General features: G+C 32.1%; 2 protein-coding genes across 5 annotated transcripts; both read left to right on the plus strand.

Moving 5' to 3' along the window:
- The first annotated feature begins 38,248 nt into the window (after window positions 1-38,248).
- LOC145569227 (auxin response factor 9-like) lies at window positions 38,249-42,552 on the plus strand. 3 transcript variants are annotated; one of them, XM_081628591.1, is made up of 16 exons: window positions 38,249-38,497; window positions 38,604-38,693; window positions 38,814-38,929; window positions 39,037-39,132; window positions 39,215-39,271; window positions 39,446-39,598; window positions 39,738-39,822; window positions 40,007-40,097; window positions 40,183-40,347; window positions 40,476-40,589; window positions 40,689-40,761; window positions 40,848-40,998; window positions 41,118-41,173; window positions 41,291-41,665; window positions 41,753-41,940; window positions 42,036-42,552. In XM_081628591.1, the coding sequence occupies exons 2-16, from the start codon at window positions 38,636-38,638 to the stop codon at window positions 42,172-42,174; spliced, it is 1,917 nt and encodes a 638-aa protein (XP_081484717.1). In that variant the 5' UTR covers window positions 38,249-38,497; window positions 38,604-38,635; the 3' UTR covers window positions 42,175-42,552. The 3 variants fall into 3 exon arrangements, with proteins under 3 accessions (XP_081484717.1, XP_081484718.1, XP_081484716.1); XM_081628592.1 differs by having other exon boundaries at window positions 38,817-38,929; XM_081628590.1 differs by having other exon boundaries at window positions 38,250-38,693.
- A 10,898-nt stretch (window positions 42,553-53,450) lies between these two features.
- On the plus strand, window positions 53,451-56,243 carry LOC145569228 (transcription factor bHLH25-like). 2 transcript variants are annotated; one of them, XM_081628594.1, is made up of 3 exons: window positions 53,451-53,559; window positions 55,417-55,640; window positions 55,908-56,243. In XM_081628594.1, exons 2-3 carry the CDS (start codon window positions 55,425-55,427, stop codon window positions 55,971-55,973), a joined length of 282 nt encoding a protein of 93 aa, XP_081484720.1. In that variant the 5' UTR covers window positions 53,451-53,559; window positions 55,417-55,424; the 3' UTR covers window positions 55,974-56,243. The 2 variants fall into 2 exon arrangements, with proteins under 2 accessions (XP_081484720.1, XP_081484719.1); XM_081628593.1 differs by lacking the exon at window positions 53,451-53,559 and having other exon boundaries at window positions 55,359-55,640.
- Window positions 56,244-60,948: the final 4,705 nt, after the last annotated feature.

Raw genomic sequence — 60,948 nt, forward strand, 5'->3', positions numbered from 1 at the left:
CTTAGAGGGTATAATTGTCCAAACACTATGTTATAAGAGTTAAATCATTAAATCACACAAAGAAGAACCTATAGGCAATTAACATACTATCAATATGGGCATATAAGTAAACATAAGTTTTAAGAATATAATTATCCTCACACTATTCATAAGTGTTTTCTCATATTTTTTTTAAATGTATAGGAAACTAGATAAAACAAGTTTAAATAATATCATCAGATAGACCCGTCAATTTGGATCAACTGATTGGATTCAAATTAGTTTTCGGATCCTTTAGGTTGGACCGTTGGAATTATCCTCAACAGATGGGCCGACAAATCTAACTGTTTCAGGTAGGTCTTTTGCATGCTTTGCAAAAATGAAAAGTAAAAAACAATACAGTATTTCAAGATCAAATCGTCAAGCTAGCAGACGCAAATATTTAGCTGGTCTCGTGACCAGCCATAGCTGGCTGGTCCCGCTACAAAAATGAACATTTACTAGAAAACAATTGAACATGTTCTAGAAAAATACTAAACATTTTAGTAATTGAACATTTGCTATTAAAAAATGAACATATCCTAGCTTGGAGTGTGTGCGGAGGAAAGGAACAACCAGCTTTTTCAGAATAAGAGTACTCTAGATTGCATCATAGCCCAGCAAGTTAATAGGCTTGTTGAAGAGCATGGAAAGTATAGCAAGCTTGTCTATGAGCTCTCTCATAAATCCCAGCAGTCAAGTACAAGAATATGGTCTCCACAGCCTGATGGGGTCATCAAATTGAACACAAATGCTATTTTGTCTGATGATGGTTGGGTGGGATTGGGAGTCGTTGCTCGTGATCATGAGGGGAATGTTTTGTTTGCTGACACAAGAAGAGTGAAGGCATGATGGTCTATTGAAATTGCAAAAGGTAAGGCAATGACAATGGCTATTCAATTGGGCAAGCAACTAGGCCTCCACATAATAATTTTAGAATGAACATTTATTTTATAAAAATGAACATCACACTGCATGAACATGAACATTTAATTATTGAAAAATACAAAATTATTGTAAAATTTGCTCAGTACAAAAATATTCATTTTTGTTATAGTAAATGTTTATTTTTGAACGATGGACCATGAATATATACTGGTCACGAGACCAGCCTTCAACAATTGGCTAGCAAAACTAATTAGGCCTTTAAAAGCCCATTTATACTCTCTATGAACTTAGCCCCAACTAAACATAAGGAGTAGAGCCCATCTAATCTCAACCTCCTCCATTTTCATTTCCAACAATTATATTTTTCATGCATTCATATTAAGCATAGCAAAACAAAGAAATCAGGCCCATCTTATTTGGCCCAGTATAGCCTCAATTGCTCAAAGGATTGATATGGACCAATAACCTTTCAGGCTTAAAATACGTTTTTGGTCACCTGGCCTTTTGATCAGTTGTAGTTAGTACTTCAATATAAGTAAAATTGTGTTCTGTTCAGTGTTCACTAGATATTTACTCATATAAACTCATTTCATCTTATATGAAGTTTTGTAAGTTAATTATAACTTATTTTAGTTGTAATTGAGTAATTCTGATTAACCCATATTAAAGCTTATTTGTAGTTAATTTTTCCGATCCTATCTAATCTGAATTTATTAACTCTTAAAAGTTTATTACACAACGTATAACAAATGAGCCCCAAATAAAAGTGACCGCGTTCCCTAAGGCCCAATTAAGTTTGTCATATTGCCATGTAATATCTTCGCCATTACAAAATGTTGCCATGTAGTAATATTCCGCATAAATTAAGTTAATTTTTCTATACATTACAAAATTATAACATCATTATTTAATCATTCTAGTATATTTAATATGCATAAAATCTAATTAAGCATGTAATCATGATTTGTTCATCGGAATCCTAAATGAATATGCTTTACAGTATCTTCATCAAACTTGTGACTCGAGCAATCGATTTTATTTAATTATTGGGGACTAAATATATAAAGTTATGAACAACTACGGATGTCAACATGTACAGAATACCTTATACACAAATCAACTTGCAATATATTTTAGCACTAAATTAATATTGAATCATTAGAAATTAATTAGATTCTTGGAAGTATGACAAAATCAGCTTAAATTGCTTCAATAATCTATAGGTTGTTAAAGTGAGGCAAAGAAGAGAGTTTGATATATTTCTTATGGCTTTAGCACCTATCAAAATCAATGAATAGGTAAATTCCTTTTTTTTTTTTCTTTTTTTTTTTTTTTTTGACATAGCATTCCGTTTTTCAATTAATCTCATAACTTTTAAATTGACATACAAGTATAAGATATGACAAAATATGTTAGCTAAAATTTCTAGTCTTCACTTTATACATTGTGAAACCTATCACAAGTTTGACAATTAAATACTCGATAATGCATGAAATTTTTTAGAGGCGTGTACAAATTTCAGATTTGCACCCATCTATATTTTGTATGTTAATTGTTTTTGAATATTCAGTCCCAATATTGCGTGTATTCAAGTTTTCTTGCAAAAATTAATGTGGCGTATGATTACACTTAATACTAAATGAAGTGATACCTTGGAGAAAAGGATCACTACTTATCCTATATATTTGTGAAATTTGTAGCCGGGTCAACCAACAATATTTAGAATTAAGGGTATCAATCAACTTTATAGTTTTATATTTGATTTCTTTGGCATTTTTAAAGAATGTCACCATTAAAGTCGATTTTCTGATCTATAATATTTGTAGAAAATGTATATTTTAATCGTGGAATATGCCACAAGTCAATTAATCTTACAAAATCCATTTGACAAGAGAAATTTTTAAGGTTGAAATTCTTCACTGTCCTCCAACCAGATCCATGGAACATGGTTTTGCAACTTGATTACTATGATGAATTTATAGCTTGTGAATTGAAAAGAGTGAGATTCAATATATATGAGGACAATTAGATCAATGACCTCGGGAATTTTCCTTTTTTTTTTTTTTTTTTTTGCCTAAAGGACATAATTCGTATGTTACATGCCACGGTTATTGATTGAAGAATTTAATAATTTTGATGGTTAAAGATTGAGTGTCACTTGAATAAGGTGTATTGTGATAAAATTTTAAGGTGTTTGGAGATATAATTAGGATAATTAGATTGCAAAATCGGGTTCAATGGCAATCAAAGTGTGTAAAGTGATGGAAGGGTTGACTCGTACATAGGAGAACAAATATCATATTGAATTCGTTTTTATCATAGGGTGAAAATATATTGATATAAACTACATATACGAAGAACGCACAAAAATTGTTTATTTAAACACAAGCTAGCATGCACCAAAGCCCAAAAGTGTATAAATAGTCGATTGTTAAAAAAATTAAGGAGAACATATTTGCAAACATCTTCTTAAGCTTATTTCCTAAACTTTGATAGAGATTGTTCCATGAAGCCCATTTTGTATTAGTGATATGATCATGAAATTTTCTATCCAATGCTTTGGCATTGCACCACTTGCATTGATAACTAACTATTTTTTTTTTTTACATGAGAACTACTTTATATACATTGTTAATATGAAATATATAATTTACAACATTTTACATGATAACTAATTGTAAACAAAAAAAATACTGTAATCAAGTTAATGTGTATATACAACAAAATTTAAATTGTTGTGATTTTTCTAAAATAGACTAAAACTTACTTCGTACCTTTCAAATAAAAAGGTAATGAATCAATCTCTTGTAAATTAAATAAAACAAAGGACTTTAATGTGTTCCTTTCCTCTTGCCAAAATGGTTTTATTCAAACACTCAATAGTAACTAAGGGTGAGAGAAGCTAAAAGGTGCTAATTCTAGGGTATCAAGTTAAGTTTTGATACACCAAACCACATATATTAAGCAAAAGCGTAAGAATTTTGCAAAATCAATTAATGATAGAGAAAGCTTAAAAAGGTCAAAGGAAGGAAGGAAGGAAGAAAAAAAAAAGGAAGTAAAAGCTTTGATTTGCACCATTGAATAAAACTCATCAAGAGGAACCAAATTCCCACTCACCTCCATTTATATTATTAAAAAAATATAATAATGTTAAAAAACACTTAAACAAATTGACATTAAAATATTAATATGAGATAATATGATGTAATTGAGAGGATTAGAGAGTCCACTAACAAACTTTCAAGAAATTGCCTAATTCCCATGATTGTCTTCACATGGATTACAATCTCATATGCTTTGATTTTATTTGGCTTTGTGCCGTACAAAGTTAGTTCATAAACAAATCAATAATTAGTTCACCATTATTTATACTTTATTTCACTTTGCCTTTTTGGAGTATAATTATAATATAATGAAATAAACTTATGAATTGGTGCCAACCTTAATAATGGTGAAACCTAGGAGATGATTAATTAAATAATAAAATATATGAGTAACTTTAATTACAATAATAATAATAATAATAATAATAATAATAATAATAATAATATTAGAGTAAAACGCTAACTCATAATTCAACTTGGAGTGTTTCTCATTCGCAAGCCAAAGACCAAGTGCAACAGAGATAGGAAACCAACACCAACCGTATTGGTCTCCACGTGGGTGTCCCTCCTTTATCGTTTTTAATTTTTCCTCTTATTTTGGAGTTTCTTTTACCCTCATTATTCCATACTCCCTAATTAATTTAGTCAACATTTTTTTTGGTGTTAAATATTGTCAATATTTCTTCCTTCTATCTACATTATCCAACATCCCATCATCATAATTACTCCGTAAGTATTACGAGTATCATTTATCTAAACCTTCAATTAGATAATCCAGTCTTTTCAAATATCAAAATGATAACTAAAATATACTTGATTTATAGATTATTTGGGTGGTTTGATAATTATCGTTGGTGCCAACCTTGTTGATAGAAGAAAGAATTGAAGAATAATATCGATGGTTCCTACTTCCTCGTTTTTATTTAGTTGCAACATACTCCTTTGGCACGCATGTTAAGAAAGATATTAGATTAGGTAAATAGATAAATTAATGTACAAAATTTTAACACCTATAAGAAGAAAGGGATAAATTGATACAGTTTAAATTTCATAGCTTAATTCATTCGTTTACCTAATGTCACAAATTGTACGATCGATTTCCAGAACAAATGAAGAAGAAAATGAAGCAGAAAACTCAAGAACTTTTAGAGAATTTTAGAGAGAGAAAATAGGAGAATTTTTGTATTAGATTTTGTAGAAATGAAAAGCTTACCGCATATTATTACAACAGGGCTATTTATATTTTCCTAATGTAAGGAAGAAGAAAATCTGGAAGCATCCAAAATCCAGCAGTCAAGAGTAAGTTTGTTATAACAAACTTGCTGACTTGTATAATTATGTTATAACAGAATTTTGGGTTATACTAATGTGACTTGCTGTGAGACTTGCTGTGACTTATTGCTGAATCCTTGGAATCCTTATCAGTATGTTTAACATCCCCCCTCAAACTTGGGATGGTATCAATCATACCAAGTTTGGAAATGAGAAACTCATGTTGTGCTGAAGGAAGGATTTTAGTAAACACATCAGCAAGTTGATGTCCTGTAGGTAAATAGCTCAAATGTATCAAACCTTCAAGAACCTTGTCCCTAGTAAAATGACAATCGATTTCTATATGCTTAGTCCTCTCATGAAAAACAGGATTCTTAGCAATATATATAGAACTCTGATTGTCACAGTGAAGGGTAACAGGTTTAAGCTTATCCAATCCCAATTCAGCCAGCAGATTAACAAGCCAAGTAACTTCACTAGCAGCAGATGCTAAAGTCCTGTATTCAGCTTCACTGGAAGACTTAGACACAGTCCCTTGTTTCTTAGATTTCCAGCTAATTGGAGAAGACCCTAACATCATCACATAACCAGATATAGATCTTCTGCTATCAAGACAGGAACCCCAATCAGAATCTAAATAAGCTTGCAGAACAGGTTCAACTGAACCTTTAAGTAGAATTCCTTTACCAGCAGTACAAGCAACATATCTAAGAGTATGATAGAGAGCTTGCAAGTGAGTAGAACCAGGTGACTGTAAAAATTGACTCAGATGTTGTACTGTATAAGAAAGATCTGGTCTTGTATGAGTCAGAAAATTGAGCTTGCCCACCATTCTTCTATAATACTCAGGCTCACCTAACAAATCATCATCTTCAGCTGTTAGCTTTAAATTTAGTGGTAAAGGTGTTACTACAGGCTTGAAATCACTGAAGCCTGAATCCTTGAGAAGTTCCTTAGTGAACTTTTTCTGAGTCATTGAGATTCCACAATCAAGATATCCAATCTCTATTCCCAAAAAATAGTGTAACTGCCCCAAATCCTTGATTGTGAAGATTTCATGCAAATGATCCTTAAGAGACTGTATAGCATGAACATCATTACCAGTAATAATGATATCATCCACATAAACAGCAGCCAAAACCAAAGAATCTCTAGATCTTTTAAGAAACAGGCTACTGTCATACTGAGATTGTTGGTAACCAAGAGTTCTGAGTTCTGCAAGTAGCTTAGCAAACCATTGCCTAGATGCTTGCTTGAGGCCATATAGAGATTTTTGAAGTAAACAGACCTTGTTTTCAGGATTAGGAATGCCTGCAGGAACTTGCATATAAACAATCTCATCCAAATCACCATGCAAGAAGACATTATTGACATCCAATTGGAATAAGGACCAAGATTTAGAAGCTGCCAAGGAAATTAAACACCTGACTGTAGCAAGCTTGATTACAGGTGAAAAAGTTTCCTGATAATCAATTCCATGCTTTTGATTATACCCTTTAGCAACTAATCTTGCCTTGAACCTTTCAACAGTCCCATCTGATTTTAACTTGACCTTATACACCCATTTGCACCCTATTGCCTTTTTACCCTTTGGCAAATCAACTAAAACCCAAGTCTGATTAGACTGTAATGCTGCAATTTCCTTGTTCATAGCCTCAACCCAAGAAGGATCACAAGAAGCCTCAGCATAACATGTTGGTTCTGCTATATTGTCCAAAGAACTAATGAAAGCTTTATGTTCAGAAGATAAATTCTCAAAAATAACCATATTGCACCAATGTTGAGATTCAAGAACAGTGTGTCTCTTAGCAGGTTTAGAATGTGGAATGAAGTCTTTATGGTGTTTTGGTGGGTTGATAGGTCGAGTAGATCTTCTAAGGATAGGCTGATCTTCATATTCAGACAGATTCTGAACTGATGCAGGAACAGGACAGATAGTGTTTAGGTTATTTTGTGGTGTGGAATTGTGAGAATTTGGGCGATTTTGTGGTGTTTGGCTATTTTGTGGTGTTGACTGTAAAATGTTCGGAATATCATCATCAAAATAAGTTGGAATAAATGATGATAAAGGCAGGAAAATTTGAAAAGGAAGATTAGAGACAGTTGTGCTTGGATCAGAAGTAGTGTAGGGCAGATTTTTCTCATAGAAAATTACATCCCTGGTAACATGAATTTTACCAGTAGAAAGATCTAGAACCCTATAACCCTTTTGTGATGCTGGATATCCTAGAAAAACACAAGGGTTTGCTCTTGAATCAAATTTGGATCTGCCTTGTTTGATGGTGGACATATAACACAGGCAGTCAAACACTCTAAGGTGGTCAATATCAGGTTTTTGGTTGAAAAATTTCTCAAAAGGAGAAACAAAACCAAGGCATTGTAGAGGCATTCTATTGATTAAATGAGCTGCTGTCAACACACACTCTCCCCAAAATCTTGCAGGAACCTTTGACTGAAAGAAGAGAGCCCTAGCTGTTTCTAAGAGGTGTTTGTGCTTCCTCTCAACTACCCCATTTTGTTGAGGGGTTTCTGTACAACTAGACTGATGACAAATCCCTTCTCTAGCATAGAACTTCTTCATTTCACCCTCACATAACTCTGGTGCATTATCTATTCTGACTTTCTTGATTGTGGCCCCAAACTGATTACCAATAAACACTGCAAAATCACATAATACTTGGACAGCATCTGATCTATTTTTAAGCAAGAAAATCCAAGTAAATCTTGTAAAATCATCTACTATTGTCAGAAAAATATTACAACCATTATGAGTGGTTACCTTATTTGGTCCCCATACATCTAAGTGTAACAACTCAAAAACCTTAGATGTTTTGATGGAACTATGACCAAAAGACAATCTATGTTGCTTAGCAAAATGACAAATCTGACAAGTACAAGATACTAAATAATCCTTAGTATCTAAGTCAGGTATGACTTTTTTCAAATTAGCTATTGGCATATGACCTAATCTTAGATGCCATAGCTTGACATTATTTATAGAACTAGAATCTAGGACAGATTCTTGTGGACAATGAACTGCTGCACAACTTGACTCTTGGCAACCTTGAAAGAAAGACCTCTCCAAGCAATACAAACCATCTTTTAATCTACCAAGCAGCAGTGGCTTGGTCAGAGTAGGGCCCTGAATGTAACATTCATCATGAGAAAAATAAGCCACACAATCCATATCCTTACACAATTTTGGAATTGAAATCAACTTGAACTGAAAGCCAGGCACATGCATCACATCTTTCAGCACAAGTTTATCACCAAAACTTATTGTTCCCTTATTTTGAACACTCAGTTTTCTTCCATCAGGTATAGTAATATTACTAGCAGAATTATTCAAACTATGATAATTCTGGAACAAACTAAGATCATGACTCATATGATCAGTAGCTCCACTATCAATAATCCAATGAGAATTACTGAAAGACAAAAGACAGAAAGTACCTGCTACCATTGCAGCTATCTTGGTTTTCTCATCTTCATTCCTTTTGTCTAGAAGAGATATAAGATGATTGTATTGATCCACAGTAATGGTTGCAGTTCCACTTGCTTCATTAGGCTGCTGAGAATCATCCTCAACATCAAACTCACCATGTAATGCTGCTGCAATACCTTTTCCCTTCCAGTTCTCCTTAATGTGAGGTGGATAGCCATTAATCTTCCAGCATCTCTCAATAGTGTGTCCTGAGATCTTGCAATGATCACAAAAATAAGGTGAAGGTCTTCTTGAAGTATTGTTCCAAGGCTGAGAACTTTGCTGTGCTCCACCTCTTTGCAAACCAGTATTAAACATTCCAGTTGGTCTGTTTCTCTGCTGATTACTAGATTCATAGAATCTTCTCTTATGTGCTGCTGCAAAAGCTACTCCCTCACCTGAATGTGAAGCAGTATACACTTCTCTATGCATTTCTTCTTGCATTAACAGTCTATATGCATGAGATATAGATGGAAGAGGAAAAATCATCAAAATATTAGCTCTGACTTGACTGAATTCTTCTCTCAACTTCATTAGAAACTGTATAAGTCTCTGATCCTCTTGTGTCTTCAAGATCTTCTTAGTAATATGATATGTGCAGTCAGCACAAGTACAAACAGGAAAAGGATTTTGAGCATCATACTCATCCCAGAGCATCTTCATTTTAGTAAAAAATGTAGAGATATTCTCTGATTCCTGATGTATGTCTGCAAGTTGCTGTAGTATAGTATAACTCTGTGTTCCAGAGGTCTGACCAAAACGTTCTTCCAAGTTTATCCATATTTCTCTAGCAGTGTCAAAGTATAGTACACTTCTAGCAGTTGTAACATCAAGAACTTGAATAAACCAGGAAATGAGTGTGCTATTACACCTATACCAAGCCTTATGCAATACAGTGTCTGTTGGTTCAGGTTTCTCAATTGATCCATCAATGAATCCAAGCTTATTTTTAGCTGATAATCCAATCATAACAGATCTCTTCCAGTCATTGTAACCACTACCATTGAATTTTTCAGAAACTAGTTTATACTGTGAATCACTAGGATGCAGATAATAAGGTGATGTAGGATCAAGTGAAGGATCAGATTCAGTTTGTGCAGCCATTGAAGCAATCAGAAATTTGCGAAATCAAACTAAGAATCTCAGATTTGCAATGCAGATCAACAATATCAACACCAAAAGAATTAAGCAGCTAGAACAATCAATCACAAATACTTGCAGATTTCTGACTTTTGATGAAGAAATTATCAGAAAAAACAAATTTGAGATCGAAGAAATTCTTACAAAATTGTAGAATCAAACGTTTGCTTCACCAAATTTTGATTAACACATCAGAAATGAGTTCCATAGCTCTGATACCATGTCACAAATTGTACGATCGATTTCCAGAACAAATGAAGAAGAAAATGAAGCAAAAAACTCAAGAACTTTTAGAGAATTTTAGAGAGAGAAAATAGGAGAATTTTTGTATTAGATTTTGTAGAAATGAAAAGCTTACCGCATATTATTACAACAGGGCTATTTATATTTTCCTCATGTAAGGAAGAAGAAAATCTGGAAGCATCCAAAATCCAGCAGTCAAGAGTAAGTTTGTCATAACAAACTTGCTGACTTGTATAATTCTGTTATAACAGAATTTTGGGTTATACTAATGTGACTTGCTGTGAGACTTGCTGTGACTTATTGCTGAATCCTTGGAATCCTTATCAGTATGTTTAACACCTAATTAAATCACCTCATCGATAAGCGTGATAAAAGGTGTGTTGCAAGTATAAAAAAACAGAGGAAGTATTTTATTATGTGAATATGAATTAAAGAAAAAAAAAATCAAATATGTTGTCTCGCCCTTTCTAAAAAGTTTTTAGTTAGAAAGGAATGTGACATACTTCGTATAGAAGGATGCTTAGCTTAAGGCCCTGTTCTTATTAGATTATTTTCAGTTCAGTTCAGTTCAGCTCCTAATTTCCTTCTCTCATAAAATATTCTTTTCAGTTCAGTTCAGCTCTAATAAATTCAGTTCAGTTCAGCTCAGCTCAGTTCAGTCAATGAGAACATGCCCTAATATTACATTCCAATTTTATACGGGGTTTAAACTACACCTTCCTAGCAATTTGCTTCCTCATTGTCATAGTCAATCGAACTCCATCATCCTAGTCCTTGTTTCGTGGTCACAACTCTAGGTTCTCCGTTGCTCTTGTTGGTCTCCGTTGTAGATGTCCTTGTATCACTCTTTATGGTCTCAGTTGGCTTCCCACAAAACCTTGTTTTCTCTTCTATTTCCTAATATAATTTTTTTATTTTTTTTTTTTATTTTTGTGTGTTTTCTATTTCGTATAAATCATTAATATTTTTTTTTAAAAAACCACTAATTATTGTAATTGGTCTTTTAATTTCTTTGTGATATAGAGACTATTAGCAATTGTATATTTTTCCTCTTTGAAAACACATAATATTCAATTTCAAAAACTTCTACAGATTGACCACTTATGTTATCATGCAGTCTATGCTCCAACACTGCAATACATCAACAATGACTTGGAGTAATTAATATTCTACTCTCTTTTTAAAAAATAAAAAATAAAATAAATTATTATCGCTATAAATTACTGTTGGAGATTTGCCTACTTGCCTAAGAGAAGAGGTAAACTACAAGTGACACAAATTGTACTAAAAATGACCAATAATTGTCACATGTCGGAGAAACCATTTTAGATCTCAAAAAGTAAGTCGCAATTAGTAAAAGCTCGGACCTTTTTTCTGGGGGACTCATGTGATCTGTTTGGTCTATTTCAAGATTCTGATTACTAATTAGGGTATCCAACTCTCTATCTTTAAGAATCCCTCAAACACAAATATACAATCAATGAAGGAACATTTTGTTTCTTAGTAAATAGTTTCATCCGCAACCGAGTATGTTGGATTACTCGTTGCCAATGTGTTGTCAATCACCGAGTACCACTATAGGCGATAAGTACTTTTGTTGATTACTTTAAAAGACGTATAGTCATGTAAACTTGGTCGTATACAACTCATAAGTGTAGCGGGTGATGTAACAACACACTTAAATCACACTATAATATGTGTTATAAGAAACGCTTCATGAACTTTATTACTTCGTACCACTTTTGAGCTTAGCACTGGATGCTTTGAAAACTAGTGAAGGTTAGTAGATGATAAGATGGATAGACATTACCTTAATACATAGTTCAATATATTTTTAATCGATCTTTAGGGAAAGATTGATATGACCAGATCAACATTTTACACGTTGACTCATATCTATTTTCGTCATGTATAATATCCTTCCAAAATAAACTATTGTTAAATATTTTGCTAATTTACTTGAGATGATATTAATCGGTGAGTTTTCTACCACAATACTACTCATCATATTAGTATTAGGGAATTTTTCCCTTTTATCGTGGTTAATATTGCAGTTTGAAATAGATAATGACGACAATAAATAATTAGACCATACCTTTGAAAATTTTGTATCGAATACCTATTTGTAGGTGAAGATAATAATATAGCTAGCTATGGTATTACGTATTTGAAATAATACTAAATTCTTTCATAATATACTTTATTCATTCTTTAATATTTGTTAATTCGATCATATATTAAGATGTTAATTATAAAATTATAATGTACGTAGTATTATCATGCAAAATGTTATTGATGTGATTTTTCATTCTATTATACTTAAGTCACATAACTAAAAGACCAATACTAGCTAGAGTAAGACCCATTATATTTGAACTCACTTATTAGCTTTTGAGTGTATTTTTATTCATTAAGATTCATTAATTTTAAAATTAAAGCACAAGGTCTATCTACTTACTATAAAATTAGATTAAATTATGTCTAATATATTACAATCTGCATTCAATTATTAAAAGATCATCAATTTATAAGAATTTCTTAGTTACAAAATCCTTCATGGACCAGATTTTTTTTTTTCCTTCTATTTTATTTAGAATGGACCACATTTAAAAACAAAGGAAAAAAAAAAATCTTTCTTTAGGTTCTACGTACTACATCGAACTGATCCCAATAATTAGGTGAGTTTATCTTGGGTAGAAGTACTTAGTTGGAGGAACTTGGAAGTGGTAAAGGAGAAGGACCACAAACAAAATATAATTACACTATAATATAATATAATCCATAAAGCTTTCATCATTGTCTTTAATGTAAAATTGAGAAATATTTTTGGAATATCTTCACTTAAGTAAGTTTTGTTCTTCATTAAAGTTAAATTAATTTCATAAATTCTAAATCACACTTGAAACTTTACCAAACTTTGTTTATTTTATTTTGTTGTCTAACATTAGTTGATAAGTATTATTATTAGAAGCATAAAGAGATTGACTCTTCCAAATTGGCAAAGGTCGCTATTAAAACCTTTATTATAAATTAATTATTAGTTAATTATACTTTATTATAGATTAAAGCATGGGTTTAATTAAAATATAGTAACCAACAGGTGTCGATCGGTAAAGTGAATGATACCAAATCTACCTTCATGCCTAATTTTTGCTAAGACAGACAGACAATACACATAACATACAATTCATTGGTTTGTCTTCAACTATTTGTGTATAATCCTTTATTAGTCTAGCAATAGGAGATACATTTATAGGGTTATTAGCATATAATGCTAGCTTAGTCGCGCTTATCCACTTGATTAAAAAGCGGTTCTGAACACGGAGTATTAGTTATTAATTATTAAATATAATTATTATTGTGTAATTAAAAAGATGAAGGAAAATGATCAAAGCAATGATATAAGCTTGCACCCATGATCATTTTTTCATTACTTGTGATTTTCATTGGTGATCATTTATAAGGTGGTTGCCTCTTCTAGTTTAAATTATATTGTATTATTTGCTTTTTGGTTACATACTAGGATGTCATTAGAGAGCTAATTAGTATTTGCCAGCTACATTTCCTTCGTACAATTTCTAAATTAATTTATATATAATTACTTGTGTGACTTATTTTAGTGTCTCACTGAGCTAGACTAATTGACTAATAGAAAAATCAAACTTATTGATGGTGATTCAATTATTGCTTGTATATACACTACTTATAAACTTGAATTTATTATTTTAAACTACAGTATCAAATTCAGTCGTTAATTAGCTAACTATTATGAGAGATTTTCCCAAGGGTTGCTAATTAACCAATTGAAGATACTCCCTCAGTTCCTAAATTACATTCCTACTTCTAGCATTTATTCCTCACATAATAGAGAGAAATAGAAATGTAATTTAGGGATGGAGGGAGTACTCATTAATGATAGACATCGATTTGTATTCTACAAGATCGCCACATTTATAAAAAAAATAAAAAATAAAAAATAAAATAAAAAAGTTTAATATATAGAGTGGTAATTGGAAAATCTCCTCCAACAATTAATTTATCAAAGTTGAGGAAAAAGTCTAGGGTGAGGGCAAAATTTTAATTTTTATATATACTAACTAATATATACGGTGTTTGTTTTTGTGCTTTTCGGGCTATATTATGAGAGTTTGTGCTTCAATGATATGACCTAATTAGTAGAAATCCCTAGCTAACGACTGAATTTGAATTGTGAACAAAATAGTATGTATGGCTTTAATCATAAGTTTTTAACCCACCAAAGCATTCGGACATATTGTCCGATCCATATATTATTTCACAAACCTTTCATTTTTGGAAGATTTTTTTGACTTATGTCACTCATCTATTGATTATCTTAATCTGGGAGCGAATATGGAGACAAACATCAAGTAATTATTGGTCAACACTAGATTATATTTTTATGCCCCAAAAACTCATTGATGTGCTTAATTCAGGCCTTGACCCAAGTAACTTATATTGACTTTATTTGTAACTTTTGATATGATAGAATTAAGTCAACTTCAACAAGAGATTTCAACAAAAAGCACATCATGCTATTGAGATTGCAGCTAGCTGATGTAAACTTCAAAAGATGAAAGAAATGGTTGCTGGTCTACGGGACATAACACGTATAACAGCCAACTCTAAACCCAAATAATGTTAATAAATGATGATTAGATTGATTTATTATTTGGAGATATAGTAAATAATTAAGTCTTTGTTCCCGATTAGTCTTGTATATATGTAGATGATACGTATTCATTTAGGCCCTGTTCTCTTCACCTTAAAAAAATAATATTAAGTAAAAATAATTTTATTTCAGTAAAAATAGGTTCAGTTCAATAAAATTAATTTCAGTTCAGTAAAAATAATTTCAGTTCAGTAAAAATAAGTTCAGTTCAGTAAATTCAGTTTTCTTAAAGAAGAATTATAATAGAAAATCAGTAAAAATAATTTCAGTTCAGCAAAAATAATTTCAGTTCAGCAAAATTAATTTCAGTTCAGTAAAAATAATTTAAGTTCAGCAAATACAATTTTATTTCAGTAAAAATAATTTCATTTCAGCAAAAATAAGGTGAAAAGAAAGAGGCCTTAGTTATAATTAATTCAATCTATGTCATTGTCGTTGCAAAATTTGAAGGCAAATTTGATGTATTTTTCAATTCCTACTCCGTAATAAATAAAGTATACACAAAGGATTTTCTATATTTCCCGTGTTTAACCAATCGACACTCTGAAAGTTTGTAACTAAAGAGGCAGGGGACAATCAGCTGCTTGATTTGAAGATTATTTGTTCTCATTATGCAATTTGACATTTGATGCTAAAAATAGTAATCAATTCTTTTATTATTTATTTTTGGTTAGTTAATATTTTCATTAATACGGAGTATATAATAGTAGTAAAAATCTACTCCATGATGTCCAAAAATAAATTTACTGTAGAAATTGACTCCGTACAAGTCTACCAGAGTATCTTCAACAGTGGATAAAAAAGTAAAGAGTAATATTTGTGAATTTTAAGAAAAAACTCAAAAAGGTCAAAAAAAATTAAAAAAAGTAAAACGAGAGCCATACACGTGGAAAAGGATGTACGGTAAAACACAACAAATCACGTGGTAACAATAGGAAGGTACAGTGCTGACATAGACCAATCAAGGGGGACCACCTGTAAACTTTTGAGTCTAAAATTACATATTTACAATTTTACCCCTGATATTAACAGAGGTACCAGTCCAGGATATTTCCCCCACCACGTTTTAATAAGATCCCACCAATTGGTGAAGTAATCACTGCCTCTGTTGAATGCTTCTATACTTCGTTCTATCTCTCTCACTAAATATCTTGTGTTTTATTATGCTGCTCCTCTACGCCTCTAATACTACAAGCTCCCTTTGTTTTCTTTTATTTACATCAGTTTTGATCAGTACATTTGCTGAAACACAATTTTGATCACTAATATGTTTAATATTCTATTACTAAAAATTATAACAAAATCATATATAACTAATATCATATATAAAGCTAAACTTTTAGCCAGATCACGGGACAGCGACACTTGGCGTTCCAACTTTTTGCCAACTGTCGCGCCAACGTAGGATAGATTTAAATAGATTTCATAAGATAAAAAATTTAGTTTAGAATTTATTTGGATAGAATTTAAGGATTAAATTGTTAGTTTAGAGTTTTATTTTCAATAAAATACCAATATTTCAAATTGAATTATAATTTTATTCAAAAAAATTATAAGATTATAATTCTCAAAAATTATCATATAAATTTATTTTTTATATCATAATATTTTTTGCGGCAAAGGAAGTAGTTCAAAGCGTAAAATATTCATTTATAATATATATTAATCGGTTAAAATAATATACTTCATAATCTAATAGAATTTTATTACTATATAGATCTGTCAATTAGGGTCGAGTCATGAGTCATCTTGGGTTGGGTTACTTCAGGTTACGAGTTAAGAAATATTCAACTCTTGCCCAAAGTTTTGGGTTCGAATCAACCCAACAAATCAATCCAACGGGCTTTGAACATTTATTTTATTTAATGTATTTTTTGCTTATTTTTTTATTTTTTTAATGTATTAAATCGAACATTTCCACCACACATTATTATTAGTCATTACATGTCTACTAGATAACAATCGTCATAAAAGACATTAATTCCTAACTAATTTTGTATCAGTGATATATTTCAAAATTTGATATATAGATTAAAAATTTACCTTAAAATTCAATAAATAACCCGGGCATCGCACGGGGCACAAAACTAGTTATATTATGAAACTTGACATTATGACTAATCTAATGATATATTATATAATAATATTTATTTATTTTATAGAGGTGAAAAATTAAGTCAATCATGGTATGTGAATAGTGCAAAAATCAAAGTGATGTATTTTAAAAAAACGAAGAGAGTAGTAGTACTTTTCCCTTTTTTTATGGTTGCAACACACATTTTATCACGGTATTTAAGAAAAGTGGATCACACATGATATAATACGCCTAAAATTGGTTAAAAGGTTAGACCGTTAGAAGTATAATCAAGTGAGCCATGAGGTTTAAATAAAGGTAATAGTACAATTTTCACTATAAAGTCTTTTCTTTTATAGCGTGTTGCAACTATTGTGACATTTTTATTTTAGGGAAATGTTGTAATTATAAAGAAATGGGGAAAATATTATAAAAGTGTTATAATTTATTTTATTTTAAATATATGCATGTAGTGATGATGACCATAATCGGTCCAGAATAATCACAACAGTTTATGTTGTAATACTCCCTTCATCCCTAAATGTTCTTTCCATTTAGAATGTGCACGTTTAACAACACCAAACTTTGATCATAAATATATTGTTAGTTGCTCCTTAGTGAAAAATATAATAATTGAATAACTACTCCGTACAATATATCCTTATGTGGCAAGATCCCCTAATATTTGAATGTTTCCCACTTCCTTTACATCATTACATGCTTCATTATTTTGGGGGAAGTGTATGAAGCTAATATTGTATACTGTAAAGATAAATTGTTCCTCTCCCATAAAATATACTCGTATAATTTATGAATGTCGTTAATTACATCGACGTTTACATTATGATATATAAATTTTGCTGCTATAAAATAATAATTCAAAAGGCCAAACCTGAAGTCTTTTAAAACTACACGTCTTAAAACGACGAGTGTAGGTAAATTTCTAAACGCACGTACAAGCCTACAAGGTGGTAGAATTTATTCGAGTACAAAATTGACATTTAAAATAATCAATTGACACAATCTAGCTTAAACTTTCTAAATTAACCAACTAATCATGTGTTGAAAACTTGAAACCTATACTTATTTCTATAAATAGAACATTTGAGGTGTATAACATTAACCCTATGTATTTATTACTCGTATATAATTATATGCACTATTAAGATTTAATATTGATGAAACATATATCGACACAAATCTAACAAAGTTTTACATAAAACTAAATAAACAACTTTTAAAATGATAATTGCAACATTTTATAATTTGAACATTATGAATCTGTTAAAATTATACATGATGCAATGATCACGATCATATCTTTCAAAATCGTTCTACAAGAATAGAGGATGTAAATGACGAGATTCAATTAACCTCAAACACTAAAGTAAATACTCCATCCTCAAATCATTAAAATTTGTTATGTACATCCGGGTGTACCGTACACCCAAATAACCCAAGGTTAGTGTTTGCTTTTCATATGATGATTAAATAAAAAACAATCATCAAAATGAGAATAAAACATTCATGGGTATACAATATATCCGGGTGTATATAAGAACCTCTATCAAATCATTTGCATTGCTTCTAGACCATCTTCAGAGTACAAGGAACTTAGGAACTCATGTGTAAAATGTGAGATAATAAAAGTAGAGTATGTCATTGGACATAAGCTAATAGGTATCAAGAGATGCCAACAAAAACCACCTAACAAGGAAATAATTCATAGCTGTGATTTTTGTGAAAGTGAAAACTCTAACACAACGACTAAAGCCCATATGTAATTTCTTTATTTGTTTCTTTCTAATGTTCCCACTAGAATACAAAGATTCCGTCTTAAATCATAAATTTGACCATAAAAATTCACAAAATCGTGTGATACCTATTAATTTTGTTTCAAAATTTACTTTGAGATATTAATGCTTACAAAATTTATAGTATGATCATACTCAAATTAAGGTAATATACGATGAAGAGGATCGATACAACTCACATTGAATGAAAGACTAAGTTGTACATTTGGAAGATGATATATCCCAACGATGTAGAGAGAGTGAGGGTGAGGAAAATGAGAAGAGATATTCAACATTGTTTTTATTGTCTACTTTTTGCTTAAATGAAATGATTTTCGTGGACAAAGGAGCTTATTAAAATAAAATAAAATAAAATATATTGTACACTTTTTAGACCCATTATGTCAAATTTAGGTAACATTAACATAGATTAATAGTTTAATATCATTAGGTGGTGACAATAATCATTTAATTTATACTCCCTCCGTTTTAATTTGTTAGTCCCGTATACTATTTTGGGCGTTTTAAAAAGATCTACCCACATTGAATGTATTCCACTTTTAACTTAGTTTTTATTTCCTATTTTATACATATTAAATTCTTATTGGTTAGATTAATTGATTGTGAATTGATAACATGACTCTAAGTAAAGAAATTACTCCCTTGATTTATGCAATTATGACTAATGCTTTCCTAAAGAAATCAAAAACTTTAAATAAGGCAAAACTATTTATGAATTATTTTTTACTTTAATGTTAGATTTCAAATATCCTCCTTTCCTTATTTTATGTGATTGATTTCATATGAGACTATCATATTGAAACGGAGGGAGTACTTAATTTATCAATAACGTGAGCACAAAATACATTAATAAACATGGTTATATTTATGTCGCATTATATTCTATGCACTATCTAAATAAACTAAGTGAATTAATAATTTATTTTTTTTATTAATTATTAACCTAAAAAAGGGAATGAATATCTACCATGATTCTAGGTTTACTAATATACTTTGTATTGCTTATATGGTTGTCAATCTTGTCATTAAAAAGTTGGAGGTGAAAATTCTTAGATAACTTAAGCGGATATATAAATATATAATTGTTTTCTAAAAAAAAAAAAAATACTTTTTAGAAAATACTTAATTGCTGTAAATAGAAAAAATCACAATATATATATATATATATATATATATATATATATATATATATATATATATATATATATCAATACCCTAGCTATATATATTTTTTTATGTAAAGACTCCTTTTTCATGTTCAACCAAATAACAATTTTACACTTCCTTATTTATAGATGGTGAAACTGCACATTAAGGGCTTGCTTTGTTCAGCTTAATTTCAATTCAATTCAGTTCAGTTCAGCTTCAATAAGTTTAGTTCAGTTCCTAATTTCCTTCTCTCGTAAACAATTTATTTCAACTCTATTCAGTTCAGCTTTGTTCAATTCAGTTTAGTTTAACCCCAATCAGTTCAATTCAGTTCAGTTTAATTTAATTCAGTTGTTTTCAATCAATCGAAATATACCCTAAACTAAAACGTAATTAAACTACCAAATTCAAATTAATAACAAACGCTTATATGTATACTAGCTAGTATAATTGGTATTGCGTCTTTTGTCTTACATTAGTGATGAGCTACTATTATAATTATTTTATAAATCCTGTGTGACTGTGTGAGATATTTTCTTCTAAAGTCAATCAACGTGGAGGATGCACACATGCTAAAATAAGACTCAAGCCAATGTTGTAATTAGAGAGAAAAAGATCGATATAAAAAAAATATCTCCTTTTTTAAAGTTGTTCTGTTCTACTCTGCTCAAAAGAACACGATCTAACTCATGTGAATAATATAACAAACAAGTATATAAACGAGAACGATTAGTCTACTTAAAATGTTCCTCCTTTTGCCTCAAAAGTATTTAAATGTTTAACTTTTTTCTTCCTCTTGCAATTTATACGCTACCTGCGTTTTTATTTAATTGCATCACTTTTATAGTTGCGAACTTCTAGGCAATTTTAGAGCAGAGGGAGATAGAGAAAACAAAGTAAAAAGGGACCATGTAATAGGAGAAGGTGAGATAATTTATTAACTGAAAGAGAAAGTAATGCATCTTAATTAAAACTTCTATCCCTACATTATAAAAAGTATAGATTACTCTTATGAATAATGTGATGTCAAATTTACCCTTCAAAAAGTGTATTTACATATATACCCTCATTAATATGTACAAGTTTTTATCCCTATCCCTACCTTATAAATAAATCTTATAAAAAGTATAAAATTACTCTTATGAATAGTGTAATGTCAAATTTACCCTTCAAAAAGAATATTTATATATATACCCTCATTAACATATACAAGTATTCATTAATGAAAAGTGTTTAGACAATTATATCTTAAAAAATATTTACTCACTTATTTTCCATCATAAATGTTATTACTTTTGGTGTCTGTTGAAGCTTATAGGTTTTGATGATGATGACCACAAACTAGCAAACTTCAGCTAATAAGTATTTTTTAAGTGTTGGAATAAGAACAGGTGGTTTTATGAAGACTCAAGGAAAATCAAGAGGAAAGTTAAAGTCAATAGAAGAAGAGTTCCAACCAAGAACTAACTGAGTTCCCTAACAGGTTTTTGAAGATAACAAGTTGAGAAGCTTAACTTGGTCTGCGTTGAAGACAACAAGTTTCACAAGAACTTGGTCTGCGAAGTTTCGGTTGAGAACTGGAAGACAAGTGACAACACGAACTTAATCCTATACTGTGTGAAGCCCAAGTATCCTGGAATACAATAATTGATAAAGCAATTTAGTTTTGTTAGGTTTTTATTCTTTAGTTTTGCTGTAAATATGTTTGGTAGGTATATACATGAGACTTATTAGAAATGTGACAAAACCTTGGCAAGCTTGAATTAGGAAAGATTTAAAGAACGATAAGTTTTGGGAAAAGATTTATTAGAAGATTTTATTTCATAAAATCTGGATTTTCTAAAAGATATTATTCTTTTCATAATTTATCTTTGATAAATTTTCCAAAAATATTTTCTTCTAAAAGATTTACATGAAACCGTGTTTTTGTGATTTTGTAAAAATATCATATTTATCTTTTGAAAACCCTTCTTTCTATACGAGCTAGTCTTGTATAAATTGTAGAAATCACATTTTCATATTTTCGATGAGTTTATGTGTGAAGAATTCGAAGAGTGCTTAATAGTGTAAGTTTGCCAAGTTCATTCTTTGTCATATTAGTTTTGGATTTCATGTGTATCTTACCTTTCATATACTAGAGTCAAATTATTTGTATTGGTTGGGTTCTTGGGGGTGTGTGTGTGAATTATATCATTGCATACAGTTGTGTAAGCTTCTAGGTTGAAGCTGAGTGAGAGTACATAAATTAGGAAGTACGAGTGAATCTAAGTCAGGGACTTGGATTGGCTAGAATAGGGTTCTACTGTGTAGCAAGTTTAATCTGGAACTTGTGAGTAAAGGTTTGAGTATAATAGGTTGTAACTTGTGAGTTTGCCCTATTATAGTGGATTGGTTTGGATTTGGAAATCCCTTAGAGGGTCGAGGTTTTACTTTCAGTTGGGCCCTGTAAGATTTCCTCGTAAAATACCGTGTGCTTTGCAAGTTCCTTTACATTCTGTTTTATATTCCGCGAAAGTAGTCACTAGGAACTCACATACAATTCACCCCCCTCTTGTAGTGTTCGTCTCAACTAATAGTGTCTTAAAAAAATAGCTGTCTTGGACAATTATACCCCTAAATTAACAACTAAATTTATGATTTAAGGTCAAATCAAAATAACTTCCGAATATGGCTAACTATGGCATACGCCAGCTGCCCTAATTTTAGAAAGTGATGCATCCCTACTTTATAAAAAGTGGGAAAATACTCTTATGAATAGTGTTAGGACATTTTTAACCCTGAAAATGTTTAATTACCTTTATACCCCCATTAATGTTGTATGAGTAGTTTATGAATAATCAATGTATTTATTTTATTGCTAATTTGTTATTATTGATCAATTTCACAACATGGGTTTTATCGTTAATTTAATTGCTCACTTGTCAGTATAATCAATTTAGGATTGCTTTAATTATTCTAACCTTCATACGTATTTTTTTTTTTTAAAACCTAACCTTCATAAGTATGTTTATGAGAGGTTTTGATTTTACATTCTTTCCTATATGAAGCACAAGGAACTATGGAAGCAAGCATTTGTCCAGTATAGTGCAAAAGCAACTATGTTGAAACTGAAATTGATATATGAGAAATCATGCTCAAGTGTGGGTTGGTGAATCGGTTATATTTCGGACAATAAGAGAAAACTGATGTCCACGATTTTGATATAAGTTTACAAGGGTATTGGTTCATTTAAAAAAGTTCATGAAAGTGAAATCCAAAAGATCATGTGAGTAGTTCTAAAAATTAAAAAAATAAATAAAAAAAAAAACCTAGAAGCTAAGACAAAGGTTGGTCAAATACAATAACCAGAAAGTTATTCAAGAGATTGCGGTATTATTGCCATTGATATAGTTTAGTTAGTTTGGTGACTCTTAAGGTTCAGCAATAATTGCCCAAGTTTTTACTCATTTGAACTGAAGACTAGCTTGGTAGAAATTTGAATTGGGAATGAACTTGATTGACAATTTCACACAGTCAATCACTCAACATCTATTGTTATTAATCCTTGGACCTTATTTCTCCACTTAACTTAGGGTCTATTCTCATTGACTGAACTGAATTGAACGAGAGTTTTGATTAGTTCAAGATTTCAATCTTTATCCAGAGTTCTTAGAGCCTTCTGATCTTGCTACCAACTTAGGACACACTATGTTCGTTGATTATGAAAGCATTAAGATATGTGAACTGAACTGAACTTTTTAGAGCTGAACTAAACTGAACTGAAATGAATATTTTATGAGAGAAGGAAATTAGGAGCTGAACTGAATTGAACTCATTAGAGCTGAACTGTATTAAACTGAAAAATAATCGTATGAGAACAAATCCTTAGTTTTTGAGGTTACTTGGTCCATTTTGTCCACTGCATTTTTTACCGATTCAAGAAAATAACTTCATTATTTTTGTAACTTTAACAAAATCAATAATGACTTATAATATTAATAAGTTACTCTGTAATCATTGTTAAATGACATTTACTGTAATTATTACGATCATAACTTTAACCGATTAAAACTTAAAGTGAGGTGTACTTGTATCTTATATGAATACAAGAAAAATATAGACATGTGATGTCCTGCTAATTGAACCATTTCAATCTGTACTTTAAATATAGCAAACATTTCCATGTCTAGAACTCAATACTTTATACAACTCCTTCACTAATTCTAGAGTAATTTGCTAAAGTTTTGAGCATTGCTAAGATACATGACATTCAACATATTAATCGCATTGTACAAATAGTTATAATAAAATATACGCAAACATGCATAAGGTATTAAGACTAACTGCAATAACTTAACTTGAAACACTATCTGTACCGTGCGCATCGCGCGCGTAGGATCCCCTAATATAATAAAAAATAGAGAAAATACTAATTTTGAACATAATATTTTAGTAATGCGTTAAGAACAAAATTTATCAAAATATATTGTTTCTTATTTTTTACCGATACTCTATTTATTATATTTCATTTCCTTTGTTCTTTCTAAATAGCATCGTTGGTGGTTTCATGCTTTGATTTTATAATTTTTACATACTATTTATTATTATTTTAAATATTTGCATTTTTTATACTTCACAAATAATCTCCAAAAGTTATAAATTATATGTAACAGAAATATTTTATAAGGTCAAACTTTGACTGTGTGAATTATTTTGATTTTTAGGAATTCAAATAAAACACACAAGAGAAAACAGGTGACACATGTAATTAGTGCATTGATTCATTGAACAATTCAAACTAATATTTTAGTAATTTTTATTATTAAAGATTCTTCCCATGTCTTCATATTGGAAAATACTACTCGTACTCCTAGTACATGTAAAAAACTTAATAAAATAATTATATAAAAAAAAGAAGGCCCAAAATTTTCTGCCGGGTTTCCTCTAGCCAACCGTGTTGCCTGCCGCGAAGCAGACAGTGATAGTGACGAGACTTAGCGGTGACGGCAGCCCCACCTCTTCCGTCACTGTTGTTTCACTTTCCCGTTAAGTCACGCGCTCCTAAACGACGCCGTTTTATTACTTCATTTTTTTACCACTACTATTCAGTCAATAACTCTCAATATGTGTCAACCTACTCTTATTAACTAACGGCTCCGTTAATTGATTTTGTTGTCCCTTACCACAACATTACACCAACATCCCTTTGATCCCGTTTAAGAATCTAACCATGGTTAAAAAAATAACTTAACCATGGTTAGCTAAATTAAATTAGTTAAGTTTTGTCAATTTTTGGAATTTTTATTTTGGGTTGTTATTTTTAATTTGCCGGCTTGCCCACATCATGAATGAAAAAGAAGGAAGGTCCCCACGGCCCCACATTATGAAGTACTAGTACTAATGTTTTTGTAATTATTGAAATATTTGTGTGTTCTAGATGTGACTATATCTAACCACATTATACTATTTGAATTGCAATGTAATGTTATCTTGATTTACTTAGGATTATATAAAAAGGACATGTTCATAGCTTATAATTAAGCTAAGTATAGCTACAAATTTGCAAATCTTTTTCAAGTAATGAATAACTTACTTTTTGATGTGACCGTGACAGATGAAAAAAAAGTAACAACTAACGTAAGTGATAATATAAACGCAAACGTAACTACTAAACTTATGCATGGCTTGGTGCACATCAATAGACACATGTTGTATGTGTAAGTAAAAATGTAAAGCCCAAATTTACTAAATTTTATGTATGGTTTTGGCGCACATCAATAGACACGTGTTGTATGTGATAGTGATAATGTAAAACCTAGGTTTGCTAAATTATATGCATGGCTTGGTGCACATCAATAGACATGTGTGTTTTATGTGTGAGTGTTAATATAAAGCCCAAACTTACTAAACTCTATGCATGGATTGGCGCACATCAATAAACACGTGATGATACCTAATAAATGATAAATGGATATAATGCCTCCATTTGGCTAATAATTTAGTTATATGCATGGTTTGGCGCACATCAATAGACACATGTTGTATGTGATAGTAATAATGTAAATCCCAGATTCGTTGAATTATATGCATAGCTTGGTGCACGACAATAGACATATGTGTTTTTATGCGGGATTAATAATATAAAGCCCAAACTTATTAAACTCTATGCATGGCTTGGCGCACATCAATAAACATGTGGTAAAACCTAATACATGATAATTAAATATGATATAATGCCTCCATTTGGCTAATAATTTAGTTTTATGCATGGTTTGGAGCACATCAATAGACACGTGTTGTATGTGATAGTGATAATATAAAGCCCAGATTTGTTGAATTATATGTATAGCTTGGTGCACAACAATAGACATGTGTGTTTATGTGCGATTGATTATATAAAGCCCAAACTTACTGAACTCTATGCATGGATTGGCGCACATCAATAAACACATGGTAATATCTAATACATAATAATATGGATATAATGCCTCCATTTGGCTAATAATTTAGTGTGTGTGTATGACTTGAAACATTGAAAGTCACATTATATATGCCTAGATTTCATTACAAACTCTTGATCAAATTTTCTTAAGCTTGAATTTATTATATGCTAACTCTAGTTTGTAAAGTTGCCAAGTTGGCAATAATCTGCTATGATGTGACGAAAAACGTATATCATCTTATGACCGAATCAAATTATTCTAAAATCATACAAGGTAATGTTGTGGCATATCTATTTACGAGATACATGGAAAATTTTCTCCAACTTAATCTTTTAGACTATTTGAAAGCATTGTGATTTACCTAAGATTTTTTCTTTCTTTATTGATGACCTAGTTATTAAGTAAAAAAACACACAAATTAAATTCTATTTTAAATAATAGATGAATTTGACTTTAAACATATGATGTTACCGAAAAAAGAAGTATAATATCTTTTAACCAAATTTGAATATTTTAAAACTATACATGGTAAAAGGCTGTGACATATGAAGTATCTAAATACGAGACATATGGTATGAGACTATGAGTAGCATAAGTTTCCGCCATAGGAAAAAAAATTTCCAATTCAATCTTCTATCCTGATTGAAAGCATTGTTATTTACCTGACATTTTTCTTTTAACGAAAAAACGAGCTCATTGTATTGAGCTTAATAATAAGATATTGTAAAGTCTATTTCAAATAATGGATGAGTTATTTTAGACATGAATGTATGACAATAATAGAAAGATATAGTGGTTAACTTAATTAATAACAAATGCTAACACATAAACTCAAATTTATTGATTGCTATGCCTGTCTAAGCGTAAAATTAATCATTAGGAACTTAGCATGATATAATAAAGGCAAAATTGGCCTCAACACTTTGAACTATGGCTTGGGTGCACCCAACACCCTGTATTTTACTTAGTGGCAAGAACATCACAAACCAATGTCTTGGGTGCAAAGCGCACCTTTAGTGAGTATTCCGGCCACCATTCTCACCAGTGCCGGTGAATTTTTTCGATTTACGCGCTGAAAAATGTCCAGTAAAGGTTTCGGGGGTCATTTTGACCCTTAAAAATCCAAATTGAGCTCAAAACAAGCAAAAAAAATAGCGTAAATGACTCAATTCAGCTTAAAAAAAAGACATGTAAATCGAGATATTTTATAACATGCTAAACGAATCATGTACGCTATTTTTTTGCTTATTTTGAGCTCAATTTGGATCCTTAAAGGTCAAAATAACCCCCGAAACCTTTACGGGAGATTTTTAGGCACGCAAATAGAAAAAATTCACCGGTTCCGGTGAGAATGGTGGCCGGAAAACTCACTAAAGGCGCGCTTTGCACCCAAGTCATTAGTTTGTGGTGTTTTGACCACTAAGCAAAGTACAGGGTGCGGGTGCACCCAATCCATAATTTAGAGTGTTGAGGCCAATTTTGTCTATAATAAATCTGGCTTAACATACAATTAATGAATGTGTACATACACCATTTGTTTCATATCGATCTTGTCAAAAGTAAGAATAATATCAATATGAATTGTATTGTAAGAATTGAAGTATATGATTTTAAGCATTGTATTCATTTTCCAGCTTAAAAATAGTACACTCATAATAAATGAAATGAATTGAACATCACAATACAATTGAATTCACAATTTCACATCCTCGATCTTGATCTTTTGCTTAGCTAGGTTCGTTTTATTAGCATTATATATTTATTTTCTTCCAGGACAGCTTAAAATAATACTAATAAATGAAATGAATTCAACATCATAACTCATAATACAATTGAATTCACAACCGCAATCTTGGTCTTTCGCTTAGGTTTTAATTTATATAATTAGCACGTTTGGTTTGCAAATCAACTAATCTAGTAGTGGAATTTAGCTCTATGATGTGATAAATTTTCTCCTCTTTTCGTTTGTTAATAAGAACTAAAGGGATAGTGCATGACCACTATTGTTGTTCAATAACAAAATCGTTGATTTTGACCCGTTTATTGAAACACCTTTTTTTTATCTGATTCAAACCTTTTAAACTTATTGCAAATTATTCATATACTATGTTAAATATTAAGGTATTTAGAAGTTAGAGGACAAATGATATTGGTAAAACATTTTAGAGTACAACTCAATCTCTTAGGTTATAAGCCTTAGCTTAAAGTGGAACATATCAAAGGGTAATAATAGGTTCTCACATCATAGGCTTTTTGCTTATCGACTTATCGTGCAAAGTATATAACAAAAAATTTATGTGTGTGGCATCACATATTTCACACATACAAAAGTGACATCACTACCTCTTACCGAATATATGTATCATTAACACCTCTAATTGGATATTATCTAAACCAGTTGGGCCCAATTCACATCTATCGTTTATAGTCTTTATAGATACCATCGAACTCAAGTGATAGTAATTAAGTTTAATTTCCAAAATTTACTTACAATAATGTATTTTTGTTTTTTAAAAAGGGTCCATGTGTAATAATGTGTGAATTATTAGCTGTGTAAATCATATTAAAAGGGAAATAAATGATTTATTAATGATATCATTTCTTATATGTCTAGCAATTAGTTGTCCATTATCTTACATTACCTTCTATTAAGATTTACTAATATATCATCCAAATATAAAAGATTATTTCTATCATTAAGATGTTTCAAGTCTATATACACAATGGTCTAAATCACTGTCAAATCCCATTCAATAAGATACTCCACAAAACATATACAAAAATATTCTTGAAGAATTCCTCCATATAGCAAAGGTAAGTCATCACATATTCTCTTAGTATTTGAAAGTCTATCAATTATAATTATATATTCTCCATAGATGTCTTTCAATCTGTTACTTTGTCAAAAATAGCAATTCGAATAATACCATTTCTAAATCTTACATTAATATAAATTCATTCGTAAAAAATAAAAACCACCCATGCTTCCCCACAAACATTATGGAATCATTCTATTTATATACTGTATTAGATTATAAAATTCTGTATTTTATTTTGTTTATCATCTTTGCTTATAATTAGTTGCATCCTTTTTTTTTTTTTTTTTTTTTTTTTTTGCACTATTTCCCTACTTTATAAAAAGTAGAATCTTACTCTTATGAATAGTGCTGTGACAATTATAACCCCAAAAATGTGTATTTATGAATTTGCCCCCATTTAATATTACAAGATTTTTAAAAATATTGTATACCTTCTCTCTATTATTACGTACTTCTTCATCTTCCCATTCAATCGGTTGAATTATTGGTTTCAAGTTTCAACCACAAAGTCACTGACAATCTTCAAAGGTATTTTCAATTTTAATTTCAATTGTTTTATAAGGTTTTGATTGATTTTAAATTTTTAGGTATTATTCTTTTTTTTAATTTTAGGGTCTGGGTATTCATCTAATTTCCCTGAATTTGATTGGATTTCCCTACTTTATAAAAAGTAGAATCTTGCTCTTATGAATAGTGCTGTGACAATTATAACCCCAAAAATGTGTATTTATGAATTTGCCCCCATTTAATATTACAAGATTTTTAAAAATATTGTATACCTTCTCTCTATTATTACGTACTTCTTCATCTTCCCATTCAATCGGTTGAATTATTGGTTTCAAGTTTCAACCACAAAGTCACTGACAATCTTCAAAGGTATTTTCAATTTTAATTTCAATTGTTTTATAAGGTTTTGATTGATTTTAAATTTTTAGGTATTATTCTTTTTTTAATTTTAGGGTCTGGGTATTCATCTAATTTCCCTGAATTTGATTGGATTTTGGAAGAAAAAATAGTAGATAGATAATTGAAGTGAATGGAGAACCAGAAACACTATAAGCAAGGTAAATATACCAACTTCCGAGCACTACCCCATGGAAGCCCCTCATGTCTCTTTCTATTCTTTCAATTTGATGCAATTTTGGGGATTGTAGAATTGTACAAAGGTGGCTTTCAATATTGCTATTAGATTCGTTGTTATGAGATGCAAAGGACATCTGAATTTCGATTATATTTTGGGATTAAGAGCGTAAAATGAGAGTCCACAACTTTAAAAGATGCAATTTTTCAAGGTACATGTTTTTTGAAGGGAGTAGAATGCCTTTGTGCTTAGGCTTTGGATGTATATTCTATATTTAATTTGAAGGAAAGGAGGTGTGAGTAGTTCTCTTATCAATCCTAACCTACCTTAAAGATTTATTGTTACTAGCTTGTTAGAAAAGAAGATACCACTTTTCTAGTGAGATTCTGATATGATGCATCCTAATAATGCTATATGCTCTGCATCTAATTAGTATCAACTTAATGATTTACTGTATTTCTTTGTATTATTGAGTTGAATTAAGCTGAGCTCAAGCTTGGCTGCATTGAATAACTCAGCTCTTCTTATATTGGGTTTAATTACAGAGTATTAAAAAATAAAAAATAAAGCCCTTGGACCAATATACAAATATAAAAAATTTTAAATTTTTTTTTTTTTTAAAAAAAAACACTATTCTGTATTTTATTATTTTGGATTTTTACATTGGGTTCAAGATACCAAACTTTATACTCAATGATCATATATTCATATTAGAATTAACAACATTACTAAGTAAAAATGTATGTTGCATTGGACTTGAGCAAAATCCAAACTCAAAACTAAAATTTAACACCTAAGAGTCCTAAGTACTCATAGGGTACCCAAGAATAAATTGATGCAAAATTTTATTATTCCTCTGTTTGATTCTTTTTGTTTTTCAGCTTGTAATATTATCAAAATTTTATTCTAGAGAATCATCTAGACTCTACAAGAAAAGCGTAAATGCTATTTTTTTACTCTTTAAAATAAATAAGAAAAGGTTAAGGATATATGATTTTGAACTTAATAGTCAATTGTTATTCTTTCTAAAGGTTCATTGTATTGAATCTTACCAGTTTCAAGGTATTTAAAGATTGCATAAGTCATTTTTATGTGCAAAATGCTTACTAATCATAACTATGTACAAGCCTTGATAACTTCTCCGCACTAACCATGTCGCGCGCATCGCGCGCGTTGGCCACCCTAGTATATATAAAAAGTTGTCAGAAACTCATCTCCAATCCTAAGTAACTAGATCACGTGATTAATCTGCATGAGCATATAGATTAAGAATAATTCAAAAATCGAAATGACCCGATCCAACCTTGCTCGATGACCTGATTTTACATTGGTTTTGATCCCATTTGTTTTACATACTTTTTTGTAGTACTATGTAGTTTTATAATTCTGTATAAATTTATGTGATATCAAACCTAAAAGTCATCAAAATGGTGTTACGGTTATATTTAATTCACCTTTATTATTTCAGGAACTTATTAGTTGTAGTTGATAATCAGATCAAACCAAAATAAATAAATTCTAAACATACTTTATCAATTTATCTGTGAATTTTTTTATCACTAGATATATTTGATTATAAAAACTACATATTAATAAAATATACATTAATACGAGTCCAATAAGAACCTATTTGATGTATATTTTGTCCTAAAAAATTTAAATAAATCAGATAAAATTAATAAAGTGAAAAAAATAGCCTACGAGTATATCGTGTAATTATTACATATTACAAAAAATTGTGAAGAATGAATTTTGGGCGTCTTTCCATAATCCACTTTAGATTAAATAGAATAAAAAACCGGTAACCTAAGCGGTATGACTTGTGTAGCTATTTAATTAACTACGGAGTAATTTATACACATTAAATTTATCAATATAATTATTAAAAATTGAGTTTTTTTAAGATCAAATTAAAATTGAAATAAATTTTTTTACAAAATAAATTGTAAAAATTAATGCAGAGTATTTAATTTAATATAAAAAATAATAATACAGAGTACTGATTATAGTATTGCGAAACATGTCACGCAGTCACTTAACTTGCTAAAATCGGTTATCAACTGATGGTCCTGTTTGGCAAAAATAGCGGTGAAAAACTTTAATTGGCATATTTCTTATAAATGAAAAACTTTATTAGTCCTAAAATAAGGAGGGGAGAATGAAAAAAAAAAAAAGTCCCTTGCTAGGGTGAGTTAGTCCCGCGCTAGGGTTCGCGAGTAAGTTTTTTCACACTTTCTCTGATCAACTCTACTCAATTCCTTGACAATTTCTTTCGTTTTTCTGCCAATTTCCTTCTCTTAATTCCTGTGTGGTTAGTATGGGGGAGGAATTAATCAAAAATTGGGAAAAACTTAGATTGACAGAAGAGGAGGGGGAAGTTTTAGGGGGTGAGTATGTCGAAACTGTTAGTGAAGACACGAAAACTAAACTGAATCTTACGTTAGTAGGAAAATTGTGGACTGTGAAACCTTATAACATCGAAGCTATGAAAAAAACCTTAACGAATGTATGGAGATTGAAGGAAAAGTTTGCAATTAGGGTTGTTGAGACAAATTTATTTGTCTTTCAATTCTTTTGTGAGGATGACAAAGAGCGTGTTCTTGAAGGAAGGCCGTGGTTTTTCGATGAAAAACTTTTGCTTTTACAGGAGGCTATTGGAGAACAGCAGCCATCAGAAATTGAATTCAAGCATACTCCCATGTGGGTGCGCTTATTAGATGTTCCTTTGAACAAGAGGTCGCTGGAGGTGATGTATGATGTCTGAGAATTTCTTGGAGGTTTCTTGGAAGCCGATGATGATGATCCTTTGGGATGGGGTGATTGCTTGAGAATAAAAGTGCAAGTTGACATAAACAAGCCGCTGAGAAGGGGTCTGTTTTTAGCGATGGGTAAAAATCAATCATGCTGGGTTGATTTAAAGTATGAAAGATTAGCAGACTTTTGTTTTTTCTGTGGTCGTTTGGATCACACAGAAAAGGAATGCCAGTACAAGGAAGTTAATGAAGATGAAGCTTCAAATTTTGTGTTTCAATATGGACCATGGCTTAGAGCAACCCCGAAAAAGAAGGTGAGAGTTGATATGGCTGAGCGAGAAAAAGAGAAGGAATGCATGAATAAATTGAAGGCAGCGCCAAAATCAAGAAAAATTCCTTCATATAATGACCCTGATGTCATTAAGCTTGGTCCCGTTGGGGTCGCAAGAAGGTTAGCATTCACATCTCCAAAACCTTCGAACCATGAAATTGAAGTGAGAAGTCCTAGAAGCAAGCAGGCTGCTCTTGTGGCAGTTGAAGACAAAGATGGGACTAATATGGTCCTAAGAGTAGTGGAAGCATTGAAGAAAGGGGAGCAAGATAAGCTAGGGACTGTTGAAGAGAAAAAAGAGGATGAGGGACTTGATGTGCATGTTGAGAGTAATGGGAAAAATAAGGAGATGGGTATCAAACCCAATGTTATACTCTCTGAGGTGGAGATGCGTGAGGGGAATAGAGCAGAAGGAAAGGCGTGGGGGAGGGGGTTTCTAAAAGGGATGGGAACAAAGAGGGAGAAGGTGATAGTAGCATGAATAAAAAACTGAAAAAAGTCAAAATCATAAAAGGTGAAAAAAAGAGGGAGGTGATTGAGGGTGTGGTTCTAGCAGGGGGCAAAAGAGGGGAGAGAGAGGAAGAGAGAGATGAGTGTGATATGATGGTGGACGGGGAGGAGGGTGTTGAAATGAATAAAAGACGTAAGGTGGAACTTTTGACTCAAAATGTGGCGGGCCCCACTCCTTGGGCTCTCGGTGAACAATGAATTACATCCTTTCGTGGAATTGTAGAGGTTTGGGGAACACCTCGGCTGTAACGGCGTTAAAGAATGTCATTTTTCTTGAAAAACCCCAAATTATTTTTCTTTCAGAGACTAGATTAAAGTGTCATGAAATGGAAAAAATAAAAATAAAGCTCAAGTTTAATAACTTGTTAGCAGTGAGTTGTGTTGGTGATGGGAGAAAAAGGAGTGGTGGGATTGCTTTGCTTTGGAAGGATACTATAGTAGTGGACATTAAATCTTACTCCCTAAATCATATTGACTCTTGGGTCAAAATGCCGATGAAGGAGGGGTGGAGGTTCACTGGGATTTATGGTCACCCCGAGGATGAAAATAAGTATAAGACGGGATTGTTATTGGAGAGTCTTCGTGGCAGCGGTAATACTCCATGGGTGTGTGGTGGGGATCTCAACCTTATGCTTTTGTCGAGTGAAAAACAAGGGGGTAGAGATTTTAATTTGGTTGAAGCTGACATTTTAAGAAGTGCTGTGGCTACATGTGGTTTAGAGGATATGGGTTTTGTTGGTCATCCTTTTACATGGACAAACAATAGGGGTGGTGAGTATAATTTGCAGGAAAGGTTGGATAGGTATCTTGCGAACAAGGAATGGAAGGAGCTTTTCCCGGGTTCATTTGTGTCACATCTCTCAAAACGCAAATCTGATCATCTCCCTATTTTGCTATGCATTAGTGAAGGTGTAGGGAAGCAGAAGAAGAGAAAGAAGGGTAGACAATATAGATTTGAGGAAATGTGGCTTAGAGATGAGACTTGTGGTGATATAATTGCAAACACGTGGAGTAGTGGAGGGGATATTTGCTCAAAAATTGCTCATACATCGTTGAATTTGAGTGCTTGGAGTCGGAATAAATTTGGCAATTTTATTAAGGAATTGAAGGAGTGTAGAGCTTGTATGGAGAGTCTTATGGAGGAGAGCCAAACGGAGAGTGTTATTGCACAAATGAGGGCTTTGGATGATAGAATGGATGAGTTAGAGAGAAGGGAGGAGTTGTATTGGAGACAGCGGAGCAGGCAAGACTGGTTAAAGTTTGGGGATAAGAACACAACTTTTTTTCATACGAAGGCCAGTCAACGAAAAGCCAGAAATCACATTCGAGAGATAAAGGACGCCGCGGGCAATGTGTATGATGATGAGGACCAGATTTCGGAAGTGATGGTTCAACATTTTAGTGAGTTGTTCGCGTCGAGTGGTATTGTTGAGGCAGATAGTGTGATTGAGAAGGTCGACTCGGCAATATCAACTGAGCAATGTGATGATCTAGCGGCTCCTTTTACCGGTGAAGAAGTTCGTGAAGCTCTTTTCCAAATGCACCCCTCAAAGGCCCCCGGCCCTGATGGTATGTCTGCTATTTTTTTCCAAAAGTTCTAGAATATTGTTGGGGCGGATGTGATCTCTAGCTCACTAAACATTTTGAATAATGGTGGTGATATTAGCTCTATTAATCAGACTCATATTGTTTTAATTCCGAAAAAGAAAGAATGTGAGTCTCCTGTTGATTATAGACCGATAAGTCTGTGTAATGTGCTCTATAAAATTGTCTCAAAGGTTCTAGCAAACAGACTTAAAAAAATATTGCCTTACATTATTAGTGAGTCGCAGAGTGGTTTTGTTCCTGGAAGGTTAATCACCGACAATATTTTGGTGGCTTATGAATGCTTCCATTATCTGAGGAAGAAGAAAACAGGGAAGAAAGGTTACTTGGGTCTAAAACTCGATATGAGTAAGGCCTATGACAGGATGGAGTGGTTGTTTCTGGAAAAAATGATGGTGAAATTTGGCTTCCCGGATCTGTTTGTGAAGAATATTATGAAGTGTGTCTCATCGGCTTCTTTTGATGTCCTTGTGAATGAACAGCCTTCCCGTGTGTTTAAGCCTAGCAGGGGCTTGCGGCAGGGAGACCCTATATCTCCTTTCCTTTTTATTATGTGTGCGGAAGGCTTATCTGCTCTTCTTAGGGATGCAGAGAGGAAAAAAGTTATTCACAGGGTGAAAATAGGAAGGCATGTTGAGCCTATTTCTCACCTATTTTTTGCTGATGATAGTCTGCTTTTCGTCAGGGCAAATGAAGAAGAAACTGATAGTGTTCTGGATATCCTTTCAACTTATGAGTTGGCGTCGGGCCAAAAATTGAATATGGAAAAATCGGAAGTGTCATTTAGCCGAAACATTGATCTTGAGAAGAAAAATATGCTTCAGATGAAGTTATCTTTTAAGGCTGTCGATGGATATGACAAATATCTTGGGCTTCCAACTTACATTGGGGGTTCCAAAAAACAGGTTTTTCAGAGTATTCAAGATAGGGTGTGGAAGAAACTCAAAGGTTGGAAGGAGCACTTTCTATCACAAGCCGGAAGGGAAATTCTCATCAAATCTGTCGCCCAAGCTATTCCTATTTATGCTATGCAATGTTTTTCCATCTCCATTAGCATCCTTAATGAGGTGGAAAAAATGTGTAGAAATTTCTTTTGGGGGAAAAAAGGTGAAGAGCGTAAAATGTGTTGGGTGGCTTGGAAGAATATGTACCGTGCAAAAAATCAAGGGGGTATGGGATTCCGGAATATGCAATTTTTCAATAAAGCTATGTTGGCTAAGCAAGCTTGGAGAGTTATTACCAATGAGAAATCTTTAATGTCTCGGGTTCTCAAAGGTAAATACTTTCCCTCCTCTTCCTTTTTTGATGCTAAGAATATGTCGGGTATGAGTTATACTTGGAGATCCATTTTAAGTGTGAGGGGAATTATTGAAAAAGGAGCAAGAAAAATTATTGGAGGGGGTAGTAGTATTAATATATGGGACGACCCATGGGTCCCAAATCTGCCAAATTTCCGTGTTGTTTCTTCCAAGGGTGATGGAGAAAATGTGCCAACTTATGTGAATCAATTATGGGAGGGTAGAAACTGGGATGTAAGCATTCTTCATGAGCTGTTTTCTGGCAGGGAGGTCAATGATATATGTAGTACCCCAATACCATTATTTGATAGCTCGGATGATTGGTGTTGGCATTTTTCAAAGGATGGTAATTATAGTGTGAAGAGTGCTTATCACCTCTTATTTGAGGATGTTGAGAATGACAGGGCTTCGTCGTCTCATGTCCCTCCTGTTTTTAATTGGAAGATTATATGGCAGGCAAAGGTCCCTCAGAAGATTAAATTTTTTGCTTGGCGATGCATTAAAGATGCAATTCCGGTGCGAATGAGACTAGCTGCTAGGGGCATGGATATTGATCATAATTGCCCGATGTGTGGTGAAGCGGAAGAGACTACTTTGCATATGTTGCTACATTGTCCTAAGGCTGCCCCGATTTGGAGACTTTCAGTGCCGCGACTTGATCCGAAGGAGGTGGTATCAAACTGTCTTCGAGGTTGGTGTGCTAGCATGAGTGAAAAAATTAAGGATCCTCGTTGGTGGGATTTATTTTGGTGCTTGGCGTGGGGAGTTTGGCTGCAAAGAAATACTTGGGTTTTTGAGAAAAAATCGAGGTTGGTGTCCGATATTTTACATAAGGCAGTGGGATTGGTGGTTGAATATGAAGAAGCGATGAAAGTGTCCCCTGTTAGTTTGCCGAGCCAAAGATTAAATGCTGTGTGGAAAGCTCCTCCCAGGGACGTATACAAGCTGAACTCGGATGCAAATTTGGGTGTTAATCAGCAGCTAGGAGTGGGTGGTGTGTTGAGGGATGCGGAAGGGGATGTGCTGCTGGCTTATTGTTCGCAGGTGAAAGGCAATTTTGAGGTAGAGGTGGGTGAAGCAATTGCATTGCGGCAAAGCCTCTTGACTGCTCTTGAAGCTGGATTTAGGAATATGGTGCTTGAAACTGACAACTTGAAGCTATTCCATCATATGAAGAAGGGTATCATTTTGCCGAGTGCTTTTGGGAATGTGGTTAGTGATATACTAAGACTTGCTAGCCAATGTTTTGCTTGCTCTTTCTCCCTTGTGAAAAGAAAGGGTAATGGGGTTGCTCATAGCTTAGCTAAGTTAAGTAGTACTTTTAGTGAGTATCGTGTTTGGTTAGAAGAGTATCCCCTGAAATTCATGGGGCGATTTGTAATGATCTTAACTCTTTGATGACGTAATAAATGGCTAAGCTCAAAAAAAATAAAATAAGGAGGGAGAAAGAAGTGATGTCCGTGTGAGTCATGACACGGTGAAAGGCAACAACAAACGGGGTTAGACCGTTAGAGGATGCGTATAATAAGACGCGCGTAAAGCGGTTTTGGGATTCTGTAACGGCGTTCATTTCCCCCATCAAATCAAACTAACCCAAAAAAAAAAAAATAGAGAGAGAAAACTCCAACACCATCAACATTACAACAGCAGAAGAACAAAAACCTGGTTTTACTCGAATTTTTAAGCGGTTTTGTTTAGCTATAGAGCGGTTTCCCGGGGAGTAGAGAAGTGGGTTTTGTGTGATTTTAATCTTTTGGGGTGGTATTTTTATTAGCAGTTACAAACGTTTCGAAACTCCAAAGGTTGGAGCTTTAATTGCAGACAATAATATTGGTGATAAATTGAGTATTTATTGATTGATTCAGAAACTTAGTATTTTTTTTGTTACCCTTTTCAACTCATTTTAAGATTTTAAGATTTGAAGAAGAAGAAGATTATTTATGGCAAATAGTATGGCATTTGGGCAACCCAATTTATCTCCTGGTGTTCGAGATTCAGGTACATATTTTTTTAAAGAAAATTTTCCAAATTTATTAATTTAATTCCTGTGAATTTCTTCAATTAGTATAAATTGGGTTTATTTATTTTATAATTTTTGTGAAATCGTGAATAATTTAGCAGGTGGAGGTGATGTTCTGTATCCAGAGCTATGGAGGGCGTGTGCTGGTCCACTGGTGGAAATTCCGCGCGTTAATGAGAGAGTTTATTATTTTCCTCAAGGTCATATGGAACAAGTGAGTGTAATTTTCATATAATTTTGTTTTAATTTTGGGTTTTTAATTTTTTGAAGGATTTTATTTTTGGGTAAATTTTGATGAATATTTGCAAAAATTTTTTGTAGTTGGAAGCTTCAACAAATGAGGAATTAAATCAGAGAATTCACATGTTTAATCTAAATTCTAAGATCTTATGTCGTGTGTTGAACATTCATTTGCTGGTAATTGTTCTTTCAATTTTGCTATTTCTTTTTATTTTATTTTTATAATGTTTTAATTAATTATTTGGTTGTTTAATTGTAGGCTGAAAAAGATACAGATGAAGTGTATGCACAAATAACTTTACTGCCAGAAGTAGATGTAAGACTCTTTGAAAATGATTGTTAATTTGTTTGATTTTGACAAGGCCTTTGCATCTTTTGATTTTGATTTTATTACTTTTTGTGTTGAAATTTATTTTTGGGGTGTTTGCTTTATTTGATTTTCTCCTGAAATTGTGGTTTGTTTTGGAAATTTTGTTATTTTTGTGTGTAGCAAACTGAACCACTTACTCCTGATGAATATCCATCCGAGCCACGGAGGCCGGCGATTCGGTCCTTCTCTAAGGTCTTGACTGCCTCCGACACCAGCACCCATGGTGGATTCTCTGTTCTTCGCAAACACGCGAATGAATGCCTTCCTCCTTTGGTATATTCTTGTTTGTCTTAAATCTTTGCTCAATTTGTTAGTTTGTGGTTCTGCTGATTTTTGATGATTATTGCATTTATGGAATTAAGGCTTTGATTGATTGATTGATTGATTCTCGTGTTTTTTTTTTCTTTCTTAGGACATGACACAACAAATTCCATCTCAAGAGTTGGCAGCCGAAGATCTTCATGGCTATCCGTGGCGCTTTAAGCATATCTTCAGAGGTATGATCATTTTGTAGTTCAATGTGATGTTCAATTCATTAATCAAACAATGCTCAATTTTCATAGATTAGTGAATACACCAAATTGTTGAAAGTAAAGCTGCTTGCTACCTTGTTCTAATCACATGCATAAGGTTGCCTAGAAACCACCTAACGTTCTCACCAATCACTTCATACTCGTGTAGGCCAACCTCGAAGGCATTTGTTAACAACTGGATGGAGTCATTTTGTGACTTCAAAGAGATTAGTTGCTGGTGATTCTTTTGTTTTCCTCAGGTATATTGCTTGTTCCGAAATTACTAGTATTTTGTTTGCAAATTGTCTGTGGTTTTGTATTAATGTTCGTTATTTGGTTGTTAAGAGGAGAGAAGGGTGAATTACTAGTTGGGGTACGTCGTGTTGCCCGTCAACAGAGCAGCATGCCCTCCTCTGTGATCTCTAGTCAGAGCATGCACCTCGGAGTACTTGCCACTGCATCCCATGCTGTCACTACGAATACCTACTTTGTGGTTTATTATAAGCCAAGGTAAGCTTCACTACTAATTATGAACTGTAATTTAATTGTAATTCTGTTGCTGTTTTCCAATGTTAAGAGTTGAGAACTACAGTATTTTTGTGACACCAGTTGGTTTTTGTTCATCTTAAAACAAGCAGGATGAGTCAGTTCATCGTAGGATTGAACAAATACTTGCAGTCGGTTGCCAATGACTATAAAGTGGGCATGAGGTTTAAGATGAAATTTGAAGGGGACGACACTCCTGAGAGAAGGTATTGGAACGTCATGTGTCCTTTCAGTTAGATTTGTTTCCTAGATTAGAGTTGTCATTAAATAATCTAATCTATTCTTAAATTCGGTGATTTCAACAGGTTTACAGGTACAATTGTTGGTGTTGAGGAACTCTCACTCCAATGGAAGGATTCTAAATGGAGATCATTGAAGGTTCATAAGCCCTCCTTTTCTGTGTCCAATTATGAAGTTGCTGCACTTTGTAGTCAAATTTCTTATTATTTGACCTTCTTTTGTAGGTTCAATGGGATGAACCCACATCCATTCCTAGACCAGATAGGGTGTCTCCATGGGAGATTGAACCCTTTGGTTATCCTGCTGCTTCAGATGTTGCAGATCCTGTTGTCAAGAACAAAAAGCCCCGGCCGTCTGTTGAAATCCCTGGCCATGGTTAGAGAAGCCTTTTCTGCATTACTCCTAATTTTGTCTTTTGAGCTCAAAATTTTTAATGTGTTGCTTAGATTCTTCTTCACAACTTTCGTTCCTAATTTCCACCATCTTACTTGCAGCTTCCATGTCAGTTAATGATTCAACTCCTCGGAACCCCATTAATGACAACGCTCAGGTCAGTCTTGAGTCTTTGAATTTCATTAAACATATTTATTATCAAGAATCTCGACATTTGGATTTCTTTTAGATTACTGCTATATTTTCTTTATCTTACATGCAACTTTGATTTCAGGGAGAAATCGAGGATTGTAAAACTGCAACTGCATGGTCCGTTTTCTCTGGGTATGCAACCCCACAGTCTGCAAAACAAAGTGGTGACCTAACTGAAGTTGGGAAGAAAACTGAGACCACTGCAAGCTACAGGCTGTTTGGTATTGACCTAATGAAACCTTCCACACCGACAACTGTGGAGGAGAACTTTGTGCAAGAGCCAAATGTGAATGGAGTCTCCAAAGAGGAACAGGGGCGCAGCTTAGACTCAGCTGCTGAATCTGAACAAAAATCAGATCTTTCAAAGGTTTCTCAAGAAAAGAAGCAAACGCTACCATTGGCTTCATCCAAAGATATGCCAAGCAAGCAGGGTTCCTCTACCAGAAGTCGTACAAAGGTATATACAAGTGATGCATAAGATAGTACCCTATGATCCTAATTCTTTTTTAATTAATTAGTCTAATAAGAACATTTGTTGGAATAGGTGCAAATGCAAGGTGTTGCTGTTGGCCGGGCTGTTGATTTGACAACGCTGGAAAGCTATGATCAGCTTATTGACGAATTGGAAGAGCTTTTCGATATAAAAGGACAACTTCGGCCCAGAGTTAAATGGGAAATTGTATTCACAGATGATGAAGGCGATATGATGCTTGTTGGCGATGATCCTTGGCTGTGAGTTTTCTTTCTCTCTCGGTCTCATTAAACTGAAACAAAAACTGTCCATTTCCAAATTTGCTGATTCAGTTTTTATATTTGTTTTCGTGCAGTGAATTCTGTAGCATGGCCAAGAAACTTTACATCTGTTCAAGCCAAGAAGTGAAGAAAATGAGCGCGGGATGCAAGTTGCCCTCGTCGTCATTAGAAGGTGATGGCACTGTTGTAAGCATGGAATCTTCTGGGAATTGAAGGGCTCTTAATCAAAACTTTAGTACCTTGATTCTGGGTGATAATTTTTTTTTTTTTTTTTTTAGTCTTTTTAATTCATTTTGATGAAATGGAAACTGTTTCATAATTTGTTAGTGCTAATGTGGTGAGCTTAGAGAAAAGGATTCTTTTCCTTTTTGTTGGCAACTCACTTTTTAGGGAGTTATTTTATAAAAACTTGGTAGGCTAAGTAGTAGTCTTAAAAGCCAACTACTAAAGTTGGGTTTTTTTTCAAGTGTTAAAAATCAATTTCAAATCATCAGGATGATTAGTGGGAAGAGAGAGAGATAGAAATGTTAGGACTTTTAGACTGTTGTGAATATATAAAATGTTAAGCCATTTTTAGTGGTTCTTTCTTTCTCTTTTCTATGTTTGGTTTGTAAATAACTGTACTTGGCTTGTGGCAATTTAGTCATTTATTTTGCCTTTACCAGTTTTATGGTATTATTGGTATATACAATCAAAATAGAGTAATTTCTTGTTATATTTCTACCATATCTACCAACTAGTTTTAGTGGACTACATGGGATGATTCTTGCAACTTTGCAAGAATAAAAAATTCTGAAGTTGGTACATTTTCTTGCTTTAGCTGTAAAAGTGTGACTACATTATTACCTTCCTCGGCCGCCTATTAGGGTGAAGTTACTGAGAAGAGAAAATACGCAGGATGGAATGTATCTGTTTCTTCATGACCATTTGTAGTTTGGGGCAAATTCAAGGCTTCAAGGGGACTAATCAAATAGAAAGTCAGGGCAAACTCGAAAGGACAAACTTTGTGCCTTTCAAGTGATAGAGGGGGTAGCTGAAGAATTCATTTCCAATTTTTGTGCATTACAAAGGAGAGTGATAGTAGAGAATTTCCAATTTCTTTGAAGTTAAGTCTAGCCGCTTTTATGCAAAATATGGTGATTTCCTTTCTACCATCCTTTTCTCATAAGTATGCTATAGGTTATTTTCTACTTCAACTGCATAAGTTGGAGCTTGGAGATATAGGAGTTGTCTCCTATTGAGTTTGGAATGAACTCTAATTTGGGCTTATAAGCGGCTTAATTCCGTTTACATGTTTAATGTTAAAATATTCATCGGGGAAACCTCTTTCTTTTCCGAGGAAGATATACATTGTTTGGTTCTCTTACATAATCAAACTTGTTCAAGTGTAAATTTATCCATATTTCGATCCCTTATTACCTATCACTCCATAAACTAGCAGGATAAAAATTTATTAGAATTTGGATCTTCTATTTCTAGAAAGGAAGAAGTCAAATCCAATTAATCTATTGTGAGGACGTACTAAAGGAGACACTTCAGGGTATGGTTTATCCAATTCAGAAATCAGGATATGGTTTGTCAGAGATTCCTTCAAGCTAATGGCATACAATATCAAAACACACATACTAATGTATGCACTATGCTACTATGATAACAAGAATGCAAGTATTTGTGGTGTGTACAACTTATTGTTCAGTGTGAATGCAACATGTCTTATTCTAGGTGTAACCGTGTAAGTCGTGTAATCCTTCATTCTGTACGTTCTCCTTGATAGTAAATGAGTACTAGTTTGGTACCACCAGACCAATAAGTGTTGATATTTTAGGTTTTTTGAATAATGAAGCTTAAGATTGTGTTATGGAATTGTAAATGAATGTTAAGCGGGTTAAATTGTGATTGATAAGAAGTTAGACTAGAGGATAGAGATGATATGGTGGTCTTATTTCATCCAAGATAGAAGGAATAGGCAGATAGCAGAATGTAACTTACAAAGACAATTAGGTTTTTGATGGGCCCATGTTATCAGAAAGTTCAATAGTTGTTAGCTTGATGGTAATTCATGAGTATTGTTAAAGTTGGAATTTAAAAGGGCCTTGATTTGCAATATAATTAAAGGGTCGTGATCCATTGCAAATTTACAATATAAAAGCTATATTAAGCTCACAATTATTTATTACACCTTTTACAACGAGGAATCAAAGATGAATGTTTCTTTGAATTTTTGAAGTGTCTTGTATATTTTTTGCAAAGGACAGGTATTTACAACATCATTTGCAATACGGAGATGGATTTCGATCTATTTAACCATGGTGTCTTTCACCGTTGCTTCTAAGATACTAAACGGCAAATTTAATGGTTAATAAATAAAGGGCATTAAACTCCCTATTATTTCGTAATAGTTTGACTTATATTTCGTATATCAAAGTATTTTCATTGATCATCCGCTTGTACTTAAGTTAGGACCTATTTTGATTTAATGAATTGAACTGAACTGATTAAAGCTGAATTGAATTGATTGGAGTTGAATTGAACTAAATTGAATAGAGCTGAAATGAATTGTTTATGAGAGAAGGAAATTAGAAACTAAACTAAACTAAACTGAACGGACTGATTGGAGCTAAACTAAACTGAATTAAAATTAAGCTAAAGAGAACATACCCTTGGTCCTTTTGTTAGGAGCTAAGTGCTAACATAATTTTCTTCTTCCATTAGAAATTAAAAAAGGGCTTCCCAGCTCACGTAGAGGTTCTGACATATAACCATGCCTCAATGACCATGCTATATGGGTCATTGAATCAACAATCCCACTAAGGGATGCCTTGCACGGCTGCACCCCACTATAGAAGTCAAAATCATCACTAGCTATCTAAAACGTGTTCTAAAAAAACTATCATTTTTACAACGAAATAATGTTTACTCGGTCAACATAACGGAGTACAATGAAACAAACTTGTTTAGACTCCGTCTGTTGTAACAACTTTACGATATTAAAGCACGAGTATGCAAAGTGACGCACTTTGCATTATTAAACACTAAACGCATGAGCCGATTAGGAAGCCAAATTAAAAAATATCTTCTTTCACAAAATGTTCGGCGCTAATATTTGAGTAGCTTTTAATGGTCTGATCACTACTTAACAAAAAATGTAAGTGTTTGGTAAAATAGTGGTTAAGGTAGCTTTTAGTGGTAGAGGTAGCTTTTATGAAAAGTTAGAAATATTAGCTTTTGAAAGTAGAGGTAGCTGTTGAAAATTTAATCTATAGCTTTAAATATAAAAAATTAATTTTTATATGTAACAACTAGTCAACCGCTACTTTACCGAACACTCATACCTAAATTAACTATTTTCACAACTACAACTTGTTGACAGCTGATAGTTACTTACACAGCTAACAGCTACCTTCACAACTATATTTTACCGAACACGTCCAAAATCTCTGCACAATCCTATGAGATGTTGCTACCCATTTCCAGTAATTATGCAAGAAACCCCGCTTTTAATAACACTCGTCAGTCGTCAATGTTGTTATCATCAGATGCAACTTATATGATTTGCCAACTTCTATATTCAAAATAAATCTTACAATAAAAAAAATTGGCTTCTATAAAAGCATTTTGCCCTTCAGCTGAAAGCAATGTAAATCCAAGCTTAAGACGTCAAAGTCTTTTTTGCAATTAAATTACAATGGTTAAATTCACGGTTTTCCTCTTGATTCTCCTTGCTTCCATCTTAGGTACGGTGATTTGTTGTTCTTCTTCAATTTAAGATTTTGAGTTATTTCTTCTTCTTCTTTGTTAATGCAAAAATTTTAAATTAAATCTACCTAGCTTATTAAACTACTCCGTAGTAAATAGTCGTAGTGATTATAAAGAGACAATTTTTTTATTATTATTTTTTTCGATAAAAATGACATTTTTAGTCCAATTAATCAATATGTATATAAATTTATAATAGTATATGACGCATGTGACTATTATTTCTAGATGATTACGTGTTAATGCAATTTCACTTTCATCTTATTTGTCATTTTAATAGATTGGTGTTTATTTTTGTACGTAGGAATTACAAGAGGGGAAAGTTGCACATATTTTGCACAAGTACCTGGAGGGTGCCCTGACATTAAACAATGCACAGAAACATGCAGGCCTTGTTACCGTGGAGTAGGGCTTATACTACCAGAATGTGTGGCACCGGGCGGCGACGTACATTTCTGGGAGTGTAGGTGTTACTTCAGAAATGGGGCACCCTGCCCACCACCAGGCAGTGGCCCTACGTGCCCTAAGCCGCCTGGTGCATACAATGATCAAGCCCATTGAGCAGTCCTAAGCTAGATTCGACTTGCACCGCATTTTGATGACCCTAAAGAATCCTTTCTAGTCCATGGTTAATTGGTTCGTTATAGTCTTAATTAAAGGACAATAAAATTTGATAGGTTCAACCGTTCGTTCAAGTTTGAGCTTTGAAAGAGCTAAATCTTTTTATTTGATTTTTTAAGCCTACAATTAAATAATGTTGTAATTGATCATGAAAATCAAGTACACATAACGTTTTTGGTCATAAAAATACATTGAAAATAGTGGATGATCTATTCATACTTTTGAGAGGAGGTTAGACACATACACAGGCATGCTGTCACCACCTTATAGTACAAATTAGGGACTATGAATTGCAATCACTAAAACTGGAAATAATTACTCCGTATAATTTAATTTCGAATAACACACCCAAATTAGAGAATTCGATCATGACTCAATGACGCAGGGGCATTACTGCGTGAGACCGTGAGTGCGTGTATAATCAAACTTTGCATATGCATATTATTGCCTAGCTTGCATTGAATTGGCATGTATATACATTATTATGCTCAAAATAATTTTCACACATATGGCTAATAGTTCCATGATTCAAGAACTTTACATATGTACATACATTATTGCTCACAATTAATTGACATTTTTTTTTTTTTTTTTTTTTTTTTTGCAAAATCTTTAAATAAACTATTTATAGCTTATGAATTATGATATTTTCTTTAATTCTAGCTTGACAATTATATTCTATATATAGCCAAATGAAATATTTCTGAATATATTTTATATAGTTTATATTTTGTAATATTATAATAAAAAATATTTAACAACCTTGTATTACACAAGATTTTAACCTACCATATACATTATACTTGAAATTATCTTAACATATATATAATATTTCCACGATTCAAGAACTTTAGTACTTTACATATGCACATTATTGCTCATAATAAAACGGCATATATATAATACTTAAAATAATCTCAACGTATATAGCTAAGTTTACCATGATTTTAAGAACTTTACATAATTACTTATCCGCATTGCTCATAATTAATTGGCATATACGGAGTACTACATAGTACATACTTTGCTTAATATGATCTTAACATTTATAGCTAATCTAAACATATAGGTTTTTTGAATAATGTGCACATGCTCGAAAAATTGGCCGGAATATAGGTAGGGGTGGTAAAACCTACAGTTTTGTAAAATACGGGTGGTTATTTTTAATTTCAACAAAAATGGGTGGTTATTTCAACACATGATCATTTTAGGGTGGTAATTTACGAAAAATCCTAGAAAATAACTAGAATAATTTTATGATAGTCTATATCAAACTAAGGGCCTGTTCACATTTACTCAATTTCAGTTCAGTTCAGTTCAGCTTAGCTCCTAATTTCCCTCTCTCATAAAATATTCAGTTCAGTTCAGTCCAGCTCCAATCAGTTTCGTTTCGTTTAGTTCAATTCAGTAAATGTGAACAGACCCTAATTTTTTTTATCAGGTAGGAGTTTTTCATGGTTAAAAGTAAAGATGGGCAACGGGCCGTGCCGCGGTGGTGAGCGTGCCGTGCCGTGCCTAAATTTGGCACACCCCAGCCCACGGCACGGCCCACGTGCCTGGCGGGTCGTGCCGTGCCGGCCGCGGGCCAGACCGTGCCACTTTTTTTTTCTTTTTTTTAAATGTATATATATATATATATATATATATATATATATATATATATATATATATATATATATATATATATATATATATATATATATATATATATATATATATATATATATATATATATTAGTACAACTGTTATAAAAATAAGAGAAAGAGAAGAAAGTAGGAGAGAGAATAGATCGATATTCTTATTCAATAATATGTGGGAGTATACATATATTTATACATGAGATATAATTAGGGTTTTGGGGAATAATAGTATCTAGAATATTCCTGAATAATCCTAGGGATATAATGGGCATCCACTAATACATATATTATATAACAACAACTTAATTTTATATAAATAATATTAATTTATGTTTATGTTAATGTTAATATATTTTGTTTTGAACAACTTTATTTTAATTAAGGTTATATAAATTATTTATCTAATTATGTTTAAGTTTATAAAATAATTCTATTAATTTAGCAAAAAAAACAACAATACATATAATAAAAAGAAAATTATGAGTGTCGTGCCGGACCGTGCCCGGCCGTGCCACGTGCCGTGCCGGCGTGCCGACCCACGGGCCGGCCACCGTGCCTCGTGTCGATTCCCAGTTTTTGTTCACGGCACGGCCCACGGCCCACAGGTGGGCCGCCGGACCCGTGCCCATCTTTAGTTAAAAGTTGTAAAACTAACATTGTTATTTATATTACGATGTAAAATTAAAGATGAATGCAGGGAAAGCTCGAGGAGATGATACTTGCTCAACATATTATTCACAAATAACAGGAGGATGCCCGGACTTGGAGAAGTGTCTACATAAATGTTCAACATGTTTTACAGGAATTGGCAATATACAAGCCGACTGTGCTGCCCCTGGTGGTTTTATTCATATTTGGGAATGTAGGTGTTATTTCTTAAATGGAGCCCCGTGCCCGATCAGTCCACCAGGTTGTCCTCTACCACCTGGTGCAAGCTTAGTACCTCCTAGTCCTCTTGGATTCACCCAAGACACAACCGGGCTTCTAAATTGAATGATTAATACATATTTTCCTATCTTTATATTATTATGTTAAATATTTGTTAGAGTAATCCCTTCAAAAAAATAAATAAATTATTACAGTTTCTTTGGTATCTATTACGAGTAATAACTTTATTTTGTTTGTTTATTTTTTTCTTTGAGGGTACTTATTTGATATCGAATATCATGTTTAGGACCATTATCTTTATATGCAAAAAGATTAGGTTTAATATTGTATGCATGTATTGAGATCAATAAACGACGATGCCTTAGTCAAATTGCAAAATTGGCGTAGATACTTCCAATTGAGGTGGGAAAAAATATATCTAGTGATTTGGAGTGAGATTTTATCTAGTAGTGACAAAAACAGTGACTTTTAACCTTAGACAAAATACGGAGTATATTGATTGATTAGGTATCCCAACGGATCTAAAAAAATCTTATGCTATCTATTAAATGGAGTACCATCAGTCCATTACTGCCCTTAGTTGCAATCATAAATGAATTGTTTGTGTGCACCAAAAAAAAAAAGAATTCTTTGTATCAATTTCAACCGTTAATGTTTATACGAAGTTAAGAGATAGCTCAGCCGCAGTTATAGTGGTCCACTACTAATTTTGATATGGTACCAATATAATGCTACGGCCTAGGAGCAAGGTTGGGGTTTGCTCTAACGTTAGCCGCTGCTAACTCCTACAACCCATGCATTTCACACCATATATTTGGTAAAACCGAGACATACTTGCTCCATTCCTTATTGTTTGTCTCGTTTGAAAATTACTCATTTTCTTATTAGGTAACTAAATTTTCTCGCTTGTAACTTTGTTTGCTCTCTTAGCTTCCTCTCTCTTCTAATCAGCCCTAAATTTTGTGGGACGGGAGATAGTAAAAAATGACTTAGGAAATAAGAATGTCAATATGCATGGTTTCCTAATTCCTACTTTTCTTCTAGTCCAGCTAAAAGTCTGCAACAAATGCAAGCGAATCATTGTTTGATTTGGTTGTTCTCGCATAAAACATTATATAGGGAGTATTAGGGGCCATGATCAAAATCAATTACTAGTATATAGTACAACTGGTTTCACTAATTTTCTCTCATCAACTCTAGCCAGTCAAAAATGGAAAGAATGATTGATTATATTTATTTCAATGGGGCAAATAAAAAAGATAACAAAGGGTTCATAAACTGCTTTTTCTTTGTACATGGAAGACTGGATGGGAATACAGCTAGCATAGGCTCCTGATATGTCACATTTACTACAATTCCACACGTTGCTAAAATTGTCCCATTTCCCAATGTAAGTTGTATCAGGAGCCTATGCTTATCAAAATGACAAGTCCAAATGAGAGGCAACTCTATGCTTATTAAAATGCATACAATTTTGTACAAATTAATGTTATTGTGTGTTGTGTTCCTCATATTTAACAACGTTTAATGCTTGTTAGATTGTTGCACACATGAATCTTATTCAGGCATCATACAGACAATATGCGCTGTCCTTTTCAGGGACACAGACAACAAACTTTTTTTTTTCCACCTCCGATTTCTTATCATCACTACTTTCTCTCACTTATAGTCGGTGTTAAATTGTTAATTATTAAATAGTAATCATTTTTGTATATAAACAATCAATGAGACAAATAACATGGTTTGCTTTTTGCTGGATCGTGCATCACATATTGCCTAAGTAGTGGGACATAGTGGGTATTTGCATATATATGAAAAACTAGGTTAGGTCTCATGCCATGTACTGTATATATTTTAATTTACATTGTTAAATTAACAATATATTTATCTAAAAAATTTCTAAAACTATTGTGAATAAACTTTTACCAAAATATAGTTATTTTCTTCTTATTTATGCCTTTAAAAAAATTTAAACATTGAATATCACGTGAAAAAGTTGTTTAATACTTTAGTCAAATGAGTATTTTAAAAATTATGTCGAATGACAGATTTTTAAAACGGTCGGTAATTAGCGACCGATTATCTTAAGGGTCTGTAATTAGTGACCATTTTTAAAATCATTCGCTAATATTTCATTTTACCGACCGATTTGACGCCCGTCAGTAATATTAATCGCCAAAAACGCGTTTTCTTGTAATGGTCTTTGATCGTATGGGTAATTTTAAATTTTCAATTAAAGACAAAATTGATGTATCATTTTTATTTCTCACTATTAATCAAAGAAGTATTTGTAAATTATATATATATAGGCTTTTTTTTTTTCTTCCCTAATTCAGTATTTATTCTTGTCAAGTATATGAAGATTATATTCTTAAAAAAAGATTCTCAAATATTGCATTTTTTAAAGTAATTATATATGTTGCCAAAACACATACCTATAGTAGTTGCATATCTATCTATAGAATGTAAAAGATTTTTACTTATTTTATACAGTTAACTATGACAATTATTATTATATATAATAATTTCCTAAAATATAAAAGTTGACATATGTCATTGCTGTTGTGTCTTTTAGTATATAGTTATTGATATGTCATTGCTGCCTTACTGGTAAGTCTTTTAGTATATAGTTATTGATGACTAGCTCTCTAATTTGGCCCGTGCAGCGTATAAGCTCTTTGTAATAAAATAACTATTGTTTGGCCCGGGAGATGCACCGAGTGTTTTTCTTTAATTTTAAAGAGCTTGAAAGACGTAGTTTGTTGTTTTTTATTTGTCATTAAATCATATTACCATGACAACAATAAATTATTTTGGATCATTTTCCCTTTTATGATACATTCTATTAAGCATGTATATATTTTATAGTTTTGTAGATTTATAAAACATGAATTATTTGTAGTTAAGATGGTAATAAGTGTTATCTTTATTAAAGGAGGTCTAGTGTTCAAAACTCTTTGCATGTATTTTTGGTTAATTATGACGTGAAACAGAGATTGTGAATGATGATGTGGCCGCTGATGTAGTGTGATTCTAGTGCGAGAATAGGTACACGTGGCACATTGATATTTTTAGAAACATTTTTTAATATATAGATATAGATATAGATTTTTTTTTTCCGGTCATGTGCTAATTTTATTCAAGAAATAAAGAGTTTGAAAGGGAAAGAAAGGGTTGAGAATTGATCATATTGCATGTAATGATTTAGTTTTAAGACTAATTACTTTTATTACTCGTATAAATTATAGACATTTATAAATAAATCAGATAAGGGGTGTGACATGTGGAACTATTGGTTTGAGGTACTCTATAGTATATACTAGGTTAGATATCAATGATCTCTCCCAATATTTAAGAATTTGTCAATTAATAATTAAAAATCGTCAAAAAGGGAACAATGTCAATAAGAAATGCATGGAGGAACTCTTACAAATAAGTTCTAAAATAATATATATTTTTTTTCTTTTTTCCTTTACTTCTATCAAACAAGCTAATTTAATTGGCCAAACTAATTTCATAATTTAGCTTTGACCCAATGGTCAAGCTGGATATTCCCTAAATATGTAGTATCATACTATCATCTATTGGAGAACAAATCAAACATTATTAAAATATATGTCAGTCAAAAATATATTTGATACTCTTTGACCTATGATTTAAGTGCAACACCTTTTTTTTTTTTTTAGGTTTTTGATTAATTATTGCACAACTCATTTACTTTATAAGGGCCTACAAAAAGCTATCTATCCCATTAACAATTACAAATATATTTCGATCAACTATATTTTATACTTATGAATTATCAGAAAAATATTACTCGTATTCTCCCTATATTTTCTTAAACCATGTGACAAGCATAGACGCATAGTGTTACGGATAATCATATATGAAGGCAGTAATAAAAGTATAAAGGATTGAGAAAAAAAAAAAAAAAAACTTCAACTGGGAAAAACAAAAAGGAAAGATTAGAATACATTCTCTTTTAAATGTATTTATTATTATTATTAAATGTTTATTTATAGGACTACATATTTAACTTAGAGGGTGTTTGCTTAGAGGGATAAAGTGAGGGGGATAAGATAAAAGAGGAGGGATTTAACATGTCCTTTGTTTGTTTAAACTTTAAAGGGATAGAGATTATGAGGGGGGTTAGGAGAAGGATAAAAAAGGGAGTTATTCCTCCAAATTAATAACTAAGGGGGGGTGGTATAAGGGATGTGGATTATATTTAATGGATAAAAGACATTTCTAGCCTTAATGAAATAAAAAGAAGAAGAGAGTGAAGAAAGGATAATAGGGGTAATTTTGTATTTTTATTTGTTATTCCAATCTAATCCTAACTCATACCAAATAATGAAATACACTATTTTTATCCTTATCCCATCTATTAATCTACCTTCTTATCCCACTCAATCCTATCCCTCCTACCAAACGCCCCGTTATTGTTACTATTATTATTAATTATTAAGGAAAAGCAGTATATCCTTATTATGGTAAGAGTGGTACACTGGCTAGCTTTGAAATTGAAGGGTGAAAATGAAAATAAATATAGGACCACAGATGACAACATTATCTATTTCTATTACTTCATAAGTTGATATTACATTTACAAGGTTTGCTACATTATTCAACAAGAGGCCAAGAGGGTTTGTGGGGTTTGTATTGCACCTTGAAAGACTCTAGAGAATTCATCAGATAATCTCTGTTGATTTTAGTTTCATCTTTTATTATGTTTCTACTTCATTCATCCATCTAAGCTAAGGCTATTATGCTCATAATCATCCTATCTTTTCATATAGAGTATTTGATTAGTTTGCTTTAGTGGTTGTAACTTATACTTCGTATCATTCATCTAATTCATGTCATAATTATTTTTTTTTGTTTTTTTGAGGAAAAATTATGTCATAATCACATCATTTACATGTATGAACGGCATATATTAGTATATATTTGCCCATTTTCATGACTTACTACATAAAAAATATTGGGGGTTTCAGTAGTTTAATTTTTTCTCTATTTTTTTTTTTTTTTTTTTTTTTTTTTTTTTTTGAAGAACTATTAAGTTTGGTGTAAATTTTCTTTTAATTTTCTCTCTTAAAGTTATGATAGATTGCATGTCTTTTATATATATGACTATCTATGGCCATTATGTTTGTTCAATTTACCTGATCTGATTTTATATGAAATTTGTTTGTATAATCTAAACTATTTCAGTTTGATGTGATTTAATCTTATCCGATTAGGATTTTTTTTTTTTTTTTTTTGGTGTTTTAATTTTGTTTTTTTTAAAAAAAAAAAAAAAAAAAATTGGTTATGATATTATACTATCAATAATTATTATTGCATTTGATTTTCTTAGACGGAGTTTCTAATAAATTTACCACCATTTGAAAATAAGTGTTGAAATTTGAATTCTAAGATCAAAATTTTAAGTTTGAATATTAGAACTGTTTTTTGATCAATTTTAATTAGGTTGGGTAGTTTTGGATAGGTTTCGACTTACGCTTGACCATCTTGACCCAAAATATTTGGTTTCACACATAATATTTAATTTTTTGAGCTTTGTGTTCATGACCAATTATCGGGATAGTATTGAACTATTGATGCCGACTCGAAATTTTCCATGTATAGCTTTTATTGTAATATTTCAAAAGCACAAGAAATATATATATATATATATATATATATATATATATTGTCCATTAGTTTAGATCCCATGGAAAGAATTTCAAATATTGTCCATATTTCAACTATTATTACACCAATATAACTATAAGCATGTTATGTTCAGCTTAATTTTAATTCAATTTAGTTCATTTCCTAATTTTTCTATTCAATTCAGTTCAGTTCAGTTGTTTTCAATAAATCGGAACAACCCCTAAATATAGTCAATAGTTTAGTAAGGAAGCTAGTGTTCTATACTTCTATTTACTATACCTGATTTTTACTTATTTGAATTTATCTTAACTTATTTGAATTTATTAAAACTTGTTCTAGTTGTAAATTGAACTTGGGTAACCCTTATCAAAACTTTTTAATCATGGACTGAACTTCTTATCTTAATCTAACTAGATTATATGAACTTATATGTACTTATTAGACCTGTAACAAGTGAAAATAAGAGGAACGGAACACGCCCTAATTATTGAGTGGGAGATGTTGATTTGATTTGATCTAAATGACTTATCCTAGTCTTATTTGATGATACTATTTGAAATAAGTTCAATTAATAAACATAGCCTAAGATTCTCCATCCAACTAATTGATATTTCTTGTCGTTGTTACATGTTGGGAAATCAGAATTGATGAAAGTGAAGATTTTGAAGTAAACATTTATTTTGTTTGTAAATGAAACCTTCATTTTTTTTGGGACAAAAAAAAAAAAAAAAAAAAAAAAAAAAAAAAGAACCTTTATTAAGGTGCTAGAGCAAGTTTCAACAATATGTCAATAAATAAAGGACGACCATATTTTGTTTCAAAAAAAAAAAAAAAAAAAAAGGACGACCATATTTTATATTTTTTATTTTTCCTATTTTTCAAATGTGAGTACAGATAAAATGAATGACAACAACAAGCCAATCCCAGAAATCAATCCACCAGAGATCAATGCTCAATTTGGTGATAATAATGTCCTAATCAGAATTACTTGTGTCATTCAAAAGGGAGTTTTCAGTAAAATAACCATGAAGATTGAAGATTGTCATCTCTTTATTACAAACATGAATGTTGTGCCTATCAATGGTAATATATCCCATATAACAATTGTCGCTGAGGTATGTATTTTCATCTTTCTTTATATTATACTCTCTATCTTTTAAAGTTATTTATATTTAGCATTTTAGTTGGTGATCCTTCTCAGTTTCAAATTATTTGCAACAATTTGACATAAATTATTGCAAATAATTTGAAATAAAGGTAGTCTTTTTATAAAAAAAGATTTACATATATTGTATGATGACTTTAGAATCTTTAATTGTTTTAAAACTAGTTCATATATATAAAGTTATAATCTTATGCAATCATATTTTGGCTACTTGTAGATGGAATCGGATTTCAGTATGAGTCAGGAAGATTTGGTGACTGATCTTCATTCGATTTTCCTGTAGTCAACAAGATTATTATTTACATATATGCATGCATTTATCCGTAATTATGTACTTAATTAGTTAGCAATTTGGTCAATTTTCTTTCATTATTCTATCTCTCAAAAATCAAAATCCTCGCTATTTCTTTGTAACTCTAGAGACTATCAGTTTATCGTTGGTCTTCTAGGCTATTGATCGTAACTCTTAAGTATCTTTTCACTGTTATTAGTTGCTTATTAAGAGGCTAATGCTCAGACTAAAATTTCTGTCTTTTAATCAAGTTTGTGAGAGTTAAGGGAGTATCTATGGTTTTTTATTCAACATCTACATTGTTTAATGGTAGTGATGTGATGGGAGTTTAGGTGATATTACGTGCAATAGATATTGGTTTTCGTCAAGGAAATTGCTAGAATGAGAAATGAGAAAGCTAATAATATCCTAACATATGTCATTGTCAAAATATGAGAAAGTTAGAATAAAAAGAGAAAGGAATTTGAATTTTAAACCAAGATGATGTGAAGGGATTAGTGATTTTCTTATTTTTCTCATATCTCATTCTAGCAAATTTATTGAGATAGGAATAATATATTGTGATATGATATTATGATAATAAAGTAAAGCTTATAATCTCAAACTACACTAGAAGTATAGAATGTGCTTTTTTAAATATATATATGATTGTATGAAATCATAACATGAAAAATTGCACGTTTAAAACATTAAATCTTATCTACATTGATCATAATTTTTTTTATTACATTTTGTTTGAATTGAAAGAAATGGAGTGAAAGGAAGGAAAGGGAAAATAATGGGAAATGTAATGATAGAGTATCTTTTAATTGGATAACAAATGAGGGAGGAAGGAAGTTGAAAGGGAGAAAAATAGAGAGATTAATTTGTAAGATATTGATCTCTCTAGCTAACCATGGAGAAATTTGAAGGAAAATAAACTCATATGTTTTCCGTCCCCTTCCTCCCCTTCTTTTTCTCCCCAGCCAATAATCCATTGGATTTTTTAAGAATATTGGATTTTTTTGTCTCTTTGTATTACAAAAGCTTTTGTGTATGTCAATTTGAGATAACTTTTAACTTTTTTGGGTAATTTTAAACTAGATACGATTTTAGTGTAAACGAACAACATAATAATTGTTGTACTTAATTTTATTTTTTAATAAACGAAGCCCTAATATCTTATAATATTAACAATTAAATTTAAAGTGCATTTTAAGAATTTTTTTTAATATATAAGTATAGATTTGACAAGAATAACATTGTTTGAAGAAGCAAGAAGACAAATTACGTTTTAAGGGTCTGTTCTCTTCAGCTTATTTTCAGTTTAGTTTAGTTCTTAATTTCCTTATCTCATAAAATATTCAGTTTAAGTTTAGTTTAGTTTAGTTCAGTCAATCAGAACAGGCCATAAGGGCATGTTTGCATTGACTGAAGAACTGAACTAAACTGAACTGAATAGAGCTGAAATGAATATTTTATGAGAGAAGGAAATTAGGAGCTGAACTAAACTGAATTGAACTGATTGGAGCTGAACTGAACTGGATTGAAATTAAACAAGAAGTGAACATGGCCTAAGTCTCTAACATATAGCTCCTAGAAATATCATAGCATGATTTAACGCTGGTATTTATATAATCATTCTACTATTATTTTACCTATTAAATTATTTATATACTTAAATTTAGGGATGATAGATGGGCATAAAATGCAAGTCCCGCACCGTACCCGCCTCAATTGAAGCAAGTATGGGTCCAACTTTGACAGAAAAGTAGGCGGGTATGGGTACAAAAGTCATACCCACTGTGGGTAGCGAATAAGCAGTAGATTTAATATAGTGGAAATACTTTGTAAAATTTTCTACTATAAGAAAAATAATGAAAATAAATTCTATGTGGGATCAATAAAGTTTTATATATGATCAATTAATACTATTCTAGTATACACAAACTTTGATATTTTTTTTTTATATATATTATGCTTAATACCTATAGGAAATAGAAGGTATTACAAATTTTGTGAATAGTTGCTTTATTTAGGATAGCTTTAGGTTACTTTCTCTCCCTTTCCTTTGACTTTCAATAATTAATTTTTTTTTTTTAATTTTGATGGAGTTGATCGATTTTGACATTTTTTTTTCTTAAATTGATTTTGTTTGTTTTCGATTGTGCGTTTTTGTGGTTTTTGTTCATTGAAATTTGCTGAAAAAAATGAAAAGATGTATAATAATGTTTAATTTTGGAATGCTAATTCCTATTCAGAAAAAAAAAATAAAAAAAAATAAAACAAAAAAAATAAAATTGGAATGCTAATTCAAGTTGCATTGCTTTAATTTTGAACTGTGTTAATCCCGTGCAACGCATGATTTAAATAGTTGAACTTACTTGTATGTGTGTAATATAAATATTTTAAGCAAAACTTAATAAATCGCGATCGATCCCTTTAGTTAGATTAATTAAGCTAAAAAAATATTCTAATTAACTTCATAGTTATAATAAAATTTAAAAAATGTTAACATTCGTTTTAGATTCATTATAGAAATTTTGAAGAATTAATAAAGAGGGAAAAATAATCCAAACTCTACTATCACTAATAAATAATAAATTGTTTAATTAGCCATTTTGGTCAGAAAAGCTTTTAGAAAAATGTATAATTAATAATATTAGCTTTATTTTGAAAAGGAAAAAAAGAAAAAAGAAAAAAAAAAGAGAGAGAATGATGTCACAAATAGTTTAGGAGGGAAATTTTTTTATATGAAGGTGACACATGTACATTGGTGATGTTAGCGGTAATTACTTTAATATTAGTTATAGATAGATTTATGTGTAAAATTTTGTAGTAATGCTAGATATTTGTTTAAACTATTTTAGGTTGATAATATTAATAAAAAGTGTGCATGGTCATATTTTCTTTTTATTCGTATACAAATGTTGTTGCTATATGCCTATATGCACTATTAAGTTATAAAATTTATAATTTTTTGGCCAATAATATTATATAAGATCAATTAATACTATTATAGCATATAAAAACTATATTATGCATAATGCTTATGGAAAATAGAAGGTCTTAACAATTTAGTGAATAATTGCTTTATTTAGGATAGAAAAAAGAGCGAGAAAATTTTTAATATCAAGGTGACACGTGGAGCTTCGGCTTGAGTGCCCTCTGTCTTAGTATATATATAGATAGATTTTTATAATCCAATTGTTAATTTGATAATGTTGGGCTTCTTCAAGCTCCCAATTAGTCTTTCAAAAAAAAAAAAAAAGTTCCCAATTAATGATGAAAGATGAGCATACTTTGACCAAGTTTTTCGAAATAGAAACATTATCAACTGATAGTTGATAACTTGATATCCACAAAAATAAAGAATTCATCAACATTTTGTAGGTGTTGTTAGAGCCCGACGTTTGGGCTAGGTCTTCCTTGTCCTAAACGAACTTCAGTTTTTAGAATGTGATCATTGCCTAATTCATGCAAGTATATTTAGGGGCCGTTTTATTGGCACGGGGTAAACGGAATGGAATGAACAAAGAAAAAGAAATGGAATGGAATAAAAAAAATCCCTACATTTACTATGTTGTTTGTTTTACAAAAAAAAAAAAGGAATCAAGCCACTTCTCCGGCCACCCCAACACCACCTATTTTCTTCACTTCCCTCCTTCTCCGGTCACCACTTAGCCACCCCAACACCCAACCACCATTCGCCGCCCCTCAACGCACCTCCCCCATCCCTTGTCGCCCCTGCCCTCATCACCTCCCCCATCCCTCTAGAAAAACTCCGCCAAAGAACTGAATAGGGTAAAATTTTTCCAAAAATCTTTGAATACAAATTAATTCTACAATTTTTTTTTAATCATTGGTTGCTAGTACCTCAACTCAATTTCATGTAATTTTGATGACATCAATTGTTTAATTGCAGTTGTTTTCTTGAATCGATTATCACTCCCCACTTTTTAGTTCGATTGTTGCAATTTTTTTCACTTTTGGTAAAAATCTGGTCGAGTTTATCAAATTATTGTCTGTTAGTGATGAATTTCCTTCAAGAAGTGGAAAAATGGAAGAATTCATGACTTCAACATCAACTATAATGGTGATTTTGATAACGTCCGCGATTATATTTCAGTGTACATTGGCCACTATAAATCACACAGTTGGTGATTCTTCCGGCGGCGAGGGGGGGAGGGCAGCGAGGTGGTGGTGCGATGGCTGGGTTTTTTTTGGTGGTGTGGGTACGTACGAGGGTGGTGAATGCTAAGTAATGGGAATGGAAATACCTTAGAGGGGTGGGGAATCAAGTGGGGAGGATTTGGGAGAATGGAGAGGGTAAAGGGAATGGGAAAAAAGACCTAACAAACAATAACAAAGGGAATGAGGGCAATTGATTCCCATTCCCTTTGATGAATACTCCAAACCAAACGACCCCTTATAGTACAAGCCTTTCAATCTTCCAAGGATAAGCACTACTAGAAATAGGCCTATTTCCGACGGACACCTAATTCCGTCGGAAACATAGGAAATTCCGACGGATTTTTATTCAATCGGAAATTTACGACGGATTTTAAAGATTCGTCGGAAATCCGTCTGAAATTTCTGACGGAATATAAATTCATCGGAATATATTGATTTTCCGACGGAATATTTCGTCGGAATATATTTAAAAAAAAATCAACAAACCCTAAATGTTCAGCCCCTCTTTATTTCACCCTCAGCCGTTTTTTTTTTCATTTCCCCATTTTCCTTCTCTCTCCTTTCTTCTTCTGTTTCTCTCTCTATGGCTTCTTCCTCCCTTAGCTTTGGTCTCCTTCTCCCTCCTCTTTCTCTTCTTTCCTCTCCTCTCCTTCGTACTTCCTCGTCTCCGCCGTCGTCTCAAGCCGTTGCCACCGCCGCCGTCGTCTCACGCCGCTGCCACCGCTGCCCCCTTTTATAAGGTGTTTAAGGTTAAATTCGACCGTCAAAACTCTAGATCTAGAGTTTTTATTGT

Source organism: Chenopodium album, chromosome 11 (genome assembly GCF_948465745.1).
Source record: "Chenopodium album chromosome 11, dcCheAlbu1.1, whole genome shotgun sequence".
In the NCBI taxonomy this organism is placed as follows: Eukaryota; Viridiplantae; Streptophyta; class Magnoliopsida; order Caryophyllales; family Amaranthaceae; genus Chenopodium; species Chenopodium album.

Bases quoted from the DNA above. Each gene is read 5' to 3' on its own strand.
- LOC145569228 (XM_081628594.1), top strand. From the start codon at position 55,425: ATGAATGACAACAACAAGCCAATCCCAGAAATCAATCCACCAGAGATC. The intron at 55,641-55,907 runs GTATGTATTTTC...GGCTACTTGTAG, and splicing joins ATATAACAATTGTCGCTGAG to ATGGAATCGGATTTCAGTAT.
- LOC145569227 (XM_081628591.1), top strand. From the start codon at position 38,636: ATGGCAAATAGTATGGCATTTGGGCAACCCAATTTATCTCCTGGTGTT. The intron at 41,174-41,290 runs GTCAGTCTTGAG...CTTTGATTTCAG, and splicing joins CCATTAATGACAACGCTCAG to GGAGAAATCGAGGATTGTAA. The intron at 41,666-41,752 runs GTATATACAAGT...TTGTTGGAATAG, and splicing joins CTACCAGAAGTCGTACAAAG to GTGCAAATGCAAGGTGTTGC.